Here is a 72,089-nt window from a genome sequence, read left to right as displayed (position 1 = left end):
GTTGGATTTATGGTGACTTGACCCCACAGATTGACTGATTCAGAAAGGCAGAGGGCCTACAGTTGACTTGGTGGCACAAAGGCCTGCATTCATGCATTTGCATCATATCATCTCGCATTCATCTGCATTCAACTCATGTCTGTCCGTACTCAGGGTCCATTTTTTTTTAAATTAAAAACCCCGGTGGAGAGATATCCAGATGTCAAAATGTTGTTGATGAAATTTTATCTGTCTCGATGAAACCAAAAAAAAGAAAAAGAGGACTGAATATTCCTGGTACGGACAGACATTGCATGGGTGAGTCATACTAACCCATTTGCGGTTTTGTAGGTTTCAGTATTCAACCCGGTGCGCATAGCTTGTCTGTTCAGATAACCTGCTGGGGTTCAACAAATCCAAGCTGATGGATCTTCTCAACGCCGATATCTTTGAACTGAAAGGGATGATGAGGGAGTTGTTCGGTGTTGTGCAAGGGCTTGCCTTGGGACAGAAAGCCATGTCTGAAAGACTGGAAAGGATTGAGAAACGGCTGATAGTGGAGAAAGTTCAGGAGAAGGCTCCGTCCTCTGAAGTGAACAAACCTTCTGGTACTGTAGCAGAGAAACCCTCCGACAGTGGTCCATTCAAGAAGAAGGTTGAGCCAGTTGGTGTGCCCGCAAAGAAAGAACGTAGCAAAGATCGTTATCATCCTTATGCTGCCACTGTAACCATTCCTGTCAGCAACCCACCTACTCAACAGCAACAACTGCCACCTCAACAGAAGACACCGGGAGCTAAGAACCAGGTGAAGAAGAAGAATGAAGATCGTCAGTTTGAGGAACCACCGGTGACTTATGCCTTTCTTTTCCAAAGGTTGAGGGATCTGGGATTAGTTCGGCCGAGAATTTTGATTCCTTTAGAACAGCAGCGGAGGCCTGCCAACTATGATGAGAGTGCCAAGTGCGAGTTTCACTCTGGGGCACCCGGGCACAGCATTGAAGGTTGCAGAGCTTTTAAGCATATCGTCCAAGATCTGGTGGACTCCAAGGCTATTAGCTTGGCCCAGATAATGAATGAGGATGTCAACCCCGCACTCAGGCAGAGACCAGCAAAAGTCAAGATGGTGAAGAAGGCCAAGAAAGGAGTAGAAATGATTGAAAAGGGTCAGCTAAAAGGTCCAAAGGCTATGTTTCCAAAACTTCTGCTACAAGATGGAGCCTTACCTGCCGTTGATAATGCTTATGCCGTCGTCACTACAGAAGAGTGCGTATTGATGAAAGACACGTCCCAGAAGATGAAGAAAGTAGAAATGGACGGTGTAAGATGTAAAGCACCCAGTCTGGCAGTTGAAACCGTCCAGGTGGAGAATGTCCGTGCCACTGAGAAAGAGAAGAAGCTGTCCATTTCTTCTTATAAACAAGCTCTGGAAGTGGTGAGGAACAAAGAGGCCCAAGGCTGGGGAAGGATCATCGACATCGTGGCAAAAGCAGACATGTTTGGAGTCGGTTATCATCCGGATTTAGAGTCGTCTAGACCAGACAGAGGATGTTGTCCACTATACGCCTTCGTCAGTGCAGGAATGTTGGATCCCGGTCATGCCCGTTCAGTGGTTGAAGATGTTGACAGCGACCGCGAACTCGAGTTGTGGATAGAGTCGTGCGTGCCAGGCGATTGGAAGGCCTCCAAAAGCATCACTGCCACTCATTTTGAAGAGTAGTATTTCTGTTTTTCAATTTTTGTTTGCATGAAAGCCATACGTGTTGCCCGACACGTAATGGTCCATTGTAAGGGCCATCTCATGTGTTTCATTATGCAACATTTTGCATCAGTAATGAATGGATGTTTTTGTAGTTAAAAGCGGTGTTCCCTGTTTTTTCACTTAACTTTGCAATTTAAAAAAGAAAAAAAACAGATAAAAATGGCAACGTTTTTTTCATTCTCTTTCCTTTTGATTTTGTCTCGTTCCAAAGTGATTACTCTCCTGATCTCACCGATAACGATTTGGTTACGCCTCTATATGACTTCGACAATTCGACCTATCATGCTAGAGGAAAAAGGCGAAGAAGATTGTGATTTGCTGGAATTAGCCAGGTCATTGAAACAAGAGGAGAAGGTGATTCAACCGCACGAGGAGCGATTCGAGATTGTTACTCCAAACTCCGCCGAGGTTAGAAAGCAAAAGCTGAGGCCGACAAAGGACGAGAAAGAGAGAAGGTGTGAATAGACTATCAAGATGCGAGCAGAGCTAATCAGAAAGATGGATTCCCGGTACATCACAATGAGGTACTGGTTGATTATATGGCTCGGGTCTCAGTGTTTATCTTCATGGATGGCTTCTTGGCCAAGACCAGATTGAATTGTTGCCAGAAGATATGAAGTAAACCAGGTCCATCACACAAGGGGCACCTTCTTGTTCTAAGTTGATGTCGTTCCGTCACATGAGGCCGGTGCCACGTATCAGAGATCTACGGGGATTTTGTTTCATGAGATGATTCATCGCGAAAGCAAATGCCATGTTGATGACATGATGGCAAAGTCCCAAGCAGAACAGGGGCATCCGGTAGACTTAGGGCAAGTTGTTTGACCGTTTGAGATAACTCATACTTTTGAGTCTGAATCAGTGCACTTATGGAATGTTGTCCATCAAGCTACCGAGGCTTGTTATGAGCGAATCAGAGGAATCGAGGTCGATCCTGCTAAAAAAAAAAAAAAAAAAAAAAAAAAAAAAAAAAAAAAGAGAGATAAATTGCAGGAACTTCTGATTCCGATGCTTCCCAGGGGGATGATGGTTAATCTGGTACCCGGCAGCCCTCGAGGGGTCTATGAGGTGCGTACTGAGTCAGCATGACTAGTCTTGTCGAAAAGAGTATGCAATTTACCTAAGCAAAAAGTTCATCGACTGTGAAACAATACACTCACTGTTCGAAAAAACTTGATGTACTTCGGCATAGGCTGCTCGCCGACTGAGACAGTGTATGTTGATTCATACCACTTTGTGGATGTCCAAAATGGATCTGATCAGATAAGTGTTTGAGAAGCTAAAAGCAACCCATGGAAGGTTCTCAACCAAGGAAGTTTGAGGTCCCTGATGAGGACATCTCGAGGTACTCAAATCGAAAGATTGAAGAGTGACCGATCCCGGAGGAGGGGCCTGACCCTGAATCCGAACGGATTCCGATGTCTGAGGGGGAAGAGATGAGGTGAATAAGTTAGTACTTCCCGGATCCCAGTTGGTTGCACCAACAATGGTGGCTAAACATAAAGTCTGTATCCTGGATATTGAACCTAGGGATGTGCATCTACTTGGGGCAGTGTCTCCCTCACAGATGTGTGAGAAATCAGAGAAGACTAAATGGATAAAGACTCAGAATGACACGTTGAGTCCAACTGAGGGAAAGGGTTGACAATTACTTGGCATGGGGCAGTTGTACCCAGTGAACGAAGCGTGTTGTTAACCGAGAAGTGTGACCTCGCGTGTACCACGTGGGAGAGTTGGTTGAAAAGGATCCTTCCTCCTCAAGACGATTATGGGGCAAATGGACAAACAGCTATGAATGTCTGTTCGTGGTCAAGACAGTTTTCCTCTGACAGAACCTTGTTGTTTACGACCACGGATGACGACGATTTTCCATCCACTGTGAGTGCAGACGCAGTTAGAAAATACTTCGTGAAAGAAACCCGCTGGACAAAAAAAGAATAAAGAGTCCAGGCAAGAAATGGGCATCCCGGCGAACCAAGAAAAAGAGAAAGGTTCGGGCAAAAGTTAGGGATAAAAATAAAAGAAAAGAACTGTACACCCGGCAAGTTGAAAACCCGCAAGGGCGACTTGGGCAAAAAAGGGTATCCCGGTGGACTGAAACCCGAAAGGGAGGTCCAGGCAAAAGAGGGATTGAAACGAACAACTGCGTCCAGCATGATCATTTGTGCTCATGATGACTTGGATAATCTCCGACAGAGACCGATCGGAAGCGTCTTGTTCAGAAGACAGGAGGTGCGGAAAGTCCTGAGGACATATGAGGTGTAACTGAGTTGGAACCCGATGAGATCACGGTTTCACGTTGCCATTAGGATAAAATTTTTCTTTTATGTGCAATCACCTCTTTCCAGGGTTTGCTTCCTGTGTGTTGCTCAATTGTGAGCCATCTTTTATTCCAGTCAAATAAAGCGTGTGTTCGATCAAGTAAATTTTGTTTTTGTGTCATTACTGTTTTGATTACGAAAACATCTATTCATTTTGATAAGAATATTTGCCTTTTGAAACATAGAGGTCCCTTCTGATGCATGCTTGTGAGATTGAAATCTGGAAATCTTACTTGGAAGTCTGAGTGACCTAAGTGTTGAAATATCAGAACACCTGGAGCATACCTGAGGCACGTTTTTATCTGACGATCTCTTGTGCAGGTGCTGTTAGACATCTTCATTCACTTGCCAGTTGTAATATGAACCTTTTTGACAAAAGATCCCCTCAGAGTCCAACCAGGGGCAAGGGATATATGAACCGTGAAAAGACGGTGAAGGATTACAACGACGATCCTGGAAATTTAATCAAGAAGACTCTTCAAAGTCTGAGGATTGGAAAGTATGTATGAATACCAGGAGCTCGATCCCCGTGGAGTACGGACGAGATTTGGAATACAAGATGATGGAGCAGAAAAGTCCAGAAGAGTCCGGGAGTTCTTAAAAGTGGAAAGTCAACACCATGAGTGGATGATGGATACCAGTGTCCGACGAGTTGACCGACATCCGTGTCAAACAAGTTGTATCTCCCCAGAGGATTAAGAGTGTGATCTCCCTGGCAGATTCGAGATCGTTGTCTCCTCAGCAAGCCTGAAGGTTATCACGTCCCCAGCCCAAGTCAGTATGGAAGCTATCAGAGTTATTTCCCCTGCAGAGATACCTGTAGACAGTACCTTCTTTCCCCAGCAGATCTAAGGATTGCTTCTCCCCAGTAGGCCTGTGCTTGCAGATTTCCCCAGTTGAGAATCCCCGCTGAGCGCCTGGCAGTTATGTTCCCCAACAATTGGTTTTGTGATGCTATTACCTCCAGTATGGCCGTGAGTGCTTATCCCAAGCAAGTTTGTGGGAATTCATCTCCAGTATGACATGACGTGTCATCATCCTCAACAGAGTTGTTACTCTCACCACTATGGTTTTTTCTCTCCAGCAGAATGGTGTGGTTTTTCCTCAGCAAGTTCCCCGAGTGGAGCGGGTCTCATGAAATACCTCTCCAGCAGTGATTCTCCTACATATGGATTGGTTGGGTCGTCCCTAATGGAGTAGCATTTATTTCTCCAGTAGAGTTCATCCTACTAGTGGATTGGACGGGTTTCTGTAATAGACTGATATCTGTATCCCCGAGCGGAGTTGTGACTATTTTCCAAGTCTGAAGTTGTCTTCCCAGCAGAGGTTGTGTTGATGGTTCTTCCCCAGCAAAGTTTTTCTTTCCCCAGCAGGAGGGAAGTTGACATGGTTATAGGATCCCCAGCACAGTTCCTGGAGTTCCCCGGTGTTGTCTCTGAAGGAGACGTGTGTTTATGCATTCATCATTTAGATAAGCATAGCATATTGCATCATTAGTGCATAGCATTTCCATGATCATGGGGCATTGTGTAACACGAGAAAAATTCATGCATCAACATAGCAAGCATATCCATTAGCCCTAGGCCGTGGCAACCAGCCAAGGTTGGTTTGTTGGAAAGAGTTTAGCATCGCGCCATTGGATCGGCTTTAGAATTGGGTTCATCAGCATGGTCGAGAGGTTGGTGTTTTCCCAACAAGTAATTCCTCAGTCGAGTGGGTATCCCCAGCAGTGTTACTCCCCAATTGTTGGTGTCTTGCCAGCTTGAGTCTTTTGCCTTAAGCAGATATGGGTGTGTCTGATCTCTCCATGTAGAGTCTACCCCTTAAGAAGAAAGTGTCAATCTTTTCCTGCCATTTCCCCCACTGAGATACATCCTCGTGGATGACGGTTGCTTCCGTTCCCTCCCTAATGGGATGGGTTTTCCCTATTGAGTTCTTCCCTCATTAGGATGAGTCTTGATTCAGTCTGCCTTTTTGGATCGATCCTAAATAGGCTTCTTGTTGACCATCTCTTGTGCTGCCCTGGGGCATAAATGAATAGTCGCTCACTAACCGGCACTCATTCATTTCATCCTCAGCGGAATTTGTTGGCCTCTACCTACAAACCGGTAGTTGTAAGTCCTATCTTTGTGGTTTTCTACCCACTAGCTGGTAGTTGTAAAATCCCACTTTCATCCCCTTGTTGGAGTTAACCCTTTGTGTTCATCCTATGCATGACTGTTTACTTTTCCGTGGTTTTCTACCTACTAACCGGTAGATGTAATCCCCTCTTTGCAGTTATCAGTATCCGGTTTGTGATATTGATATTCTTTCCCCTCTAGATACTTGCCTCGATCAAGCAGTATTGTCCCCGTTGGGTCTTCCCCTTCCTTTTGGATACTTGCTCCGAGTTAGCAGCTTTATCCCCTGTTGATTGGTCGTCTTTTGCATACCTAGTCTGGTACCCAGATGCCTTTCTTTTCGGTCGATTATCCATCTAACAACCTATAACCCGGTTATGGATAATCTTCCATGAGAGTGTATTATCTACGTTTTGACGGCTATAGATAATATGTACTTATGATTTTCCGGTATTCAGACCGAAGGAGTTTCCGACGATCAGGTCGATGTACTCATGGCACAAGGCCAATTTTCCGGTATTCAGACCGAAGGAGTTTCCGACGATCAGGTCGATGTACTCATGGCACAAGGCCAATTTTCCGGTATTCAGACCGAAGGAGTTTCCGACGATCAGGTCGATGTACTCATGGCACAAGGCCAATTTCCCGGTATTCAGACCGAAGGAGTTTCCGACGATCAGGTCGATGTACTCATGGCACAAGGCCAATTTTCCGGTATTCAGACCGAAGAAGTATTCTCCTCTCCGTTGGTGTCGATAAACGTCGAGTTTTTCCCGATCATCCGTTGATGATTTGGCTGTGTTCACTCTCCCCAGTAGAGTTTCCTCCTCTCCGTTGGTAACGATAAACGTCGAGTTTTTCCTAGTTATCCGATGATGTCTAGTTGTACCCCTCTCCATGCAGAGTTACCTCTCCGTTGGTTTCGATAAACGTCGAGTTTTTCCTAGTTATCCGATGATGTCTAGTTGTACCCTCCCCATGTGGACTTACCTCTCCGTTGGTTTCGATAAACGACGAGTTTTTCCCAGTCGTCCGTCGACGTCTGGTTGTGTTTCTCTTATTCCCATTCATCTGTAAATGTCTGGTCGATCCTTTTGGTGTCTGTAAACATCATCTTTCGATGTCTGTAAACGTCGAGTATTCCCATTCATCTGTAAATGTCTGGTCGATCCTTTTGGTGTCTGTAAACATCATCTTCCGATGTCTGTAAACGTCGAGTATTCCCATTCATCCGTTGATGTCTGGTCGAGTCTCCCCAGTCATTCAATGATGTCTGGTTACCTCTCCGTTGGTTTCGATAAACGTCGAGTTTTTCCTGGTCGTCCCCAGTTGGTTACCTCTCCGTTGGTCTTGGTAAACGTTGAGTTTTTCCCATTTCGTCCGTTGACGTATGGTTGTATCCCTTCCAGTCGTTCATTAATGCCTGGTTACCTCTCCGTTGGTCTTGGTGAACGTCGAGTTTTTCCTAGTTGTCCGTTGGCATCTAGTTGTGATTTCTTTTCCCATTCATCGTCGTTGCGATGTCTGGATGTGGCCGTACCCTTTGAAAACAAAAACAAAAAATACCCAGTAATAAATATCAAATCCCAGTGGACGTTTCCATTGGTGGATCCCTGTATTGTGCAAATTCTACGGTTCTTTGGTATTCAATCCCTGTTTACCCTGAAAGTCTGACAGCCGTTGCTATCATCCATTCGGGTTCCCAGCTGATTGAATAGGGGCAGCCGTAGCACCTCAAATTTGCACCTATCATCATGCATACATTTTCACATTAGGTCATGGCATATCATGATCCATTGCATAGCATTTTCATTGTCCCTCAGTTGCCTCAAGAGCAAGCAATCAAGAATTAGGTCAAACTAATCTCCTGATCAGTCAACCAAGCAAGCAAAGGAATTTCTCATTGAATCAAGGCCTTGGGGTTTGCCCAACAAGTTCACATGGCTTGGAGGTCTATTTGAAGTATTCAAGTCAAGGGTTGAAGACTCAGAGATCATCAGTTCATACACAGACAGTCAAAAACCCTAAAAAAGTCAACTGTCAGTCAAAGCAATGGATGGTGGTCATTCTTGTGGAATTTGGGCACCATGGTCAATAATCAAGAGCTCATACAACTTGGGACATCATTTGAAGTCAAATTCTCAAGGAATTAGGGTTTGGAAGTCATCAGTCAATGCACAATCAGTCAGAAACCCTAAAAGTCAACTGTTGGTCAACTGTCCATTTAATCAGTGATTGGATGATTGGAAATGGTTTGTGAGAGTTCATTCATGTCCAAATAGTCATCATATATCATGCCAAACACCATCATGGAAGAATTTGAAGCCAGATCATAAATTTCCCAAAATGGAAACTGGGCCTGTAACTGAAACTTACCAAAAATGGAAAGTTTTGATCCTCAAACTTACATCATGATACAAGCCTCAAATGAATTTTTGCCCAACATGAAAGTTGAAGATCTTGTTCTCCCATTTCCAAAAAGTCCTAGAACTCTCAATTCCCATGTGTGGTTGGCAAGTTATGATCGAATCGATTTCAGAAAATCTTGAACTTCAAAGGGCCATATCTCTCAAACCGTTTGGCCAATTTTGGTGGGGTTTTTTCCTACAAGTCACATTTGATCCCCTCTTTCCAAAAATATAAATTTCATGAGCCAAAACTTCACCAATCAAAATGGCATATTTTGGCCTTTTTCATTTAAATGTAAGTTTGACCAAGAGTTGACTTTTTGACTCAAACATTTTTTCAACATTTGGCCAATTGGAACAGCTCATAAATGTCATTTAGAAGGTGTTTGCAAAGTCAAAATATGCAGCACATGTGAATATTGCTTGGTTGCTTGAATTGTAAGAAAAGTACCATTTAACCATACTTGCACCATACTTGTCCATGCCTTGCCTTGTACCTCAAAAGGACAGCAATTATGCAGCAACTTTTCTGTCATGGTGAGCCTATTTTGCAGCTTAAACCAACAACAATAGAAGGCCATGCTTAGTTGCTAAAAATTGGGCAAAAGTACATTTTTCACCATGCTTCTACAACCACATCCATGAGCCATTGCTTTGACCACAAGACAGCAGAATTCATCATGTTTTTTCTGTCATTTTTCAACACAATTGGCAGCCATTTTGATAAAAAGAAGACAGAACTTGATTCACTTTTGGACCATATTGCTTGCATTTTAAAAAAGGATTGTCAAGAAGGATTTCCAAGAGGACAAGGACCTTGCCTTGGACTGTGCTACCATTTTTTCTTGCTGTCACTAATAGCCAACTAGCATTCATCAAAAAGATACATTGGCATTTTGGAATTGATTTTTTTTCTGCTGAGATCAAAAAGAAAAAGGCACCTTGCTGTTACACAGTAGAAAACCTACAAGACATTCATTCTAAAAACCTGGCCCTCACTTTGCTGTCAAATACATAACAAACTAAGCCTGGCTTTGCTTTTCTTTTTCCTGTCAAAAAAAACAACCCTGCCACAAGCCTTGTAACCTTGCCTTGCCTTCACAATCCTCTCACCTATTTTGAAACTAACAGTCAAAGACCAAACACTTGTCCTCTCAATTTTCTCCCAAGTCTCACTTTACCATTTCATTTTTGAAATCCCACCACAAAGCAACCTAGCAGCAAAACTGGACTCCTCTTTTTCTGTCAAGACCAAGCATTAATTAGCAGAAAAAATTGGTTAACACACTGCACTGCATTCAGGCTGCCTTTGGCATTTCAAATTTGCTGTCAAGTCCAAAGGAGCCAAACCCTGCCATGCCATTAGCAACTTCAAAAAAAAACAGCAGACTTCCACCCTCAATTTTCCTGTCATAAGACCAACAACAGTTCTTCATTTTTCTGATGGTGATTCTCAAACTTGCACACACCCTTGGCCTTGCCTCAAAACCAGCATAACAGAACCTACAGTCCTGCCAATCTCTCATTTTTTTTTGTCAAACCAAACCTTGCCAACTTCTAACAGCAACAACCTAGCAGCAACATGACCTAACTTGCCTTGGCCATTTTGCACTCTTCTGTCCAAACACAATAAATTGAGCTGGGCCTGACAAGCATTTCCTCACCATTTCCTATCAAAAACCACAAACACTTGGCACTTGCATTTTCTTAAAACCTGCTAACCAACAAAACCTTGCTTTGACCATCTATTTATCAAACCAAGCCTGGCAGCCAATATCCAAACCAGCAAAAAACTTTGATCATTTTTTCTGTAAAAACACAAGCCAACACACTGCAGAAGATTTCACCTATGGACTTTGCTTTTGGCATTTTTCAAGAAAAGCTGTCAAAATTCAATGACCACAAAGCAGCAACATACAACAGCAGAGTGATTGTCATTATGTTCCTGTCTTGACAAAACCAGCAAAGCCAAGAAGTCCAACTCACCTTGCTTGTGCACTTTCTACCCAAACCTTGTCCACCACTCAAACCTCACCCTGGCTATGCATTTCATTTTGCTGTCTAAAACAACCCTGCCATAGGAAACCAGTAACAGACCATACCAAAACCTTTGCCCTGCATCCTACAAAACCTGTCAAGTCCTAAACCTTACAAACGCAACAAGACCACAAACACCCTTGGCCATTCCTCTAAAAAGGGGTTTGTCACAATACTGCAGCAGGAAAGAGAAGACTTTGGCAATCGCTCAAAACACCACAAACCCTGCTACAGCGAACCAACACCTTCTCTCAAAAACCAACCTAGCTATTGGCTTTGCATATCAAAAACCTGTCACAACATAACACTGCAGCAAGAACAACCCTTGGCATTTCTCAAACTGGTTGTCAAAAACTTCCAACAAAATCTTGGCTTTTGCTTAAACCCCCCCCCCTCATTTTCTGTCATGAGCCAACCAAAACCAACATGAGAGGACCTAACCTCATTCACTCATGCTGAACCTGAGTAGCATTCTCAAACCTGTTTGCTTTGCCTATTCAAAAACTGTCTTGCCAATAGAACCACCTTGCCATTTACTGTCACAACAAAACCAACAAAACCAACATAACAAACTCAACCTTGCCTTGCCCTGCTAATCTGCAACCAACAAGCACATAACACTGCAGCAAAATTGGTTTCACCTTGTTCTCACTTGGCCTTGCATTTTTCCTGTCAAAACCTTGTCCACAATACCAAAATAGATCAACCTTGCCTTGCTTGATAATTGCCTTGCATTCTCATTTTTCTGTCCAAACATTCCAAAGTGAAAAGCATAATCTAACCAACAAACCCAAAGCCATGGCTCACTCATCCTAGAGAAAAACTGCATTGACTTTTGCTCCACACTTGTCATTTTCTGTCAAAAACTCCCAAGCCACCAAACCCTGCCTTGCCTAAAGCACAGTCCAAACATTATTTTGAGCTGATTACAATTGCATTCTCATACCTGCAAACAGCTTTGGAGCAACTTTCTTTTTTCCTCAAAGCAATTCCCATAACAGCACTTGTATCCCTCCATTTCAAGCATCAATAAGCCAAGCACTTCAAACACTCATCACTTGAAGACCTAAAGAGCATCTGTTCCAGGCTAGAAGGACCAAACAACCATTGTTTCTCATTCTGCTTCAAAATTGGTAAATTTTCAACCTCCCTATTTTGCCAAATTGATGCATGCTTAATGTAGATCTTTGGATGCTGATTTCATAGATGGTTGTAGTTTTAAGTTTGGTCAAGCAATGATTGAGATATTTTGAAATGAACATTGATGATCCAAACTTGTCTCACTCATTGCTCTTTGCCTAGCTCGAATTATTGAAATTAGGGTTTGGATTGTTATTGTATGTTGATTAATGATTACAATGGTATGCTCAATTGACATTTTTGGGGAGAAATTAAGAAATTCGAATTTGGAGATGATGCTGCTACAGTAAACCCCAAAGCCATTTTCCCGTTTTTCTTCTTTCCTCACGTGTACTGTACCATTCCCCACTGGCCAATGAAAACATTTCCTTTAAAGCCCAAAACGACTGTGTTTAGTTAAGTGAATCAGGGAATTACAAAAATGCCATTCTTTCAATATTATTTCTATTTATTTCTTCATTTTAATTACCAATCTTCCAAAATTCACAACTTGCTCATTTTTGATCCAAATTGAATGGGATTTTTTGTGTTGTGTTCATCATGATCTCTACTTTTTATCATATTTTTTCCAGAATTTTTGGATGAGTGGTTTTTAAATGGCCTTAGGGTTTGTGACATGTGCTCATATTTTGTACACTTTGCCAAATCAATTGTGAAATGATGAGAATGTATCCAATGGCTCTCAAATTTTTTGTGCTTAAACTAGACACATTCATGGTGATTTTGGTATGTAGTTTGTGAATTTATCATTTGTGGTTTGTGAGATATGATTTTTTGAATTAGGGTGTGACAATTTGTGTCACACCATTGATGTCCAACTTCATGATTTTCATGGCCATGCTTCTTGACCTCCAAATGACTTGATTTTTTGCATGAGCCTAATCTTGTATGTCTAGTTTACATGTGAATTTTCTTGGATTTAATTGAACTATTTTCCATTTGTTTGGGATTTTTCTTCCCTGCCTAGTCAAATGTTGACTTTGTGTGACACATGTTCCCATTTCATTTGTGAAATTCTCATACTTTATTGGATGGACATGAAATTTTGCATGAGATAACTAGACATCCTCATCTTTGCCATGGCTTTAGTCCCATTCATTTATCATACACCATTCTTGACTTATGATTTTTCTAAGTTGATGCATGTTTGGTTGACTTCTTTGAGCATGTTCAAATGGGCTTTGACTTTCTGATTTTCATTGACTGCCTTCCACTTGTCCAAATGGGATGAAATTTGACATGCTTACCATGCTATGTGTTAGGTTTGATCATGATTTATTTGGTGATTTTTGGAAAATGTTTAGATTGCTTTTTATGCAAGTCTTGCTGTTGACTTCTATGAGCTCCTGTTTGCCATGTTTTGACCTAAATGGCTCATGAAATGATGATAGTGATTGATATGAATGTGAACCCAATTGGTTTTGTTTCCTAATGGCTTGAACATGATTTTGGATATTCATCCCTTGCTGTTTGGACTTTCTCATTCACTTTTGACCCTAGGCTTGCCCTAGTGGTCCTGTTACTCACCTTTGAGTTTGTGATTTCAGGTTGACCATCAAATGGCCATTAAGACCAATTCTTTTGATTGAGCTTACTCAAGTATCATTGTCTAACCTCTTTGTTTTGTAGGTGGCTTGGCTCACATGCCCTAAGCCTTGTGCCTTGCACATCCATGTGCCTCTAATGGACAGTGGTTGTCTGTTTCTATTTGTTTTTGTTGGAGGTTGCATACTAACATCTGCTTGACTGTTTCAGGTGCTTTAGTTGCTTAGTTCCTTGTGAACTTTTTGCTTTGCTTTGCTTGTAAGAGCAATTTGCATTGAGGTATGTCTCTTCTACTTCATGTAGTCTGGGAGACCTGGCCTGTTACTTGGCCAGGCAACTGTCTGAAGTCCTCCTTAAGAGGCAATGTTTGTGACTGTTTAACTTTGTCCTTGCATAGAGTCAAAGACCTCCTAAGTGAAGAGGCAATTGGTGGAAGGTAGGGATATGCAATCTATCCCCCACTATTCAGTGTGTCATCTGCTTTGCTCACACCACTGTGTTGATGCATTTCAGATACAAACCCAAGATCTTGTACAATTGTACAGTTGAGTCAGTCTTAAATGTGTAGAAGGGTTCCCACTTCCTGGACCCACACATTCTTGTCTTGAGCTCTCCCAGGCCAGGGATAAGAGCTGTGAGGTCTCATCCTCACTTCATCCTTTCATCTGCTTCACCTTAGCCCCTCAATGGCAAGGTTAAGAGCAACCCTCACCCCATTCCAGAGGTTTGTTTGTCGAGGTTGATATGACCCCTTGACCAAAACCTAACCCTTGTTTGAGCCACTTGTTTGTGTATAGCGTGTGCTATCTGTGCTTGTAGGATTGTTTGACTTGCTTCCTGTGCAAGATAGGATTGTTTGACTTGCTTCCTGTGCAAGTTAGGATTAGTTTAGACTTGCTTCCTGTGCAAGTAGGTTTTACTTGGCTTGCTCCCTGTGCAAGTTAAGTGTGTGTGTGGCTTGCTTCCTGTGTGAGCCATGCTTAGGATAGGATGGCCCTTGTGCCATTTAGCTAGAAACCTTAACTTAGGGTTGACTTTTGCATGACAACATCTAGGCTCGAGTCGTAGTCTCCCTAGAGTTGTGTCTCCCTCTGTTATCTGGTTAGGTTAGAACCTTTGTCCCTGCGTAGGGGAACTACATCGCCCTGATCTTCATACCAGATGAAGTATGTAGGCAGGAGATTGAGCTGATCTCTCCGGGCGCCTTTTCTTTTCTTTTGTGTGTGTGCTTGACAGTTATAGGCTCGAGTCCCCGACTCCCTATTAACTTGTTGTGTTGTTGTGTGCTTGGAAGCTGATGTAAGTCCATCGAGTGGCATTTGGGTTCCAGTGTGTGTGTGTTTAGGTTTGGAAGCTGATGTAAGTCCATCGAGTGGCATTTGGGTTCCAGTGTGCGTGTGTTTGGTTCGGATGCTGATGTAAGTCCAGCAATTGGCATTCAGGCTCCATGTTTGCCTTCTTGTGTGTGTTTCGGTTCGGATGCTGATGTAAGTCCAGTGATTGGCAGTCGGGCTCCACGTTTGCCTTTGCCTGTGTTTGTTTGTGCGCGTGTCAGCCGAGCTACGAATGCTCTGATTCTTCTCTCGTCCGAGAAGATACGTATGCATAGGACGCGACATCCTAGCGAGCATGTGTCGTTTCCCCAGTCCGAACTACTTCGACTCTGATGTCTATGCCTGATAGACTAAGTAGGCCCAGGATGCGACATCCTGCCGAGTTCAGTTTCAGTCAGTCTCTTGCGTTTCTTTCAGCCAGTGTGTGTAGATGTTTATGAGCAGTGTTTTAGCAACCAATATTCCTTCCTTTTGTGCGTGGATCCCGTAGAGTACTACGGATGCGTAGGGGTGCTAATACCTTCCCTTCGCATAACCGACTCCCGAACCCATACTCTTTGGTCGCGAGACCATGTTCTTTCCAGGTTTACTCTGAGCGTTTCCTTTCCCTCTTTTGGGATAAATAACGCACGGTGGCGGCTCTGTTGTTTCTTGTTTTCCCGCCGGTTTTTCGCGCGATGCGACATGGGGGTCTTGATCCAGAGGATTCTCCCAGCTTAGTTTTCTTCGCCTTCTTGGATTTCTCAGAGGGCTCCCGCATCCTCTTCATGAAGTGAGGTGGATGCTCAGGAAGCCAATCCACTATGAATTCAGAGATATCCACCCCTTGATTGGCAAGGTCTTGTAGGTAGTAGGCTATTACCTCTAGAGGGTCAATCTTGGAGAATAGGTAGAGTCGTTGGGAATCTCCCTCTGACCTCTGAGTGCTTCCCAGGAGGTATCATGTGTTGGTTTGGCTCTGACTTGATCAATGATTCCCATGCTCTTCAGATTCTGAGCATTCAGAGGTCTTCCAGTGTCAATGGTGACATCTTCCATGAGTCTGACCTAAATCAGGTGGTCCACGAGGCCAGTCTCGATCAGTACATCAGATATCAGTCTCCTCAAAGGGATTTAGTTCCTTGTCTTCATGTTGTTTCTGGTGTCTTTAACTGAATCTCTGAGATACTTAAAGAGGAGTGCAGGTAGACAGAGTTTCAGACCCTTGTGAATGCAGTACAATATACACTTCTGATCTGTGTTGATGTAGTCAGAAGAGTTTGAAGCAGGACGATGATGGATGGTGCCTAAGATGATCTTCAGCCAGACCCGGAGGTTCTGATGTAGTTCCTTGTTCTTGGAATGCTTTCCTTCAACACTCTGTTGGAAGATGGTAGGGTTTATTTCCTGGGACAAGTACTTTTCCCTAGGGTTTATGTTGTAGATGCGTCTTCCTCCTGTCTTCTCCATGTTCAGAAGGGAGGCAATTGATTTCTCAGTGATGACTATCTTGACTCCCAGAACGTAGGAGACAATGTAGTGATCATCTGAGTTTGCGAAACGCCAAAACTCCTTCACCAGATTCGTGTACACAAGGCCATAGAGGCGTTGAAAGTAGGTTTCCCACCCTTGCATTTTCAGTTCTTCAGTGAGGTCGACGCCATTAGGCTTCATGTTTTCGAAATCAACCAAAGATTCACATAGAACTTAAAGCTTATCAAAGGGAGTTGCTAGATGAATGTGGGGCTCACGATCAAGGATGTGGGGTTCCCTATAGATTGGAGTTGAGATGACGCCGGTGGTTGTCGTAGTTTGTTGGCTAGAACTGGGGCTTGCTCTGTTGAGTTCATCTGTTGGGAGAAGTCGTAAACTGATTGTTGCTGAGAATCCATGAAGAACAATTGAAGATGATGATGAATGTTTGAAGAACTTGATGAAAACTGTAGAAATACTTTGAAGGAGATGAAGAACTGAGAGAGAGGGTTTGTTGAGGTTGTGAGTGTTAAAGTGTGCAAGTGTAGTTTGTGAAATGAATATATACACATTTAGGGTGCATGCAAAATGAAAATAGAAAGTGAGTTTAACAGTTAAGAAATTGAATGCAGCACGTTAACCAAGTAAGAACGTTTGGAGGAGAATGATTACAACCCATGATGAAGGTCTAATCCTCAAATCAGCACACTGCTCGAGGAGATATCAAGAGTCTATCTCTTGATTTCTGCTAGACAGTTGTCTAGAAGTTCCAAGGTCAGACGCAAGACGTACCACGTGTTACTTTATCTGATCTTCAGGAATACCAAAGGGTTGGATCCTGAGGATTTCTAACTCAGATGACTTCTAAGTGGTAGTAGCATCAGATTCAGATACAAATTTCAGGTGTTTACTTCAGAGTCTTATTTTGCTATTTCAGAGTTGTCGCTCCCCAGGATTTCCCGAATCCAGGTACAAACGCAAAAAAGAGTGGCGAGAAGAAAAGAGAGAGTCGCCATCTATGTACTTTTATCCCAAGAGGAGGGAAAGGTAGTACTGCATAACCAAGAGGGAGCGGATAAAACAAAGTCTCGAACCAAAGAAAACTGAGTAAGGGGGCCGGTTATGTGAAGGGAAGGTTATTGCACCCTTTCATGTTTGTGGTACTCCACAGGATCCACGCTTTCTATTTATGTCTAAAGTGTGTATAAAAAGTCCTACATGCGATGCGAAAGAGAGAAAATCAAAGTAGGGAAAATAAAGAGTTATTGCTCGCACAGGCCCTACCCTGCTGCATATGTATCTCAAGAAGGATTGAGAATCAGAGCACCGTCGCTCGGCTAACCTGTTTCTGTTATTTTGTGTTTTTTAGATGAACGACGTTACTACGCAATCTACCGGATGCTCGACCTTTGGAGACTTACTCACCTGTAGTAGAAGGAGCCAACGTGTCTTTAAGAACAGATAAAATCAAAGAGTTTGTTTGTGTTTTAGGAATGCTCATGCAAAAAAGGAAGTCCTAGACGAAGGAACCGTGCTACCTTAATCGACATGCAAACGAGAGACTATACGAAGCCTAGCAATCCTATGGGGAGACGATCACACCACACGAAACACATAACATGAAGTAAACACACCAACAAGGGGGCTGAGACGTCAAAAAGAAACACTCAACAGGGAACATAATGCCAATCCATAGACTTACATCCAACTCCTAACATGCAAACATAAACAAGGAAACAGAATGCCAATCAATGGACTTACATCCAACTCCTAACAACACACACAAACAAGGAAACAGAATGCCAATCCATGGACTTATATCCGACTCCAAACAACTAAATGCTAACAGGAAACAGAATGCCAATATATGGACTTACATCCGACTCCAAACAATAACGAACAAACACTGAATCGACGGATACTCATACCAAGGCAAACAAACAAAAGGATTGACACACACACACTCAAAAAAAAGGAAAGGGTGCCCGGAGAGATCTCGCTCAATCTCCTGGCCTACGTATCTCATCTGGTATGAGAATCAGGGCGACGTAGTTCCCCTTAACAGGGGAGAAACTCTCTCCTAACCAGAGACCAGGGAGATAACAAACTAATAGGGAGACTACGACTCGAGCCTAAAAGTTGTCATGCAAATGATCCCTAAGTTGAGGTCTCTAATCAGAACCTAACTCACACAAGAAGCAAGTCAATCAAATAGCATCACACTCTATATACAACCACGAGGCTCAGACAAATGGTTGGGCTTTATTCAAGAGGGGTCATATCAACCTCGACAAACAAGCCAAAACTGTAGGGGTATGCTGAAGCTCTTAACCACTAACATCGAGAGTTAGGGTGAAGCTGATGAAAGGTGAAATGAGGATGAGACCTCATGCTCTTAACCCTGGCCTGGGTGAGCTCAAATCAATGAAAATGGGGGGATCCAGAATGAGGGACCCTACTCCACTTGACTGACTCTATACAAGATCTTGGGTACATGTCCAAGAGCATCAGCACGTAGTGCGAGCATAATGAACGACTCAACGAATAACAGGGCACTGGCTACTAGTCCCTTCTATCTGTCAATTTCCTCTTCACTTAGGAGGACTTATCAAGTAACATGCCTCATCTAGAGGTCTTTGGCACAAATGTAAACAATCACAATCATTGCCTCATAAGGAGGACTTCAGCCAAATGCCTGCCAAAAAGGTGGCAGGACTTCCAGACTACATGGAGAAAAAGAGTGGCTACCTAAGTGGTGTAGCAACCACACTCCAAAGCAAAGCTCAAGCAAGAGCTAAAAGCAACTAATGTAGCTGTACAAAAGCCAAACAGTTAATATTGTATTCAGAGAAACCAACAGACAACACAGTGGAACTTTTCAATATGTACACAATGCAAGTCACAAATGCAAGCAACTCAAGTGAATTCATCACATCAATGGACCTACAACACAACAAAGGTTAGTAATCAAAGCAACTTGCATCTCAAGTAATGACACCAAACCAAACATTAGTGCTAAATGCTCAATACCTGAAACACAAAACACAATTGGTGAGTACAAACCACTAGTACAAGGACTAGGGTCAAAGGCAAGTCAAATGTCCAAAATAGAAGTCAATATTCCCCATGAAGCATATTCAATCAAATAAGAAAAGGTCCTCAAAAGGATCAAACTCAATTCATAAGGCAAAGCCATCAAATAATCAATGTAAAGCCAAGGCAAGCAATGTCATCAAAATTGGACAATCAAATTAGAAAATGCAAATCAAAACAGAAAAGCATCGAATGATCATGAATTTTTTTATACAAGCTTATCATGTTAAGAATGAACATCACACAAAAAATTAGGTCCAGAAGAGCTCAAATGGCATATGAATGAAAATGCATAAGTGCAACATCCAATATGTGACACAAATTGTCACACCATATGTTCATGTGTCCAAAACAGTGATACCAAATGATAAAAATCTTAAACCAAAGCCAAAAAATCACATCCCATGTTAGGATTAAGCATGTCAAATTTCAAGTCAATTGGATAAAACATGAGCATTTTACAATCAAATGAATGCAACATACCAATATGGCATCATGTGCAACCAACAAATCACCATTAAAAATCCAGAACCAGACAATTCATGAAATTAATATCCAAAAAAATGGTAGACCTTGAAACAAGAATGTGGAAAAAGTTTGGATTAATTTGGACATGTATACTATTTTTTATGATTTTTAGAAGTTAAGGAAATAAAATGAAATACTTGGAAAATAATGTGGAAAATGCTAATTCAAATAAAAATCAGAATAAGGCACCAGCAAGTCTCGAACACATGCTTTGAAGGTTAATGCTTCTTGAAGCAATTAAAATTCAGAAAAACAAGCGCTAGGTATCGAACCCAGGCGCTTAAGGTCCAAGGCGCGTTCAACAAATAAATTCCAAGCGTACGCACGCCAGGATCGAACCCGTGTAAACAAGGTTCCCTGAGCGCTCAAAAATAAAATTAAAACAACACACCAGCATGGAATCGAACTCAGGTCACGAAGGTTCAAGGAGCGCCATGTCCAAAACCCTAAGTTCAAGTTGCAGAGACGGTGGACGGTGGTTTCCACCGTCTTCTCCGACGGTACAGGCGGCGATTCAACAAGAAAATTTCCAGAAACGCGTAAAAATGATACCGTTTGAAAGGCCTTTCTATGAGGAACTCAAATCTATGATCATCTAATCCTAATTCATCATATATTTTACAGATCGAACGAAAACAAATTCAACATCAAAATTTGAAATCCACATATCTCACTCAATACTTAACCAAATTCAAAACCATTTATATCAGCATACTCAGTGAATCAAGATCTTCATGTTCATGGCAAGAAATTGGAGAAATAAGCTGGTCAAATTTCCACTTACTTGATGTGCAGTATGATGAATTCGTGCGTTCAAGGCTTCCAACTATCCAGATCTTCTTCCTTTGATCTCTAATGAAGCTTTATGCGCAAATTACCACTTGACACAACCTGAATCAAGCTCAATTTGAAGCTTCCATCAATGTGTTCAAGCTCTTGGCATGCACGAATTTGAACTGAATTCCACCAAATAAACGTCGAATCTTGCTCAGTAGCACTCCACGATCATGATTATGCAAGGAAATTTCAGAAATATGTGAAGAATTTTTGGTTTTGAAGAGAGAGAAATATGAGAGGGAAATGAGATTTTTGATCCAAATTTTGTTATTCCCTTGAAATGTGATTAAGATTTGGCTTATATACTTCCCACTAATCATGCTGAAATGGAGATTAAGCATTGGTTAATTGGGATTAAGGAGAAATAAGGTGCATGGAAAATTTGGCAAGTGTGCTTAGCGTGAGCAATGTGCACGTGAACAATGCCATGCTAAGCTTCAAATCCACTTAAAATCCTTCAATAAACAACATGGGATTGGTATTTTGCTCATGTGATTCACTAAATTCAAATTATCCAATTTCCCTCCAAAATGCACTTGTATGGACATTTGATCATGTGAGCTTTTTTCATGCAATGCAATGGTTGATTTGAAAAGTATTGGTCATGACAAGCATTTTGCAAAAAGAGTGGCTCAATTTGGAGTTTTGGATCAAAAGTTATGCCATGTTGAACTTCCATGTACACATTGTGATCCTTTGGCCATAACTTCTCAACCATTCATCAGATGGACATGATCTTGGACTTTTTGAAAAGAGGAGAGAAAGTTATTCAACTTTCATGTTCACCAAAAATCCATTTGAAGCTTATTTGATGTTGGAAAGTCAAGTTGAATGTGATCCAAAAACTTGCCATTTTTGGAAACTTTGAATTACATGTCACTTTCCATTTTTGGAAACTTTTGATTTGACTTCAAAATCTTCAAGATAGATGTTTGAAATGACAAATGAACCTCTTTTGAACATGAATGAGGTGTCTCAACTCACTTCCCCACCTCATAGCCCTTAGTTGACTGCACAGTTGACTTTTATGGTCCTCAGATGACCTGGAAATGCACTGATGAATTTGGGCCTCTACCACTTGGTAAAGTTACTTCAAAATGAACCCTAGCTCATATAATCTCTTTGGAATAATCATGTGGCCTTCATCTCAAGGAAAGACTTGCTCTTTTGCACTGAGGATTCTCTTGATGCCAATTCTGACTGCCATGGTGCAATGCAATATGGAATGATGAATGACCTAAAAAATGAAATGAATGCATGAATGAGGAGGGAAAATTTGAGGTGCTACAAGAGGCATATTTCATTCTGGACAATTTTTAATGTTTAGATTTTTCAAGATAAACGAGAATCTATCTTCAGCCAGGGGTTTGGTAAAAATGTCATCCCATTGATGGCCTGTATCAATAAATTTTAAAGTGATTACCCCTTTCTGAACATAGTCTCTAATGAAATGATGTTTTATTTCTATGTGCTTAGCTCTGGAATGCAAAATAGGATTCTTACTTAAACAGATGGCAGCAGTATTGTCACAAAAAATAGGAACGTTACTCTCAAAAATCAGAAGATCCTCAAGTTGATTCTTCATCCAGAGCATCTGAGTAGTGCATAGTGATGCTGATATATATTCTTCTTCTGCAGTGGACAGAGCTATGGTTGACTGCCTTTTGCTGGCCCAGGATATTAGATTCTTTCCTAAGAACTGACAGTTCCCAAATGTACTTTTACGTTCCATTCTGTCTCCTACGTAATCTGCATCATAATAACCAGAAAGTCTATACTTTGATGTTTTCTCATACATCAGGCCCAGGTTAGGGGTTCCTTTCAGATACCTGAGTATTCTTTTAACAACTGTTAAATGAGATTCTCTAGGATCTAATTAGAATCTGGCACAGAGACATACACTAAACAGAATATCAGGACGTCTAGCAGTCAAATAGAGAAGAGATCTTATCATACCACGATAGAGCTTCTGACAAACCTTTTGGCTAATTTCTTCTTTTTCCATAATGCAGGTTGGATGCATAGGTGTCTTAGCAGGTTTGCATTCAGCCATTTTGAATTTCTTCAGAATGTCTTTTATGTATTTACTTTGATAAACGTAGGTAGCTTCTGAAGCTTGATTGATTTGAATCCCTAGAAAGAACTTTAGCTCTTGCATTAAGCTCATTTCAAATTCTGTTTACATTAGCTCAAAGAGTTCTTGACATACAAAAGGGTTAGCTGAACCAAAAATAATGTCATCAACATATATCTGGAATATCATAAGATCATTTCTAATGTTTTTACAGAAGAGTGTAGAGTCAACCTTTCCTCTAATAAAGTCATGTTCCAAAAGGAAGTTACTTAATCTATCATACCAAGCTCCTGGAGCATGTTTTAAACTGTACAGTGATTTCTTAAGTTTAAAAATGTGTTCTGGACATTTAGAGTTTTCAAAACCTGGAGGTTGATTGACATAAACTTCTTATGATATATAACCATTAAGAAATGCACTTTTTACATCCATTAGATATAGTTTGATAGAATGATTTACAGCAAATGAAACAAGTAAACAAATAGATTTTAACCTGGCGACTGGGGAAAAGGTTTAGTTGTAGTCAATGCCTTCTTGTTGATTGTACCCTTGTGCCACCAGTCGAGCTTTATTTCTGACAACTTCTCCTTTTTCGTTCAGTTTGTTTCTGAACACCCATCTAGTTCCAATAATGTGAGTTCCTTTAGGCTTTGGAACAATATCCCAAACGTCATTCTTTGAGAATTGATCTAGCTCTTCTTCCATAGCTAGAACTCAGTCGTTGTCTTGAAGTGCCTCATCACAGGAAGTAGGCTCAATCAAAGATACTAGTCCTAGAGGGATTTCTTCAGGTACCTTGAATGTTGACCTAGTTCTAACAGGTTCATCCTTGTTTCCCAGAATCAAATCTTCAGAGATGTTGGGGCGGTTTCTTGATTTCTTCTGGATAGTTGAGGCTTCAGTTGCATCTGGACTTTGTTTATCAGATACTTCTGGTGCTTTGGTCTTTTCGTCAGAACCTGCAAGAGTAATCTCTAGATCTGCAAGTTTCTCAACTAGCTTTGACTTTTGAGGGTCAAGCTTATCATCAAATCTAACATGAATTGATTCTTCCATAATTTTGGTTTCTGTGTTGTATACTCTGTAGCCTTTAGAATATTCTGAGTATCCTAACATAATACCTTTTTGTGCTTTTGAATCAAACTTGTTCAGATGTTCTTTAGTATTCAGAATAAAGCAAAAGCATCCAAAAGGATGAAAATAAGAAATGTTGGGTTTTCTTCCCTTACACAGTTCATAGGGAGTCTTCTCCAGAATAGGTCTTATAGAGATTCTACTCTGAATATAACACGTTGTATTTACTGCTTCAGCCCAAAAGTGCTTAGCCACATTTGTTTCATTGATCATGGTTATGACCATCTCTTGGAGTGTCCTATTCTTCCTTTCTACAACTCCATTTTGTTATGGAGTTCTAGGACAGGAGAAATCATGGGATATTCCATTAGAATCGAATAGTTCTTCAAAAAATTTATTTTCAAATTCTCCACCATGATCACTTCTGACTCTGAAGATTTTGGAGTCAAATTCGTTTTGCACTTTAGAACAGAAGCTAGTGAATACAGAGTGAGACTGACTCTTGTGCTTTAGGAATTTTACCCATGTCCAGCGACTAAAATCATCAACAATAACTAGTCCATATTTCTTTCCATTGATTGATGCTATTTTAACAGGCCCAAACAGGTCAATGTGAAGAAGTTCTAGAGGCTTAGAGGTGGAAACAATATTTTTCTTTTTAAAAGATGTTTTGGAAAATTTTCCCTTTCTGACATGCCTCACACAGAGCATCTGAAGAATACTTCAGCTTGGGTAGACCTCTGACTAACTCGAGCTTATTTAGCTGAGAGAGTTTTCTCATGCTAATGTGGCCCAAGTTTTTATGCCATACCCATTGCTCTTCATGAACAAACATCAGACATTTTACATTTTGTTCTTTTAAGTCTGAAAGATTTATTTTGTAAATATTGTTTTTCCTCTTGCCAGTGAATAGGATTGTTCCATTGTTCTAATTAATTGCTTTACATGTTTTTTGATTGAAGATTACATCATAGTCGTTATCACTTAATTGACTTATTGATAACAGGTTATGCATTAATCCTTCTATATAGAGAACATCATATATAGAGGGAAGAGTTCCATTACCAATAGTTTCGAAGCCTCTGATCCTTCCTTTCTGATTTCCTCCAAAACCTACGAAGCCAACATCTTTAAGTTCCAGGCTTTGGAACATATACTTTCTTCCTGTCATGTTTCGCGAGCATCCAGAGTCCAGGTACCATGACTGGTGTCTTAACTCTGCTGCATAAGATATCTGCAACATAAACAATCTTATCCTTTGGTACCCAGAATATTTTGGGTCCTTTATGATTAGTTTTCCCAAAGTTTCTTAGAACTTTAGGTTTTCTAGTATTATCAAAACGTTGTGCTTGTGTATGTGTGTAGTGATAAGAAAACGGAGATTTAGGTTTGTCATTTGTGGAAGATTTATCTTCACTGGGGTCATACCTTATTCCTCTTTTATTATTCTGACTTACTCCATAAATCATGGATGCCATTCTGCTTCTCTCTATCCTATTTTTCAGAAACTTTTGAGAAGATTTTTCATATTCATATATTACTGCGTTTGAAGTTTGTGGAGCTTGAGATAACGCTTCTTCAAGTTTTGAGCATTGTTTCTTTATGGAATCTCTTTCTAATATCAAAGTTTGGTTTTCATCTTTTAGTTATGAAACTATTATCTCAAGTTTACCACATTCTTCGATCGTTTCTTCAAGAACCTCTTTTACAGCTTTAATTTTTTGTTTAAGTTTCTCATATAAGTTTAGAGTTTCAGAAAGGCATGATTCAAGGTCAGAGCGAGAAAGATCAGAAAATACCTCTTCAGAGTCAGATTCTCCATCCGATGTATTTCTAGAGGTGGTAGCCATGAGTGCAACATTTGTCTATTCTTCAAAGTCTGATTCTGAGGAATCAGATCCACTATCGTCCCAGGTGGCCATCAGTCCCTTTTTAGTTCTGAATGAACTTTTCTTGAAATTCTCTCTTCTAGAGCTTTCTTTCTTCAACTTGGGACATTATTTTCTGTAATGACATGTTTCCTTACATTCATAACATGTTATATCTTTGTTTGACTTACATCTGGAAGTTGATTTTGATTGATCCCCCTTAGGTCTTGGTCTTCCGAAGTTATTATTCCTTTTTCTCCAGAGTTGTTTTACTCTTCTGGTTAAAAGGGATAATTCTTCTTTGTCGTTAGAGTCTTCCTTCTCAGAGTCATCATTGTCTTCTTCTTCAGCCTGGAAGGCTTTGTTTCTATCTGGTTTGCGTCTTTCGGATCTGGACTTTAGTGATACAGACTTGATCTTCTTTTGAGGTTCGTCTTCCTCCAGTTCTATCTCGTGGCTTCTGAGTGAACTGACGAGTTCCTCAAGGTTGATATTGTTCAGATCTTTTGATAACTTTAAATTTGTGACCATGGGTCTCCATTTCTTTGGCAAGCTTCTAACAATCTTTTTGACATGATTCGCAGTTGTGTATCCTTTATTCAGGACTTTGAGTCCTGCAATTAAAGTTTGAAATCTAGAAAATATTACCTCTACAGCTTCATCGTCCTCCATTTTGAAGGCTTCGTATTTCTGGATTAGAGCCAGAGCCTTTGTTTCTTTGACTTGAGAATTTCCTTCGTGAGTCATCCTCAGGGAGTCAAGTATTTCTTTAGTTGTTTCCCTGTTGGTGATCTTTTCATATTCATTGTAGGAAATAGCATTGAGTAGTATCGTTCTGGCTTTGTGATGGTTTTCGAATTCACGCTTCTAATCATCTGACATTCTGCTTCTGGGAATAGCAACGTCAGCGCCTGTCACAGGTGGTGTGTAGCCAATTGTGACAATATCCCATAGATCAGCGTTGTAGCCCAGAAAGAAACTTTCAATTCTATCTTTCCAGTAATCAAATTTTTCTCCATCAAAGATTGGAGGTTTAGCATTGTAACTATCTCTTTCATTGGTGTTGGCCATAGTTTTTCTCACGCTGGATCTCTCTACACTGTTAAGTGTTTGATTAGAAAATCAATAACAGAACCGTAACTCTGATACCAATTGAAGGTTGACAAAAACAAGAAAGGGGGTTTGAATTGTTTTGGAAATAAAAACTTTTTCAGAAATCATACACACACAGAATAAAAAGGAAATGACACCGAATTTTATACTAGTTCGCTTGAAATTCAAAGCTACTCCAGTCCACCCGGCCAAGGTGATTTCGCCTTGAAAAAGGACTTAATCCACTAATCTTGAAAGATTACACAACCAAACGTCTAAGAGAATAATCTCTAAGCCCTCTCAAGTATTCAGACTGCGCAGAGTCACTTGAGGAAGTAGTTCAAGCAAGAGTATAGATTGTAATGTAAATTGCTTCTAACAAAAAGCAAATATTATAGAATTATAAGAACAATAGTTTTTCACGTAAGAGCAGCAGCTCGTGAAGAATAAGAGAGGATGAATGACATTTCTTGTGTGTCTTAGGTGTATTCTCTTGTGAAGTATTCCGTCTTTTATATAGTCGTTGTGAAGGACCGTTGGAGTGATGATAGGATCTTGGTCATTGAAGAATGTTTAATGTCATTACTCTCCTTGTTTCTTTCTAAAACAGTTTTGAAAGCCTCATTATTTCCTTCTTGAAATAGTTTCTTTCCAAATACATAATTCTTTTCGGTTACACATTCTGAGTTGGTGAGTCTACGTCAGAGTTTTGATAGATCAGAGTTTGCCTTCAGAGGATAAGTATGTCTAACTGTATCAAAGTTTCTTAATGCTCTAGACTTCTTCAGATTCAGAGTCTGGATTCAGTATTCTTTTATCAGAGTCTGATTTCTTTATGTTGCACTGGGTATCTGCATTGATCAGAATCAGAGTCTTTGGATAATCTTTCTGAGTAGCATCTGATAATCGAATATTTTCTATCTGATGTTTGATTAGAGTCTTGCATACTAAGAAAAAATCTCGTTAGAGTACCATTTTATTTCATCCTTTGTTATCATCAAATCTAAGAGATATATTGTAGAACCAACTTTGTTCTTACACTCATATCATGGCCGAAGCTCTTCATATGAAGAAGTCTGATATTGAGGCTCATTGGGTGAAGAAAGGAGGAACGTTTAGGTTTACTTCTGAGTTCCTCATTGGGAAAGCTACTATCTTTGCTCAAGTCGGTAGTATGGATGCTTTCAAAGCCATTTTAGTGTTGCTAATCTTTGAATTGGCTTTGTCCCCGAACATTGACGGTTTTGTTAATGTTAACGCCATTAGAATCTTCTTGATTGGGAATCATGTGCCTACTCTGCTAGGTGATATGTATTTCTCTTTGCATTTGAGGAATTCTAAAGGTGGTGGGACTATTGTGTGTTGTGTTCCTCTTCTGTACAACTGGTTTATTTCACACTTGCCACAAACGCCTGCTTTTATGGAGAACAAACAATATCTACGATGGTCTCAGAGACTTGTGTCTCTCACTAATGATAATATTGTTTGGTATGATTCTGCATTGAATAGTGTGGATATTATTGATGGTTGTGGTGAATTCTCTAATGTGCCTCTCATTGGTACACAAGGAGGAATCAACTACAACCCTGTTTTGCCTCGTCGTCAACTTGGGTTCACCTTGAGAGACAAACCTAATAAAACTCAGTTAGAAGGTCTTTTTTACCAAGAGGGTAAAGATCCCCAACATTTGAAGCAGAATGTGATATATGTTTGGCATAATATGCAAAGGAAAGGAAGATCTGAACTTGGTCCGTGCAACTGTGTAGCCTTGGAAGCTTACACTACTTGGGTGAAGAAGAGAGCTTTGGAGTTGAAGATGTCATATACTTGTGAAATACCTATGTCTTTGGTTGTGGCTGAGCCACCAACTCTCCCTAACCAAGATGTAGAGGAGTTGGAAGACGAACTCATCAAGATGAAACAAGAGAAAGATATGTGGGAAGAGAGACTCCATGCTTTGAGCCAAAAGAATGAGGAGTTGCAGCTTGAGTCTAAAGACAAGGATGCACTCATTGAACTTCTTGAAAACCGAGCAGTGAAGAGACAGAGAGATCCAGAGGGTCCATCTTCCTCTAGTATGCCTCAGCCATCCGGTGTTTGGAAGAAGATTGTTGATCAGCTTGTCCTTGAAAAGGCTCAGATGAAGACATCTTTTGAGACCTAGATCTGACACATCCGAAGGAAGTATACACCATCAGCCAGTTCATCTGACATTATTGCTAGGGGATCCTTATGATGAATAGTTTCCTTTTCTCTTATATTTGTACTTTGGTTTCTGAATTTGTACTTAGTGTAATCCTTCCAAAAAATTTATGAATAAAAGAGATTTCATGGTTAATCAAATTGTTATTACTATTACTATTTGAATATATTTGCAAATAGAACTTCACATGTGTTCCTTGAAATTAAAAATAAACAAAAACATTGCATTTCATGCAACATTTGCATAACAAGTTTTCTTCTTCCAGATGTCTTATCAATTATTCTTCTGTGCTTCAGCCAAGCTGACTCACCGATACAACACTTGCACCAATCAACCCAGAATTATGGAGCATTTGGAACAAGAGAACAGAGAGCTGAAGGATGAGATTGCCTGACTGACTGCCATGATGGAGTTTGTTCTTGCTGCGCAGAATCAGTCTTCCTTCTCCTATGCCTAAGGGAGAAGTGAACATTGTTAGGCATTTCGATTATCACTAATAAAATGAAATTTTATTCATCCATATTTATGATGTTTTATTTTTACTTTTTTCCTTTCTGAAAATGGTAATCACAAAAAACATAAATAATAATTGTTCATCTGCATAATATTTGGTCATAATTCACTTCTCAAAAATCAAAATATCAAATGATTATGCAGGTTGGCTCCCAAACCCATTGAATACAATGATCCTACTCTCTATCCAAACTTTGATTTTCCCGTGTTTAAGGCTGAGGAAGAGACTGATGAAGAGGTATCTGATGAATTATCTCGTCTACTTGAGCATGAGGAAAAATCCATTCATCCATTTGAAGAACAGATTAAGCTAGTCAACTTGGGTTCCGAAGATGATGTGAAGGAAGTCAAGATTGGGTCTCAGTTGTGTCCAGAACTTAAGAAGAGGTTGATTAATCTTATCCGAGAGTATTCATATGTGTTTGCTTGGTCCTATCAAGACATGCCTGGGTTGGATTCTGAGATTGTGGAGCATACATTGCCGTTGAAGCCAGAATGCCCGTCAATCAAGCAGAAGTTGAGGAGAACTCATCCTGATATGGCAGTGAAGATCAAAGAAGAAGTGCAGAAAGAGATTGATGTTGGTTTTCTTGTTACCATTGAGTATCCGCAGCGGGTGGCCAATATTATGCATGTACCGAAGAAGAATGGAAAAGTCTGTATGTGTGTTGATTATAGAGATTTGAACAAAGCTAGTCTGAAGGATGATTTTCCCCTGTCACACATTAACATGTTGGTAGACAATACAGCTAATTCAAAGTCTTTTCATTTATCGATGGATTTTCCGGTTATAATCAAATCAAGATGGCACCCGAAGATATGGAGAAGACCACATTTATTACACCCTGGGGAACATTCTATTATAAAGTGATGCCTTTCGATTTAAAGAATGTTGGTGCAACATACCAGAGAGCTATGGCCACTCTTTTTCATGATATGATGCCTAAAGAAATCGAAGTCTATGTTGATGACATGATTGCCAAATCAAGCACTGAAGAAGAACATGTCGAGCATTTGTTGAAGTTATTCCAGCGTTTTAGGAATTACAAACTCTGATTGAATCCCAATAAATGTACTTTTGGTGTTCGTTCTGGTAAGTTGTTGGGCTTTATTGTCAGCGATAAGGGTATTGAAGTTGATCCTTCCAAGGTCAAAGTAATACAAGAAATGACGGTGCCCAAAACTGAGAAGCAAGTCAGAGGTTTTCTCGGCCGCTTGAATTACATCTCAAGATTTATATCGCATATGACTGCCACGTGTGCGCCTATATTCAAGCTTCTTTGGAAAGATCAGCCTTGTGATTGGACCGAAGATTGCCAGAAGGATTTCGATAATATCAAAGAGTATCTGCTTGAGCCTCTGATTCTGTTTCCACCTATTGAAGGAAGACCATTGATCATGTATTTGATTGTGCTTGATGAATGTATGGGTTGTGTTCTAGGTTAGAAAGATGAAATTGGAAAGAAAGAATATGCAATTTACTACCTTAGTAAGAAATTCACCGATTGTGAGGCTCGGTATTCTATGCTTGAAAAAACTTGTTATGCAATGGCTTGGGCTGCTAAGCGCATGCGTCAGTACATATTGAATCATACTACTTGGTTGATATCCAAAATGGATCCAATCAAGTACATTTTTTAGAAGCCTGCTTTAACTGGGAGGATTTTTCGTTGGTAGATTTTGTTATATGAGTATGATATTGAATACCGATCTCAAAAAGCTATCAAAGGTAGTGTCTTGGCTGACCATTTGGCTCACCAACCGATTGAATATTACTAGTCAGTGCAGTATGATTTTCCTGATGAAGAGATCTTGTACTTAAAAATGAAAGATTGTGATGAACAATTGCTTGAAGAATGGCCAGAACCTGGTTCCTGTTGGGGCATGGTATTTGACGGAGTTGTTAATCAGTATGGTAATGGCATTGGGGCAGTGATTACTACTCCTCAAGGCACGTATTTCCTGTTTACAGCTAGATTAACTTTCAAGTGTATGAACAACATGGCTGAATATGAAGCTTGCATTATAGGGCTTGAAGAGGCCATTAATCTCAGAATCAAGTATTTGGACGTCTATGGAGATTCAACTTTGATTGTGAATCAGATCAAGGGTGAATGGGAGACGAATGAACCCGATTTGATACCATATAGAGATTACACGAGGACGATTTCAACTTTCTTTACAAAGTTGAGTTTCATCATATCCCTCGAGACGAAAACTGGATCGCAAATGCCCTTGCAACGTTGTTAGCTGGGGGTTTCGACAGACAGTTGAAGGTCTTTGGAAATATTAAGTTTTAAGAATAAGCAAGAAATGACTGCGGCGAAGCTGTCTAGTTCTCTTTGTGGGTAAGCAATTATTTGCTGTCGAAGCCTGGAACTTAGAAGATTTTTTGGGTTTTCATAAAGCTCTCTTCGACATAGGTGTTCACATAGTCGAAGCTTCAAGCGGAAGTATTTGAAATTTAAACAAAGTCGTTTCGTCAGACCAACACGTGGAAACATCTAAGATATGCAACGCTTGGGAACGGCGAACGTGGCAGTCATATATGTAAAGGCCGTTAGGGTCAAATTACTAAATAGGGGTCTTAGTTTTAGATTCAAGGGTGTTCAAACAGATATACAGAAATTCACAAAATACACTCGAAGTACCGGAGCGAGAGAAAAGAGTTTTACGCTGAAAATGTATGTATGAAGAACACCATAAGTTTCGTTCATGTTATATTTTTCATACCAATTGTTTAAATTAATGTATTTTACTGCCTCTTTATCTGTCGAATTGCCCTTACTTTTCAGTAATTTATCATCCTTTTTATTTCTGCATTTACATTTCGCCAAAGTCTTCGTTTCCAGTACTTTCTAAAAAAACTTAAAGCATTTACTTCGAGTCATTTATCTTTACCTTTCCTAAGTCTTTTCGTTGTCTTTAAGAAATCTTTTACTGCAAAGTTATCACCATTTACTTTGTTCATAAAGTCATAAGTTTCACTTAGAATCGTTGTCTATACACTTTTTGTCATCCACAAATTAGAAACAAACTTAACCATGAGTCAAATCACCGTAATAATAATTCTTAAGACACATGTCCTAGGATCAATCTAGTCGATCCTGTGAGTTACCAAAAATATATAAATTTGGAAGACTATCGGTTGTTTATCAGAAATCACTAGTAAACAAATTGGCACGCCCAGTGGGACAGTGTCAAAAGAATTGTTGATTACAATAGTTGTTTTACAATTCACAAAATTGCCGTTATTCTTTTGGTTTAAAAATTAGTGTTGTATGATCCTTAGAAGTGGCAGGATAGCCAACAATTCACAACCTATAACCAACAGAAAAAACGCAAAAAAGATGGTTAATACAACCAGTCAAGGGGAACAATTCTCCCCCCAAGAACGGGCACAATCGGAGCGAATTCGATTAATGTATCCACTGAAATCCCTAATGCACAGGCCATATCAACGTCTAGATCCATGGCCTTCCATAATTCGACAGTAATGCCTATCATATCAGGCGCGGCAAATACTCCTGCAGTTTCAACCTCTAGGCCACCAGGATTCGAAAACTTTAGGCCTGTGAGAGATTACCCTTATGGAATGCCATCAACTGCCATGGCAGGGCTTCAAAACAATTCTTCCATATATACTCAACCACATAATACGGTTATTTTGCCAATTCAAAATTCTGGATCAGGCATGAACCATGTAGGTCGAAATAACCAATCACAAGGAATCCCCACCCTACTACCTACCCTTACAACGAATAATTAGGCAGCCTTTAGACAACAAATGGATGCCAGTAACCATGATATGGTAGGAATTCTGGCCATAGAAACGAATACCATTTTCTCTCCTTTAATACAGAATGTGAATAGGACTAATACTGACAATGCCCAAACATACCAACAATTGTCAGCACAGATGGGACGCATAGCAGATTTTCTAGGCGCCCAACAACCTGTTGTTCGACGCAGGCCAAACTAGGTTATAATCCAAGGCGAAGAACCAACGATAGATCAGGTTCGACCACAAAGGCAAACCCTTGACGAAAGAGTCACGGGGGCAAGATTGGAACAATAGCCAATTCGACGGGAAGCCCTTGAAGAACAACCTAGGAGAGTGATAATGGTTAATAGAGACCAGGATGCAGACGAAGTAATTCATAGAGTCATGCGGGAAAACATGATGGAAAATGACCTAACCAGTATGATAGAGAGAATCATGGCCCAGAATGGTCTAAACACAGGACTTCGACGGCCAAATTATTCTTCTCCTCTATCAGAATATGTCCTGCAAACAGAATTACCAAGGGGTTGTAAAATCCCTAAGTTCACCAAATTCTCAGGGGATACTAGTGAATCCACTATAGAGCATATAGCTAGGTACATGACTGAGGCAGGGGATTTGGCGAACAGTGAGAACTTGAGGATGAAATATTTCCCTAGTTCTTTAACAAAGAACGCCTTCACGTGGTTTACGACTTTGCCACCAAATTCAAAATATGCTTGGCCCCAGTTAGAAAGATTGTTTCATGAACAATTCTACATGGGCCAAACTAAGATAAGCCTTAAGGAACTAGCCAGCATCAAGAGAAAATTCACCGAACCTATAGATGATTATCTGAATAGGTTCTGTTTGTTAAAGTCTAGATGCTTTACAATAGTGCCTGAACACGAGTTGGTCGAAATGGCCGCTGGCGGTTTGGACTACTCCATCAGGAAAAAGTTAGATACCCAGCATCTAAGAGACATGGCCCAATTAGCAGATAGGGTTTGACAGATCGAACGCTTAAAATCTGAAAAAGGCCAGAACAAATAAGAATTATAAGAAAGAGAGGGTTGCTTATGTCGAATTCGAAGACGAAGAGTCTGAAATTACTGAAGACCCCTATGGTCTTGAAGAATTCGAAGTAGATTTGGCAGAATTAAAAGAAGCACCACCCTACACCTGCAAATTACTTACACCGTCGAATGGCAGAAATCCTGTCGAAACTGAAAAAAACGATAGATTTCCCAAAAAGACTTACACATTTGATGTTACGAAATGTGACAAGATCTTCGATCTATTAGTAAAAGATGGCCAAATGATAATACCAAGATTCCTCCGTTAGAACAACGAAAGAAACGAGGTTTCTGTAAATATCATAGTTTTTTGGGCCATAAAACTTCACAATGCTTTCTTTTCAGGGATCTTATTCAGAACGCAATCAGAGGTGGCCGCCTCAAGTTAGCCGATAAAGGAAAAAACAGATGAAAGTTGATATTGATCCCCTTAACGTTGCTGAGACCAACTATGCTGAACCTGTCGAAATCAACATGGTTGACGTAAGGGAAGTGGAGGTTGTAAAAGCAACAGGAGCTGGAGGCTACACGCTGGATGGAAAGCAGGCTACTGATGGCCTAAGTCACGATGTTTCCTTTGGAACTTCTATCAAAGGTAAACAGGTTGCTAACGTCGAACCAAGGACCACCGAAGGTCTTAAAGGGAAAACAACCGAAGCTACTAAGGGCCTAAGAAAGAATTTCGAAGCAATTTCAATCACTGATGGCGCTAGTCTGGGTGTCAACGTGGTAGACCTGAAGCAAACCCCCCCAGAAATGGAGGAAGTGGAGGAATGTTTGAAGATGGAGCAAGAAGGGATGAAGTTTGGCTATCCCAAAGCCAACTAAAGCGTACGTGAGTATCTCTGGAGATGTCACAAAAAGAATGTTGACATGTTGCTGTGCCCAAGATGCAGCATCAGGATATCTCGAAGGGTGGCTGAGGATTACGAGAGATGGCAACGAACAAAGACCGAGAGAAACTGGAGGAAAGAAAGCCAATTGAAGAAGGTGTATCCCACACCAGGAGAAAACCTTATGGGTTTCATCGTGCGCTACTACAAATATGAAACAAAATGTTTGATGTGTCTCAGGTGTGGGGCAGTGTACAATAGAGAATTGGCCGAAGCATTCGAAAGAATCCCATATGACCAAGGTTGGGACGGACATGGAGGAAATCCAAACATGTATAGCTTTGACAAGAGGGGAGCACATAGGAGGCCAGATAGCCCTCACCCAAGGGCGAAGAGAGTCATTTTTAAATTGCCAGCAGAAGTCCCTGAGGACGAGTAGACTCAGGCGGGACCAAAGAAAGGAAAGTGGAGGAGTTTCGAAGATGAAGGAAGAACCTCGTGGGTGTACAGAAAACAATTTCAGGCGTCCAAAAGAGAGGCGATCAGGCTAGAAAATTACAAAGGAAAGAACCCTATGTCAAGATCCCAATGGAGAAGGCATCAAAGGATGAGGAAAGAAGAAAGAGAAATAAATCAAAAAGAAACTGGAGAATCCAGCAGCGACAAGAATCCCCCAAATATCATGGATTCGACCAAACCACCCGTAGGAAGAAAGTTATTTCTAGATGAAAACATAACTCACAAGGTTCAGAAGGAACAAGCGAAAGAAGAGGAAATGCTCACAGATGATTTCGAGTCCGACGGAGTGTCTTCTGTGAATATGAATTGTAACATGGTCTTAGTCCTGCCGTACGAGTATAACCAGGAAACAGAGGTCGAAGATAATGAGGAAGCGGACACTGCGGAGATGGTGAAGCATCAACCAGTGTGTTATTATGTTCTGAACAGTGGTGTTGTCGAAGAACAGAATGCTATGTTCGAAAGGCCGCACCAGGGGATGCAGAGTCACCTCAAGCCCCTATACATTAGGGCCAAAGTTGGACAGGTGGGAGTGACTAAAGTCTTGGTGGACGGGGGAGGAGCAGTCAATTTGATGCCCCAATTTATGTTAAAAAAGATAGGGATGTTCGACACTGATGTCAAACCTCACAACATGGTACTGTCAAATTATGAAGGTAAGATAGGATAGACACTTGGCGTCATACAAGTGGACTTAACTGTTGGGTCAATCACAAGACCAGCGATGTTTACGGTAATACCTGCAAAAGCAAATTACAACTTACTACTGGGGAGAGAACGGATACATGGAATAGGAGCGGTCCCTTCGACAAAGCATCAAAGAATATCTATCTGGAGAGAAGGTGGCATGGTAGAGAATGTCGAGATAGGGAGATTATGGGAGACCCAGAAATAGGAGAATCATCTGAAATACGGCCAACAGGCTGGGATGAAGACCTGTACTATGACTGAGTTTTCTTTCTTCGAAAAGATTTCGGCCTACATGGCTGAGAACAAAAGACAAGCGGCTCTCGAAGCTGAGATAACAAACATGGCTAACAAATCCACATATAGTGAAATCTGTAATACAGGACCGGGGGAGTTCCTTAAACCAAAACCCCCTGACGAACAAGTACCTGTGGAACCAGCAGAACAGAGGTTGGACGCCATATACGACGAAGAGCCTCTGGGATTTGAAAAAGATCCAGTCATGTCAAGTGCAAAGATGTTAGCGCAAGATCCTCTCGAAGAGATCGGTCTCGGAGATGCAAGTGCAAAAAGAATTACCTACATCAGCGTTAAACTGGACCCCAAGTTGAAAGTGAGAGTTATTGAATTACTAAGGAAGAACAAAGATTGCTTCACTTGGGATTACGACGAGATGCCTGGTTTGAAGAGGTACCTGGTCGAATTAAAGCTACCTATAAAGGATGGCAAGAAGCCCATCAAGCAGACTCCAAGAAGATTCACACTAGAAATCCTCACAAAGATCAAAAAAGAGGTTGAAAGACTTCTTCGTTGCAATTTCATCAGGACCACAAGGTACGTCGATTGGATTGCTATTATTGTCCTTATTATCAAGAAAAATGGCTCTTTGCGAGTATGTATAGATTTTCGTGATCTAAATGCAACAACCCCTAAGGATGAGTATCTAATGCATGTGGCAGAGATGTTGGTTGACTCAGCCGCAGCCTATGAGTATCTCAACATGCTTGATGGATATTCTGGCTATAACCAGATATTCTGGCTATAACCAGATTTTCATCGCAAAAGAAGATGTTTCTAAAACATCTTTTCGATGTCCATGGGCAATAGGCACTTATGAGTGGATAGTCATGCCTTTTGGCCTAAAAAACACTAGGGCAACATACCAGCTAGCAATGAATTCTATATTTCATGATTATATAGAGACATTCATGCAAGTATACATAGATGACATTATGATAAAATCTACGTCAGATGAAGATCATCTATCCCATCTCAGCCAATCATTCGAAAGAATGAGAAAACATGGCTTAAAAATGAACCCTCTTAAGTGTGCATTCTTTGTGTGGGATGGAGATTTTCAGGGCTTTGTGGTCCACAAAAAGGGGATAGAGATCAATCAGAACAAGACGAAGGCTATTATGGAGACCAAAGCACTATCAACCAAAAAAGAATTGCAATCATTATTAGGAAAGATAAACTTCCTAAGAAGATTCATCTCGAATTTAAGTGGTTGAACTCAAACCTTCTCTCCCCTTCTGCACCTGAAACAAGGGAAGTTCGAATGGAATGACGAACACCAAATGGCATTCGACAAGATCAAACATTATCTTACGAATCCTCTTATCTTGGCACCACCATGTGGAAAGAAGCCTATGAGACTGTATATATCAGCTTCCGACACTACCATAGGTAGCATGTTGGCGCAAGAGAATGAAGATGGTGTCGAAAGAGCCATTTATTACCTTAGTAGGGTTTTAAATAATGCAGAAACTAGATACACTTCAATAGAAAAGTTGTGTCTTTGTTTGCATTTCTCTTGTACTAAACTCAAGTATTATATAAAACCTATTGATTTATACGTCTCTTCGCATTTTGATGTCATCAAGTATATGTTATCTAAGCCAATAATGCACAGTTGAATTGGCAAATGGGCTTTAGCGCTCACTGAATACTCTCTAACCTTTATGCCTTTAAAGGCAATGAAGGGACAAATAGTATCAGATTTTATTGTAGACCATGCACTGGTCGAAAATCCTCAATTTCAAGTTGAGTTGAAACCTTGGAAATTATTCTTCGACGGTTCCACTCATAAGAATGGAAGTGGGGTTGGGATAATGTTAATTTCTCCTGACAGAATTCCAACAAAACTCAAATATAGAATTGAAGGTCCCCTTTGTTCCAACAACGAAGCAGAATATGAAGCTCTTATTGCAGGACTTGAGGCTTTGTTGGAATTGGGGGCAACTAGGGTCGAAATTAAAGGAGATTCAGAATTAGTAATCAAGCAACTGACGAAGGAGTACAAATGTATAAAAGAAAATTTGATTATGTACTTCGTCATTGCAAATTGGTTACTCAAAAAATTCGAATACGTCGACATAAAACATGTCCCTAGAATAAAAAACCAAAAGGCTAATGACTTAGCATAAATAGCCTCAGGGTATAGAATTTCAAAAGAAAAGCTAGAAGAACTTGTCGAAGTAAGAGGAAAGGCAATGGCTTCCAGATTATCTCCGACAGATTTGGAAAGCACCCAGTTAGGATATGCTAACAAAGAGGAGTTTGAAGTTTTGGCCATTGATACCTTGATAGATATAGATTGGAGGAATCCAATTATTAATTATCTCAAGGACCCTTCGACAGACATAGAAAGAAAAACCAAGTACAGGGCTTTATCTTATGTATTGATAGGGAATGAATTATTCAAGAAAACCCCTGAAGGGATCCTATTGAAATGCTTAGGAGAAAGTGAAGCTTACTTGGCATTATCTAGTGTACATAGTGGAGCTTGTGGAGCACATCAGGCAGGCCATAAGACGAAATGGTTGCTTTTAAGATATGGAATGTATTGGCCCACCATGTTAAAAGATTGTATAGAGTTTGCTAAGGGTTGCCAAGAATGTCAAATACATGCAGGAATTCAACATGCTTCTGCAAGTGAACTTCATATAATTATTAAGCCTTGGCCCTTCAGAGGTTAAGCATTAGATCTAATTGGGGAAATTAGACCCAATTCATCCAAAGGTCAAAGATACATACTTGTAGGAATTGACTATTTCACTAAATGGGTTGAAGCAGTACCTTTAGTAGATGTGGATCAAGAAACTGTTATCGAATTCATTCAAAGGCAAATTTTATACAGATTTGGAATCCCAGGAAGTATAACAACAGATCAAGGATCAGTTTTTACTGGTCGAAAGATGCAAGAATTTGCAAAGGAAATGGGGTTCAAATTGTTAACATCCACACCATATTATGCTCAAACCAATGGGCAAGTTGAAGCAGCCAACAAAGTGATAATTGGGCTAATCAAAAAGCATGTAGGGAAAAAGCCAAAAAATTGGCACAAAACTTTAGACCAAGCACTTTGGGCTTATCGAACCTCCCCTAAAGAAGCCACTAACACTACACCTTTCCAGCTTACATTTGGACATGATGCAGTACTACCTGTCGAAGTCTACTTACAATCAGTAAGAATCCAAAGACAAGGAGAAATCCCATCTGACTTGTATTGGGAACTGATGATAAATGAGCTGGTGGATTTGGACGAAGAAAGGTTACATGCGTTAGAAGTATTAAGAAGACAGAAGGAGAGGGTAGCAAGGGAATACAATAAGAGGGTCAAAGGTAAAACCTTTACTACGAATGATTTAGTGTGGAAAGTCATATTGCCTATGGATCGAAAGAATAAGGCATTAGGAAAATGGTCTCCACATTGGGAAGGACCTTTTCGAATTCTAAAAGCCTTTTCAAACAATGCATACGAAATAGAAGAACTAGCAGAGGATCGAAGAATCCTAAAAGTAAATGGAAAATACTTAAAGAAGTATAAACCATTTATGCACGAAGTTAGAATCATAACAGCATAGTAAGTAAAAAACTATCATGGCCAAAATGGTGAAGATATTTAAACTCAAAATATGTGCCAAAATGGTTTTCGTCTTAATCAAGTTACAAGTAAACAAGAGTCGAATAAAGTAAATACAGGAGGAAATCAAAAAGGAATAGTGGCCCTCATCCGATCATATTTCTTCTTCGCCAAGCCAATCTTCTACTGAACAGCCGCTTGAACTCCTTTGAGGCATGCAATATATTCCTTCATAGTCGTAGCTTTTTCGACGTGGTCCACGCTTTGCTTCGCCAGATCATCAGCTTCAGTACTATCCAAGCCTCTGATAGCAGCCTGCTTCGCCTTAGCATCAGAAATCTTTTGCTGCAATTCTGCAATATGAGATTCCCAGAGACGTATCGAAGTAGTGTAAGTGTCGAACTCAGCTTGGGCTGATTTTCTGGAAGCGGCTAACTCCTCGGAAGCTTGTGAAGTTCGAAGGGCATTATCAAACTCAATGGCTTGAGCTTTTTCAGTCGATAAAAGCTTAGCTTTGGCATCCACCTCCCTATGATATTCAGCACACACTTGGTCGATGAGGTTTTGAATATCAATAAGGGCTTCACCTACATCAGTGGGGCAAGCAGTGATGTTAATCTTGCTTATCAGCTTATTTATGCTAAAGCTCTCCCCCACATTATTCCTTAGCTCGTCAAAGAGATTTACATCAAAAACTGCCTTCTTCACCTGCTGAAGGAGTTCGTCATGTGATGCTTCGTTTGCACTAGCACCAGATTGGGTCGAAGCTCCAGAAACACTTTGCTCTGAAGAAGACTCTCTTTGAGCCATCATTAACCTCACATACTTAAGGGGGGCATTTTGTTTTAAGGATCTTTTCTCCTCCTCAATGAGTGGTATGGGCGAAGTCTAGGTGATGGATGGTCGAACTTTAGTGGGATTTGAGACTGTATCGACGCTGGCATTACTAGTTCCAGTTTGATTTCCCTCAGTATCAGCTTCTCCCATACTTATGTCTTCATCTTCTCAAAAATACCCCTCAATTTCATCTGAATCCTGATCGTCCTCATCAATATCATTTGAAGGGAACGCAACTCTGGTAGGAGAATCACTAGGAGTATTCTCAGAGTTTTCTTTCCCTGTTGAGTCCTTCTCGTCAACGTGCTTCGAATCTCTTTTACCATCTTCACCAGGAGAAGAGGTTTCTTCTTCGTTCTGAGCGTTGTCTTCTTCAAGATTGTGAGCTCCAGTCGAAGAGCCTTTGTTTTGGATAGCACCGCTGGCTGTCGGAGGAGGAGATGGATTCATGCCGCTCGAAGGATCACTTTGATTGGCAGTAGAAATGAGGGGAGTGGTGGCTTTGTCCTGAAATTAAAAGGTTGGATTGAAAATATGAATTTGTCGAACGATAGAACACTTAAGGTCGATGTATACCTATTGAACCTCTGGATCAGAGGCATTGCTCCCAATATGCTCCAGCGCTGCAGCACCAGAAGGCTGGGATGGAGTTTTCTTTGGAAGAGGAGGGAGAGTGTTGGTTTCGACACCTTGTTGTTGATTTGGTTGGAAAGGGGCAACTGTTGCCTTATTTTTCTTCTGTTTTTTCTTGAGTGGAGTAGGGGGAGTATCCTCTTCATCATCTTCGACAAGAATGATATTGGCAAGAGAGGTTTTTCTTTTCTTGGGTGTAAAGGGAGGCTTGCCACTACCCTGAAGAAAGAAAATTATAAATAATTAGAAAGAAATTCGAAAGAGAAAGAGAAGTTATTTGATGTAATACCTTTGAACTCTTCTTCGTTTTTTATGGAGCGGCGCCAGAAGGCATTCCCTGGCTTGAAGAGGTAGTTAGCCTGGAAGCAGTAGTCGAACTAGCCTTTGCCATAGGTTTTTCTTTCTTCACCACCTTCCTTTCGACAGCTAAAGAATGATGTGAGTTAGTCGAAACATGCAAATGTTTAAAAGACTGGTAAAAAACGAAAAGGAGTTGTAAATCCAAGAAATCCAAACATTCCACACCTTCACATGTCGGAGAAGTAATTCTCACTACAGATAAATCGAAGTGAAGGAAGACTTTGAAACTGTCTAAGGTATGTTTGGTAGCAACTACTCTTTTTGCAAGCTTTTGTTGGTCATTTTTTAGTATGTTAAAAATGTTCCCACACGTGAACCAGTAAGGGTAAGGGGGGGAAATGACAAAGCAAAATTTGCACTGGGTAACTTTGGAAATTTGGGTGGTTCGCACTCAAAGGCCAAGTCATATTTCAATTCGGGTTTTACAGTTTTGAGAGATTTTCTTTTGGCAATCTGCTTTTCAAATTTTTCTTTTAAAATGGTGGCTGCATAACAAACAGTGTCAACGATGTTCGTTGGGTTATAGACAGTTTCAAAGTACTTTTGGAATGCTTGGATTTTTGCATAATGAGTAAGCTTACCCTTGGGGACATTTTCCTACAAAGATGAAAAAGCCTTCGTTAGACATTCTTTGATTTCAGCAGTCGAAAACATATTCTTGGAATAGAAATCTGTCCACCAAGTGGCGAAACCATTGGTGGAATAGAACGGCGGTTGGAAGGCTATTAATTGGAATTCGGCAAAATTGGCATGGAATTCTTTGTGGACGGTAATGTCTCCAGCGCTCCATTCAGTCCCTGCATAGTAGATCTCGCGCTCTCGTTTGAATAAAGAGAAAGGGATAAGTTGACACAACCCAAATTGTCGAGAGACAGAATTAGGCTGATAAGCCAATAGACACACATGACTCTTTACTGGCAGAATCCTAGAAACAAGTAGCCTTGGAAGGAGAAAGGCACGCCATATGTCTTCGATCTCTGTGTTGGTATTTTTCACAGCGTCTTCGAGCGAGGCAGTAAACCAGGAAGGACCATGCGTTCGACTGGCAAAAGGAGCCATCGAAGGAAGGAAATGATGACGCTTCGAGAACATCAAGGTGTATTTGGTGAGGGAAGTTTGTAAGTTATCAACATCATCAACTGGAGTTAGTCGAAGGAGTTTGGTGCCCTCAATGCTTCGATTCATTATCTCTGGGGCATCTTCTTCGACGTTTCCTCGTGTTGGAAAAAGGGATTCGAAAGTGGCATTAAGGCACAATTGAAGAAGCCAATAAGGCCCAGATAGTAATAGATTGGTGCCAGCTTCGTATTCCTTTAGCTTAGCACTAGCTGATCCTAGACTTTCGTACAAAGTAGCCAATAAGAGTTCACTCAAACACACTTTTCGACCAACATGCAATTGGTTAGCGAGCGTTAAAAATCTCTTAGCAACTTGTAGAGATTTGCAGCAAAAGAAGAATTTGGACAACCATAGACCTAAGAATGCTATATGTTCTATATCAGAAACTTCTTCCCCATCAGCGTGATATAGATTAATGTAAGTACTAAATGAAGCGTTCTTAACATTGAAGTCAATCAAGTTTTCACAGTCTTGGTAGGGGTCGAAGGTCTCTCCTGTCGGAGGAAGTCCAGCAATGGCAGCTACGTCGAAAAGTGTGGGAGTCATCATTCCACGAGGAAGATGAAAGGTGTTATAGGTATTATCCCAGAAATATAGGCTGGAGAGAAATAAAGGCTGACAGTAACTAAATCCCAGCTTCGATATCTGGATTAGGTCAAAAATACCCAACTCTTTCCAAAGTGGGGCTTTCTTCTTCTCAACTTTTGTTAACCAAGCGAGATAGGATTTGTCTAGAGTTGGACAAGACCGAAAGGGTCTGAAACTATCAGTGATAAAGTCCAGTTGAAAAGCCTCTCTCTGGTTTAGATCCTCATTATCTTTAGAAGAAAGGGTTTTGTTGGCTATGGGTTTAGTAGTATGGTGACAAGGAAAAAATTGAGCACACTTCTCTAAATGTTCTTCAGATACTAATGGGACTAGAAACCCTAAAGCATTTCCAGAAAGAAGGGAAGGAACCATTACCTGAGAAGCAAAAATTGCTTTCTGTTCTTTCAAAAGTTTTGGAGCAGTGATGTATTCTCGGTCCCCAACAGTGATGGTTGTGCTGGTTGGAATATTCTGGGAAGTAGAACTCTTTGAAGGTCCAACACCTTTGATGTTCTTTGATTGCTTTTGTTGTTTATCAGAAGACATTGTAATGGACTTTGGAGATTTTAAAGGATTAGGGTTTAGGGAAGAAGAAGCGTTTTTTAGAAAGGTTGAAGAAGATGAACTTAGAGGGAAAAATGGAGATTTTCAAGAAAAGAGAGAGAAAAATGACAAATAAGCTTTTATAATGTTGAACCTGTGAGGCTGGCTGGTTACGCTTTACTAGGATAGTGGGCCACGTGGAAGCTTTTCTGAGAAAAGGGTACAGGGAATACTATTCATTTTCTTGGAAGTTGTAACTCATGATGACATATAATTGCGCACACGTTCTGGTGAGACGTTTTGAAAAAGTTAATCATGATTAACTGACAAACATAGACTTTTAGGACTATGAAAGGTCTCTGGTCGAAATCTGGTAAATGCAAAAAATGTCCATTTCTACAGTGATTCGAAATAGACATTTCTTGGGGGCAATTTGTTAGCTGGGGATTTCGACAGATAGTTGAAGGTCTTTGGAAATATTAAGTTTTGAGAATAAGCAAGAAATGACTGTGGCGAAGCTGTCTAGTTCTCTTTGTGGGTAGGCAATTATTTGTTGTCGAAGCCTGGAACTTAGAAGATTTTTTGGGTTTTCATAAAGCTCTCTTCGACATAGGGGTGCACAGAGTCGAAGCTTCAAGCGGAAGTATTTGAAATTTAAACAAAGTCGTTTCGTCAGACCAACGCATGGAAACATCTAAGATATGCAACGCTTGGGAACGGAGAACGTGGCAGTCATATATGTAAAGGCCGTTAGGGTCAAATTACTATAAATAGGGGTCTTAGTTTTAGATTCAAGGGTGTTCAAACAGATATACAGAAATTCACAAAATACACTCGAAGTACCGGAGCGAGAGAAAAGAGTTTTACGCTGAAAATGTATGTATGAAGAACACTATAAGTTTCGTTCATGTTATATTTTTCATACCAATTGTTTAAATTAAAGTATTTTACTACCTCTTTATCTGTCGAATTGCCCTTACTTTTCAGTAATTTATCATCCTTTTTATTTCTGCATTTACATTTCCCCAAAGTCTTCGTTTCCAGTACTTTCTAAAAAAATTTAAAGCATTTACTTCGAGTCATTTATCTTTACCTTTCCTAATTCTTTTCGTTGTCTTTAAGAAATATTTTACTGCAAAGTTATCACCATTTACTTTGTTCATAAAGTCATAAGTTTCACTTAGAATCGTTGTCTATACACTTTTCGTCATCCACAAATTAGAAACAAACTTAACCATGAGTCAAATCACTGTAATAATAATTCTTAAGACACATGTCCTAGGATCAATCTAGTTGATCCTGTGAGTTACCAAAAATATATAAATTTGGAAGACTAGCGGTTGTTTATCAGAAATCACTGGTAAACAAACGTTGGCTTCAATGATTATGGTGAAGTTTTGGAATGAAGTTCCCAATTTGACTGTGATGCGTATTGATAGCCCAGCACATGTGTTTGATGTTGAAGAGGTCAAAGATGAAAGTCCGTGGTATTTTGATATCAAATGTTTTCTTCAAAGTCAGGTTTACCCGCCTGGGGCATCTTTGAAAGATAAGAAGACTTTGAGAAGATTAGCTGGCAACTTCTACCTGAATGGTGATGTGCTTTACAAGAGAAATTTTGATATGGTCCTGCTCAGATGCATGGATAGACACGAAGCAGGCCTGTTGATGACTGAAGTGCATGAAGGATCCTTTGGTACTCATTCCAATGGACATGCTATGGCTAAGAAGATGTTGAGAGCAGGTTACTATTGGCTGATAATGGAATCTGACTTATTGGTTCTAAGTGTTGGCAGCAATTTTGGTAAAACAAAGAGTGTTCACAAGATGTTGTGTGTGATGTCTTAACATAAGATGTCCTATGTACCTGCTGGAGTTCAAAAACATAATTATGTAGGATTGGTTCAGAATGTCATACACAATGTCACGACATCTGATATTATGTACCTGCTAGAAATTATAAAAGGATTTATGGAATTATGCAGGATTGTTCCAGGATGTCAGACCCGATGTCATGACATCCTGTACACAGAACATTCAGTGTGAATGTCTGGTGTTATGTGATTGCGAATTTAATGACAACCTATGTATGATTGAAGATCTGATTTACAGGTGCATTCAATCATTGCTTATAACCTGATTTACTTATTTTCCAAGGAGATCTAACCAGGTGTTATGAAAAGATTTAATTGGAAAATAGTTTTACGGTTTCCAAGATATCCAAGCCCAGCTGAAAGCTTCTATAAAAAGGGACATGGAAAACCTGATTTGCCACACAACCAATACAGAGCGAAATATGAGAGAGAGCAAGGGTTTGTGTCTTGTTTAGTCGTGAGACTTGTAAGCCATTCAAGTCATCCATAGATGATTGAATTGGTCTGATTTGTGGTTGTAATTTGTCACTCAAAGCTTGTAAGCAAGAGTGTGTGTCTACTTGATCAAAGTTGTTAAGCAAGATCAAGTGTGTGTCTACTTGATCAAAGCTGTTAAACAAGATCAAGTGTGTGTCTACTTGATTGAAACTGTGAAGTAAAATCAAGTGTGTGTTATTGAAGAGTGTTTTCTTTTCACAAGGAATTGTTGTTTAAAATCACAGGTGTGATTGAGGGGGAGTGAGTGGGTTCTCATATCTAAGAGTGCTTAGGTAGAAATTGCACGTGTAGAGATTAGGTGAGAAAGATTGTAACTTGCTGAAGTGTACGGAGAGTCTTTGAACTGATTCTATTTAGTGGATTTCCTTCCTGGCTTGGTAGCCCCCAGACGTAGGTGAGTTGCACAAAACTGGGTTAACAATTGCTTGTGTCTTTTGCATTACCATTCTTTATCTCTATACTGTTTGTGTTATTCAGATATTAGTGTCATGACATTACCTTCGACATCTCATATCTGATACCAGAATTTCAATTGGTATCAGAGCAGGCATCCTGCTCTGGTTCTAGGTGAGATCTAGGGATAATACTTCCTGGTACAATGGAGAGAGATGGAGGATCTGTCACATGCCACCAATTTTGGATGGATCTAACTATGACTATTGGAAACCTCAAATGGTAGCTTTCCTAAAATCTCTTGATAACAAGGCTTGAAAGGATGTGTTAACAGGTTAGGTACATCCTGTAATTACTAAAGAAGGAGAAGCCACAACTGATAAGAGACCTGAAGAACAATGGTCCAAGGAGGAGGAGGATCTAGCCCTTGGAAATTCTAAAGCATTGAATGCAATATTCAATGGAGTAGACAAGAATATTTTCAGGTTGGTAAACAATTGTGAAGTGGCCAAAGATGCTTGGGACATTCTCAAGACCACTCATGAAGGCACCTCTAGAGTAAAGATGTTTAGACTACAGCTGCTCACCTCCAAGTTTGAAAATTTAAGGATGAAAGAAGATGAAAATATCCTTGAACTTCATATGAGTATCCTTGAAATTGTTAATGCCTCAGGAGCCCTGGGAGAGAAGATGTCAGATGAAAAATTGGTAAGAAAAATACTCAGGTCACTCCCTAAGAGGTTTGCTATGAAGGTGACTACCATAGAAGAGTCTTAAGACATATCCAACATGAGAGTTGATGAGCTAATTGGTTCCCTCCAAACATTTGAGATGGGATTGAATGATGGTTCTGAAAAGAAAACCAAAAGCATGGCCTTCATGTCAAACACAGAAGAGGAAATTAGTCAGGATGTTGATGAAGATTTGGCCAATGAAGTAGCAATGCTGGGAAGACAGTTCAACAAACTGTTAAAAAAGATGGATGTAAGATCTAAGGCTAATGTCAAGAACATCTCATCTGACATCAGTAAATCCAACAATGCTGGAAAAAGAGCAAGGTCAGATGATAAGCCCAAAGAAGGAAAATAAGTACAATGCTATGAATGTGATGGGTATGGACACATTAGAACTGAATGTGGAACCTACCTCAAGAAGCAGAAGATGAGTCTTGCTGCCAATTGGTCTGATGAAAGTGAAACAGAAGAATCTACAAATCTGGTAACTGTCTCGACTGGAAGATGGGGTTCTGATGAAGACTCAAGTGACCATGAAGTAACCTTTGAAGAGTTGGCCACTACCTACAGAAAGTTGTGTCACAAAAGTGTAGAGTTGTGTAAACAGGTTGAAAGCCAGAAGAAGGAAATAACTCAAATTGAGAATGAGAAGGTAGAACACTTGGAAACCATCTCCAAATTAAAAACAAAAGTAGTGGTTCTGAATGCCAAGCTAGATGAAAGTCAACAAGTTGAAAGCCAGAAGATAGTACAGCTGGAGAATGAGAAGGCAGACCATGTGGAAACCATCTCCAAGTTAAAAACTGAAGCTATGTTCTTGAATTCTAAACTAAAAGAGATGATTAAGTATGTAAGAATGTTAAACAATGGATCTGACTCTTTAGACAAGATTCTCCAAACTGGACAAATAACAAGAGACAAATCTGGCATTGGGTATAATGAATTTAAGCCTGAGTGCAGTTACATTGGTTGCAAACCTCAAGCCAAACCTAAGTACAGCCATAGTAAATGCAAACCTGTGATGTCACATCATATGTCACAACATCAGAAGAGAAGACAGCAGAAAGGGAAACACCAAAGATGGAGATGCCATTACTGTGGGAAATTTGGTCACCTGAAGCCCTTCTGCTATAAGATATATGGTTATCCTATCCCTGTTCATCATCAGACTCACTATCAACCCAGACCCAAACAGCATAGGCCTGTCAACAAGAAGCAATGGGTTCCTAAGACTAATGTTACAAGTCTAATAGCTCACGTTCCCCTCAGAGTCTCAGCCAAAGAAGAGTGGTATTTTGATAGTGGTTGTTCCAGACACATGACTGGAAACAAAGACTTGATAACTGGTCTTCATCCTCATGCCATAAGCTATGTAACCTTTGGTGATGGAGCAAAGGGTGAAATCAAGGGGATAGGCAAGCTTGATTGTCCTAGAGTTCCTCAACTTGACAAGGTCCTACTGGTTAAGGGCTTGACTGCAAATCTAATAAGCATCAGTCAACTATGTGATCAAGGTCTGAATGTTAACTTCACTAAAACTGAATGTCTGATTACTAACAAAGACAGTGAAGTGATTATGAAAGGAATCAGGACCAAAGATAACTGTTACATGTGGAGCTCTCAAATTGAATATTCCTCAAAGTGTACCTGTGTCAAAGAAAAAGGGATGAAGATGAGTATATCTGCTAGAGGAACTCTCAAGAGTGATGAAAGACAAGTCTGTGGGAAATGTCAAACAAGGATGTCACACCAGAAGCTCAGACTTAACATCAATTTCAAAGGAGAAAATCTCATGATGGCTCAAATAGATAGGAGGTTGGATCAGATAGGTGGACATGTTACTAGTCATATGCAGTCTGAAGTTGGAAAGAGCTTTGTTGGACTTGGGCTATAAGTCAAGCAGATAGAAGGGACTATGTGTCTATCTCAAAGCAGAAGTGCCAAGAACAATGTTGAGAAGATTGGGATGGAGAGTGAAAGGACACCTGTAACACCTCTTTTTCTACCCCAAAATACTTAACATATAATTTTCAGTTTTAACACAATTAAATCACCACAATCAAGAGTACTCATCAAACCTAACAATTCCAAACAACCATACAAAATTAGGGATTTTAACCTAAACATGCTTCTACCCATTGACCCAATCATACTAACCCATAATAATAAGGATTCTCCCATTACCTCTTCAATTTTCTGGGAACCCTAGCTCCTCTCTTGTTCTTTCCCTCTTCTCCTTACTTTTCCTCTTCTCTTTCTCTATTGCCTTCAAATGATCAAATGAATCCTAATTCTCACTCTCCTCCCTTTTATATACTAGTATTATATTTGGGCTTAAAGCATAATACCTCTAATTTAATTAATAGGCCCAATAACACCAAATTAATTAATATAATCGATTATTATACTACCTAACAACCAATTAATTAATTCACACTCTAAATAAATAAAATAAAATATAGTAATAATAATATAAGAAATAATTACTAAAATTGGGTTGTTACAACACCTGCTCCTACATATTTGAAAGATGAAAATGGTGTTTATGTTGAATATATAGCAGATGGAAGCAGCTGTTCTCAACTGGGTTGGTTGAAACTACTGATAATTGCATACAATGTCACACACGATGTCATGACATTGTATTATGACAACCTGAATGCTACAACATGTCCAAAAATCCTATTCAGCACAGCAGGACAAAGCACATTGATATTCGTCATCACTTCATTAGAGAACTTGTGGAAGAGAAGATCATAGCTCTGGAGCATGTTACTACTAAAAAGCAATTAGCTGACATATTCACAAAAGCTTTGGATGCCAATCAATTTGAATGTTTAAGAGGGAAGTTGGGGATCTGTATTCATGAGAATCTATAACAATCAAAGGAGTTTGTGGTTAATATCCCAGAGGATATTTCTGACAAAAATAGCAAGGAGTTGTGCAAGGTGGTTGTAAGAAGAAGATGTTACTTCCTCAGACTGAGTGGTAATGGTTCTCCCTGTTATGAAGGCTCTGTGTGCAATGATGAAGACTGGGTTGGTTTGGCTGTTGTGTGTGCTGTTATGGAAGTCGGTCCCCCTGCTGTTTTAATGCTGAAGATTTATTTTTTTAAATATGTGTAATTTGTGGCAGTCCTTACTGATTCCTTTTTGTAATATTTTGGGCTCTTAATGAGTTCCATGGATTTTTCATTATCTCAGCGGTCACAGTTGTTTATAATGTTGGTTTGTATCTCCTAACAATCATGTTTTAACATTTTAAATGTTATGACATCTGTTGTGACATTCTCTGCCAGGCTGATTGACATTTATTTTGTCTAATTGGTCACCTTTGGTCAAAATTTTGACTAAAAAGGGGGAGAAGTGATATATGGAGCTGTGTGGAGATGTATGTGGAGCTGTAAGGAGTTGTATGTGCTGGTGTAGCTTAACAGATGAACAACTATTATTGAAGGAGATGTGTTTGTTGTAAGACAGAATGTTGTTCTGTTTACAGATGTCAAAGGGGATGTCTGATGTGGTGCACATGTGCTGTTATTATCAAAGGAGATGTTTGTGTTGCACAGATTTAGAGGGAGAAGGAGTACCCTTGTGCATTTGTGTGTTTTACTAGTTGCTATCTAGTAATTCTGTGTTTGCTTCTGCTGCTGTTTAAACTGTTGTTTAACTGCTGATAGTTTTCTTGTGAACAAAAGGACAGATATATATTTTAGCCAAAATTTGCCAAAGGGGAAGTTTGTTGGTTCTAAGTGTTGGCAACAATTTTGGTAATACAAAGAGTGTTAACAAGATGCTGTGTGTGACGTCTTAACATTAGATATTTTATGTACCTGCTAGAGTTCAAGAACATAATTATGCAGGATTAGTTCAGAATGTCATACACAATGTCATGACATCTGATATTATGTACCTGTTGGAAATTATAAAAGGAATTATGGAATTATGCAGGATTGTTCCAGGATGCCAGACCCGATGTCATGACATCCTGTACACAGAACATTCAGTGTGAATGTCTGGTGTTATGTGATTGCGCATTTAATGGAAATCTATGTATGATTTAAGATCTGATTTGCAGGCGCATTCAATCATGGTTATAACCTAATTTACTTATTTTCCAAGGAGATCTAACCAGCTGTTATGAAAAAATTTAATTGGAAAATAGTTTTAGGGTTTTCAAGATGTCCAAGCCCAGCTGAAAGCTTCTATAAAAAGGGACATGGAAAACCTGATTTGACACACAAACAATATAGAGCGAAATATTGAGAGAGAGAGAGAGAGAGAGAGAGAGAGAGAGAGCAAGGGTTTGTGTCTTGTTTAGTCATGAGACTTGTAAGCCATTCAAGTCATCCATAGATGATTGAATTGGTCTGATTTATGGTTGTAATTTGTCACTCAAAGCTTGTAAGCAAGAGTGTGTGTCTACTTGATCAAAGTTGTTAAGCAAGATCAAGTGTGTGTCTACTTGATCAAAGCTATTAAGCAAGATCAAGTGCGTGTCTACTTGATTGAAACTGTGAAGTAAAATCAAGTGTGTGTTATTGAAGAGTGTTTTCTTTTCACAAGGAATTGTTTTTTAAAATCAGAGGTGTGATTGAGGGAGAGTGAGTGGGTTCTCATATCTAAGAGTGCTTAGGTAGAAATGGCACGGGTAGAGATTAGGTGAGAAAGATTGTAACTTGTTGAAGTGTATGGAGAGTCTTTGAACTGATTATATTTAGTGGATTTCCTTCCTGGCTTGGTAGCCCCCAGATGTAGGTGAGTTGCACCGAATTGGGTTAACAATTACTTGTGTCTTTTGTGTAACACCCTTCTAAAATACCCCAATATTTAATTAAAACAACAAATATGTATCTATCAGAGTAAATATGCAATTAAGGGTGTCACACAATATTTCACACTATTCATCAAAGTAGCTTGTCATGCTCATTTATTTATTAAATAAAACAGTTGCATAATACGCAGCGGATAGAGATCAAATCGATCATTCAAAACATGCAACATACTGCATGTAAACTGGTTCAACAATCATCAACAACACAATTAAAATGTTCCCTCCCGATGTTACATCTATCAGAGCATGACCCACTAAGGAGACTACACTAGACTCCAAGCATTAGCTTCTACTCAACTCATTGCTCGTTACCTGAAAAATAGTTGTAAGGGTGAGTTCCTCAATCGATATAATAAGCATTATAAAATATCATGTAATGCTAAGTAAATTAACACATTAATCACCCTAATCGTATCATACATTCAGTAACGGCACATCAACTCAAATATCACATTCAATACCAACACAATTCATACTCATACTCAATGCCAACACAAACACACAACACACGTATAATACTGGAATACATCCATTCATATTATACGCCATACATAATTTATGCAATGAGACTCCATGCATGCGGTACCGACTATTCGTGAACATATAGTTCAACTTCATCGACCAATCCAGGTACGGCTACCAAGCTCACTAGTCCCACTCATTTGAGACCTAGTGACTCACATCACTAATTCCTCACCATGGGAATTAGCTACCACCCCAAGGGCCATGCTATGCACGCTACTCACCTAGCATGCAAACATCAACAACAGTCCAAAATGACTAACATCACTAATTCCTCACCATGGGAATTAGCTACCACCATAAAGGCCACAATATGCATGCTAATTCACCTAGCAATGCAACATCATCAACAATAATCCACAATGGACATATGCTCACACTCTAAGCCATAAAACAGTCCATTCACAAATACATGCATAATATATACATTCACAACATTATGCATATTTTCACACATCATTAGCATATTTATCACATAATCATATCATGTCATGCCAATTAATTCAATCACAGTATTAGCACACTCTACTAATACCTATTCTACTCAGAACAACGGGAATAATCCCTACTATATCACTCACCGATATAGGCCAACCATCACATATACACGTAACATTTAAAATATCCATTTTTCCACTTTTTAACAGTGTTAACCGGTTAACGCCCTGGGTTAACCGGTTAACGCAACACAGAACACACTTTCTGGCAAAACGCAACAGTGTTAACCGGTTAACGCCCTGGGTTAACCGGTTAACGCAGACAGAACAGCAATATCTCAGCAAACACAACAGTGTTAACCGGTTAACGCCCTAGGTTAACCGGTTAACGCAGACAAAACAGCAATATTTCACAATACATAACAGTGTTAACCGGTTAACACCCTGGGTTAACCGGTTAACGCAAGACAGAAAGCTGTTCCTGCGCTAACACAAAGCAGAATGCAGAATTCTCCGCACTTTCCGCCGTTGGAGGACTTCCGGACCTCCGATTCCAATTCCGTAAAAAGCTATATGTTCGGGAAATTACAACACACTCAAATACAGGTTCAATTTCAGTTTTAACACAACTCATCCATCACAATTTTCAGCATTCCAAATCCCAATTAGGGTCAATTCAACGGTTTATCACTACCCATTACATGCTAACCCATAATACCCATTAAACGACGATAAACCCCCCTTACCTGAGTTAATCCGACAAATCTTTGAGCTCCAAGCTTTTCTCTTCTCCAACCTTTGCCCTTGCTCTTCCTCTTTGCCCTTTTCTCCACTTTCCACTTTTCAGCCGCTTCTCTGTTTCACGTAAAACTCTTTTTACCAAATGGGATTCTTCTTCCTTATTTCACACTTATATATTTTCCAATTTATATTATTATCCCAATAATAATAATAATTCAATAATTCCAAAAATAATAATAATAATAATCCAATTATCTAATTAAATTAATAAATATATTATTAACTTAATTTAAATAATTATCATATTATTATCGGGGTGTTACATTTTGCATTACCATTCTTTATCTCTATACTGTTTGTGTTATTCAGATATTAGTGTCGTGACATTACCTTTGACATCTCATATCTGATACCAGAATTTCAACTGGTATCAGAGCAGGCATCCTGCTCTGGTTCTGGGTGAGATCTAGGGACAATACTTTCTGGTACAATGGAGAGAGATGGAGGATCTATTCACAGGCCACCAATTTTGGATGGATCTAACTATGACTATTGGAAACCTCGAATGGTAGCTTTCCTAAAATCTCTTAATAACAAGGCTTGGAAGGTTGTGTTAACAGGCTGGGTACGTCCTGTAATTACTAAAGAAGGAGAAGCCACAACTAATAAGAAACCTGAAGAGCAATGGTCCAAGGAGGAGGATGATCTAGCCCTTGGAAATTCTAAAGCATTGAATGCAATATTCAATGGAGTGGGCAAGAATATTTTCAGGTTGGCAAACAATTGTGAAGTGGCCAAAGATGCTTGGGACATTCTCAAGACCACTCATGAAGGCACCTCTAGAGTAAAGATGTATAGACTACAGCTGCTCACCTCCAAGTTTGAAAATTTAAGGATGAAAGAAGATGAAAATATCCATGAATTTCATATGAGTATCCTTGAAATTGCTAATTCCTTAGGAGCCCTGGGAGAGAAGATGTCAGATGAAAAATTGGTAAGAAAAATACTCAGGTCACTCCCTAAGAGGTTTGCTATGAAGGTGACTGCCATAGAAGAGTCTCAAGACATATCCAACATGAGAGTTGCTATGAAGGATCGAACTTGAATAATAATATGGTGGAAGATCTTTGCAAAGACTTCAAGATTGCACATCATAACTCTTCTCCCTACAGACCCAAGATGAATGGGGATGTTGAAGCTGCGAATAAGAACATTAAGAAGATCTTTCAGAAAATGGTTGTAACATACAAATATTAGCATGGGATGCTCCCATTTACTTTACATGGATACTATACATCCATCCGCACTTCAATAAGGACAACCCCTTTCTCTCTTGTTTATGGTACGAAATTAGTGCTCCCCATAGAGGTTGAGATCCCATCATTGCGTGTCTTGATGGAAGCCAAGTTGACTGAAGTTGAATGGTGTCATACCAGATATGATCAGCTAAATTTAATTGAAGAGAAAAGAATGATTGCCATGTGTCATGGTCAGTTATATCAGCAAAGAATGAAGAAAGCTTTTGATAAGAAGTTCAGGCCTCGTGTGTTTAGAGAAGTTGACCTCGTTCTCAAGAAGATTTTATATTTCAAACCTGATGCTAGAGGCAAATGGACGCCTAATTATGAAGGCCCATATGTTGTTAAGAGAGCCTTTTCAGGTGGTGCTTGGTTCTTACAAGTATGGATGGTCAAGAGTTCACCCGTCTTGTGAATGTCGATGTAGTCAAGAAATACTTCGCCTAAAAAAGAAAAGAGTAGCTCGCTAAGTTGAAAACTTGAAAGGGCGGCTTAGGCGAAAATGAGCGTCTTGATGGATTGGAAACCCGAAAGGGCGATCCAGGAAAAAATTAGAGACATAAAACATAAAATTCATCCCGATAGATTGAGTACCCCGCCTTGAGACAATCTATGCAAAAATCAGGGAACATGGCAAGTAACTGCATTCGGTCGATCTCCGGTCTTGAGAACATTTTTAAGCAAGTCAGTCAAATCTGATTCATCATCCTCAACCGAAGATAAGAGCACAATGGATATTGAAGTTGGTAGAAGGATTAGTGATCATTGTATTCAATGTAGCCCTTTTCCATGTAAAATACCATTTTTCAACTTTTGTAAAGATCTATGGAGTCTTGTCATTTACAGACTACCATTCTATTAAATAAAGTTAAGCTTTTCATCCAATTGTTTCTACTCTTATTTATTTTTCAGCTAAATAGAATTGAATTTTATGATGATAACTTTTTGAAATTTGAATTAAAAAATAAAATCATTTTTTTCTTAAATAATAAAAGCAATTACTTTAAAAGGCAATCAAGTTCGGTAAGGAATATCAACAACAGTCTGAGAATAGGTGAGTCCCAAAGTGCGAAGCATTGTTGGTTTTTCCCAAGCAGTTGATTTGATCACATTTTTCCTCCCCAACGGCAAGTCAGCTTTCCCAGCTGAGTTTGTAACAGCCTCCCCAGTTGAGTTATAGGCACCCATTCTCAACGGTTTGCATAGATCCAGCACAAAGTTTTATCTCCCGCAAGTCCTCGGTGGAGTTAACTCCTGATTCCCGCCAGCGCTGATTCTTGAGCAGTATTTTTTTGGTCCTCTGCAAGGTTGTCTCCCATTTGGTATGGTGTTGACCTAAAATTCCCCGCAAAGTTGATAATTCAGGTCCTCCATAGATCTTTTCTCCTTCCTCGGCAGGGTTTGAGATATTCAGAGATAGATGATTTGTGTTCATCCCCAGTTTTTTCTCCAGTTGGTGCTTCCATCTTGTCGAGATTAGCCGAGTGTTGTAGCGATGATTCAGATCAATGACATTTGTATCCTTTGTAATTGTTTTGTTAGCATAATCATCAATCATATATCCATATTCATTCATACATCATATATTTCATTATGCATTGTTATTGCATTTGATTCCTTATTTTCTGATCCTCTGCTATGGTGATACTATTTCTCCACACAGATTTGGTGCGTCTGTCATCCCTCAATTGTAGAGTATCGTCCCCTTAAGCAAAAAGAATTTAACCTTGCTCATTCCCCACTAAGTTATTTCCTCGTGGATGATTATTATTTCAGTTTCCTCCCCAGCTAATTGTCTGGATGGAACCATTCCCCTGAGTTATATTCTCATCGGGTCGAGTTTTTGTTTGGTCATTTCTTTCTAGCTCTTGCCTAGATAGATGATGTTACCCCCCCCCCCCCGGAAAGTTTATTACCTAGTAACTGGTAATATTCTTTTCAGTTTGCAAGTACCTTACTTCTACCCAATTCCCGGTGAAAGTAATCTACTTCCTCTTAGTTTTCCTCAGTGGATTCGTTTTACGTTTCCCCAGGTAGTCTATCCTTGATATGTTCATCCTAACCGATGACGGATATTCTTCCCGTTGAGTCTATCCTTGATATGTTCACATTAACCAGTGATGGATATTCTCTCTTTGGTTTTCTACCCAGTAAAAAGGTAGTTGTAATCCCTATTTCATTTTCCTCTGAGTTAATCCTTGATATGTTCATCCTAATCGGTGACGGATATTCTCTCTTTGAATTCTATCCAGTAACTGATAGATATAATTCCTACTTTTCTCCGACAGTCTATCCTTGATATGTTCATCTTAACCAATGACGAATATTCTTCCCTTGAGTCTCTCCTTGATATGTTCACTTTAACCAGTGACGGATATTCTCTCTTTGGTTTTTTACCCAGTAAAAAGGTAGTTGTAATCCCTATTTCATTTCCCTCTGAGTTAATCCTTCATATGTTCATCCTAACCGGTGACAAATATTCTCTCATCGGTATTCTATCCAGTAACTGATAAATATAATTCCTACTTTTCTCTAGTAGACTATCCTTGATATTTTCATCTTAACCGGTGACGGATATTCTTCCCTTGAGTTTATCCTTGATATGTTCACTTTAACCAGTGACATATATTCTCTTTCTTCGGTCTTCTACCCAGTAACAGGTAGTTATAAATCCTATTTTTCCCTCTGATTTTATCCTTGATATGTTCATCCTAATCGGTGACGGATATTCTCTCTTCGATATTCTATCCAGTAACTGATAGATATAATTCCTACTTTTCTCTGGTAGTCTATCCTTGATATGTTCATCTTAACCGATGACAAATATTCTTCCCTTGAGTGTATCCTTGATATGTTCACTTTAACCAGTGACGGATATTCTCTTTCTTTGGTCTTCTGCCCAGTAACCGGTAGTTGTAAATCCTATTTGTTATTTTCCCCAATAGGTTGTTCTTACCTAGTAACCGGTAACAAATATACCTCTTTTTCCTTAGCAAGTCATCCTTGATATGTTTACCCTAATCGGGTAACAAATGTCTCTCTGACAAAATACATTATCTTCCTACCCAGTAACCGGTAGTAGGTAATGTAATTCTGGTACTCCTGTGTTGAAGTTCATTCTTCCCTAGTTGAGTTTGGTTCAGGTATTTCAGTTTTGTTCTGATCTACCTGTTCCCCCTACAGATTCTTCTTTATCCCAGACCGAGTCCTTCCATTGATTTATTTTCATGGAATCCCCTTGTGTCTCCAGCAGTTTGTAAGTCGTAGCCTGACCTACGCACAACTTTTTATCCCCAGAGTCTTTGTCTCCCTAGTGAGTTTTCCTTATGGAATGCATTATGCTCCTGTGGACTTTCAGTGTCCCCAGATTCTTTTCCTTTGTGGCAACATTTTCCCCACATAGATTATTTTAACATCCATATCATATGCATCATGAGATCTCTTAGAAACCAAAATTTGTTTCTATTGTTATTATTTAAGTCCATTCTATTGAGTCGATACGAAGATTTTAACCTTCACATCCTCAATTAGAATGTCCTTAAATAGGGGCAGTTGTAAGAACCCTATTTTGACCCTAAGATCCATCATGATATCTCATCATATGCATTAGCCTTGGGATCACACCTTGGCATTCTCCTTACCCCTCATTCATTGGGTTTGCATTGGGAGAGATCACCAAACACTTTTGATTGAATCATGCTTTGTTTTTCATTATTTACTAACCAAAATACCAAAAATATGTCAATGTTATAGTTTGTTCCTTTTGTAGGTACTGTGTATGCTCACCCATTCTATATGAAGCTCGCATCTAGGGTTTAAGACCTTCAATGCAAGGATTTAAATCAAGAAATGGCTCACATTGGCTCTAGGCATCATATATGGATCCCCATGATCTTCACATGTCATTTTGATCAAGAAATCATCAAGAGTTTGAAGCTTGTTTGCCTTGGAAACCCTAATTCATCTGGGTATCTTGTGTGACTTCCTTAACAAGTTTCTTCAACATTTGATCAAATATTTCAAGGGGTACTTCATATTACATCATCTTACACATATGGTGAAATATTATAGGTCATTTTGTCTAAACTCTAGTTTGGATGTCAACTTCCCAAGATAATAACTTGCTCCATTATTATGAGATGAAAGCCATTAAAATTCCATGATCAAATTCAAGATGTCTACTTCAACTTTGATGTTTGGAGGAAGTTCAAATTCAACTTGCAAATGCATGTGCTAAGAGGAAATATTATAGGTCACTTTGGACCATTACCATTGAATAAGTTATTTTCCTCAACTTCTAAAATGCATAACTCCTTCACGCCAAATCCAAATGAGGTCAAATTTGTGACCAAATTGAAGAGGTTTGAAAGAGCTACAACTTTGATGAAGGAATTTGTTTCATTTGAAGTCCATAGAAAAATTTATTCAAGGTGGAAGAGGTGAACATTTGACTTGGGACGTCAAAAAATTTCAAATATGTTTGATTTCCCAATCTTCCACCTCAAAATTCATCATGATCCAAGCTTCAAATGAAAAAGTGTTCAACATGAAAATTGTTCCCCTTGATACAACCTTTCCAAAAAGTCCAAGATCATCTCATTTGACCAAAGAATGAAGGACTTGAACATGGGTGCAATATGAGGTACCATTTGGAAGAATTTCATGATCCAATTCAATTCAACAATGCATGGCTTAATGCAACAGTTTCAGCATGACCTAGGCATGATTTTGGACCTTTGAAAATGATTGTTTGGGCTTTGTGCACACCCATGCTAGCTCATGAAGAAACTTACTATTTTTGAACTTTGGAATAGAAGTGTGTAAACAGCACATGCATTAGCTATAAATAGAGAAGCAATGTGATTAGAACTTCATCAACACCTTGCCCAAGCTTTGCCCGACCAATCCATACCCTCCATTGCATAGAATTTCTGGAGATTTCTTTTGAAATTGAGCTTGAACTTCATATTCTATTTGGAAGTTCAAATTCCAGAAATTCACTTCCCTTTTCATCTCAATTGGTTTCTACAAGCAAGAGGAAGAGAAAGCAAGCAAATCTAGATCAAGATCAAGTGAATTTGAATCAACTCGAAAGTGATTTTTCAGAAACTTCATCTCTTCGATTCTCTCTCAATTCTTCACCATTCTTTGTGATTTTTGGTTGGCTGAAGTCCTACCAATGTAGGCAAGAAGATTGAGTTGCCTTGAGGTCAAATCGAAGCAACTCAGTTCATGATCCTCAAAATTCAAATCCCTGTATCTTTTTATATACTTGGAATTGGAGAAAATTGAGGCCAGACTCGTGCTCCTGAGCATTTTTCCTTCAAATTAGTGTATTCACTTTTCATTTTTCATGAAGTTGAGCCTGAACCAGACCGGTGGTGATCACCGGAGAAGATGACCGGAGCTAGGGCTCCAGTGGTGCGTTGGCGAAGTCCAGGCCATCTGATCTGATTCAAATGTTTTAATCCCAAGTGTTCATTGTGATTACCACGCGTACAACGCATTGACCTAGACGTATGGTGGAACGTGCGCGTGTGGCCATCAGATATGCCACCTCAATTAATGAGGGAGATCTGATGGGCCTTGTGTTTTTTGTATTTTCTGATTTTTCATTTAATCCACTTATTTTGATTAATTCATATAAATTTCTTTCGGAAAAATAAAAATTTCAGAATAAAAAATTATATTTTTTTTCAATATAAAAAGTTTCATAATAATAAATTTTAAAATTTGGGGGGGAAATTTTTATTACAAAAAAAATATATATTTTCAAAAAACAATATTTTTTTGTTTTTATGAAAAAATATTTTTTTTTTATTTCAAATTAAATTATATTTTATTAATGTATAAAAAAATTATTTTTTGAAATTTTTTATTTTATTTTGTAGAATACTAAATATTTTGTTTCTAAAAAAACTATATGTTTTTTTTATTTTATTTTCTATAAAATCTTTTTTATTTTTCATAATTACAAATATTTGTTAATTTCCATTTTTTGGTTTTTACTCATAATTCTTCTTTTTATAAAAAAAATTATTTATATAATTAAATCAGTTTATAAAAAAATTGTTATAAACCGGTTTTAAACTGAATTAGAATTGTTTGACTTAAATTGTTTAGTTCATTAATCATTCAAGTTGTTCAGTTATTTTATGGTGCAATTTAATTCAGTTTAGTAATATAGTTTGGGTAACCATATTTTTGCACACCCCTAGCCCAAAATGTCTCTAATTTTTTGAAAAATAATATTTGTGCTTGGTTCAGAGTCCCTCTAGCGTTGATCAGTGATGGGGGGGCAATCTCTTGTAACAAATTTTTGGAAAGTGTGTTAGCTAAATATAATGTAAAGCATAAAGTATCCACACCATATCATCCTCAAACATGTAGGCAAGTAGAAGTTTCAAACATGCAGCTTAAACAGATTTTAGAAAAGACAGTTGCCACGTCCATAAGGGATTGGTTGAAAAAGCTAGATGATGCTCTATGGGCTTATAGAATAGCATTTAAGACTCATCCTAGATTATCACCATATATGTTGGTTTATAGGAAAGCTTGTCATTTACTAGTCGAGTTGGAACATAAAGCATATTGTGCACTGAATTTTGATGAAAAGTTAGCATGGCAAAAAAAAGATTGTTGAAGTTGGATGAGTGAGAAGATGATCATACTGTGAGCATTAGATGATATTGTGATCTATAAAGAAAGAACCAAAAGGTAACATGATAAAAATTTGGTGAGAAGAAAACTTTAGGTAGGATAGAAAGTTTTATTGTATAACTCTCGACTAAGGTTGTTTCCTGGTAAGTTAAAGTCGAGATGGTCTAGACCTTTTATTGTGAATAAAGTGTTTGCAAATGGGGCTATAGAAATACAAGATCCAACATATTTGAACATTTTCACCGTAAACAACAAAGGTTAAAGATCTATGTATGAGGTGAAATATAATAAGAGAAGGTTTCTCTGGTGCTTGGCAAGCCTTAGATGAAAGATTCAAGATAGTGATCTTGAAAAAGTACTTAACGGGAGGCAACCCATCAGAGTTTGAATTTTACTTTTACTTCTAGTTCTGTTTTTTTATATTGTGATCCAAAGAAGAGTACTAGCCATAATTTAAGAAACCTCTTCTCCTTGTACTTTTTTTCTTGAAATTAATAAACTTGTTTGCTTTTGTTATTTCTTTCAGATTTAATTTTCTACCTTATTAACCAGTATAAAAAAGAAAAAAAAGTCACCAGAAAAAAAATGAATGAAAGAGATCAACATTGGAGTTCCCGTGCAAATTGAAATTTGATGAAGAAAATGGAAACCGACTACTTGTACTTAATCTCAAGATACTTGTCATACTTTAAAATTTCCCCTCCCCTTTTTATTTTTCATCTAACCTATGAATCGAGATTCATTAGTACTCATTCATATGCACCATTCACGCATGTTAACACTTCCTAATAAGCATCATAGATTCAAATATTTGTTGATATTTATGTCTAACCAAAGTTAGGGTTTTGTCTGAGAATCAAGCCCTTGGGTTCATGATCTTGTTTTCTTCTAGACCAAAGTTGTAAAGCCTAATGCTTGAGGCCTTGGTGTGGCATTGCATTTGCATAAACCCTAGTTCTTGGCTTTAGGTATTTATTTTGCTTTGGGAGGTAACGAAACCTTAATTTCATCTTGGTTTGATTGACTTGGATCATGTGGCTTGCAACCCTAGTTTTTATTGATTCATGTCATTGATTATTATTTGATTGCTTGTATGATCATCCTTGTCCATATTGATTGACATTTGTGATTCAATGATCTGCATAATGATGCATGCTTAACTATTTTAGGAAGCAGGGTTATCTATTGAGTTTGAAACCCTAGTTTTATGGGGCATTGGTTTGAGCGTGCTTATGGAGCCTTAATGTTTGTTTGAGTGTCCTGACTGAAGAGTTTGAAGATTTTGAAGATACTGAAGATCGCAAGCCAGACGTTGAGGTTATCAAGGTTCTGACTGAAGAGCTTGAAGATTCTGAAGATTCTGAAGATACTGAAGATATCAAGCCAGACTATTGATGTTTTCAAGGTTTTGACCGAAGACTCTGAAGTTTTTGAATCCAACTTTATGTTTCTTCATTTCATGCTTCATCAACTTTCATCAGAAGCCAATGAACTTGAAGATAGGATCAAATGGATACGTGAACAAATAGTACATAGTACAAATTAAATATTCTTTCAACTACCTGATATCGTAAGCAAGGACAGTATTATACATTACACCTATTACAAAATTTATATGCGAATGACAGTACATATTATCACTCCTTTCACCATCCAACAGTGAACAACTGCTCTATTTAGTTTTCCCATTTTGCCCTCTAACGGTCTTCTTCTTATGCTTTATAATTGAGACTTGGAGACTTACAGAAAATGTTGAAGTGCTACAACAATTTGACAAGCCTATTTCTTTGTGAAAACTATCATTTTTTGTACACGGTTTTTCTTTAGTATCTGCTTATCATTTGCGTAAAATTTGTTTGTGTAGAAGCAACTTGTAACACATAAAATATTATTCAAATTGTTTGTTTGATTTTCCTTAAGGAGACTAGGGTATAGTCGGATCCTTGAGAAGACAAAGAAAGTTGTTCTTTGTGATTTCTTAAGGAGACTAGGATATAGTCGGATCCTTGAGAAGACAAAGAAGGTTTCTCTTTGTGATTATTGTAATCAGTTGATTATAGTGGATTAAGTCCTTGTGTATAAGACAAAATTACCATGGAGGATGGACTGGAGTAGTTTTGGGTCTCACACGAACCACGAAAAAAATACTTAGGTTTTTATCTCTTTGTTATTAACATTTAAGTGGTGTTCTTGAGTTGGCAAAAAACTTTTATTTTGTAAAATCCAATTTAAATCCCTATTTCTTGTGTTTTTCACACCTTCAAAAAGTTCAAGTAAAAAATGTGTTAATACAATCAATATTAAACAAGGTGTTGGTTTGTGGTAAGTACATGGGCATTGATGGACATTAATGCAAGGTGTACCGAGATTATCTCAGTGGTTTAAGAGCTTCTTGCCAACATGGAAGTTAGACGATAAATTTTTAGCTTGATTTTGACATGTGAAATTCTTCAAGTGATTACCTTCAGGTGAAATATATTCTTTATGATAAAGTATATGATTGTCGGTGACAACACTGTGAAATTCTTGGAGTGGTTTAACTACAAGTGAAATATATTTTTCATGGTAGAATATGATAGTTTTTTAACTATGATTATTGGTGAACACAATGCTAAAATCATTGGAGTGGTGTAGCTTCAAGTGACTATACTCTTATGATGAACTATGATTGTCAATGAAGACAATGAAAGCTAATGTATTATTTTTAATCAATGTGGAGATTGTTGAGGTTGGTTGAAAATATACATGTTAAAGAAGTTCCACGTCGTTTAGTTTTATAAAGGCATATGGAGTCTAAGGCTATATAAAATATTCAAGTTCTTCATTAAAAGATGCACCAGTCAAAAGCACTTTAATCTTGTATTTGATGTTTTATATTTTCTCTTATTCTCTTGTATTAAAGTATTATTTAAATATTTTCTTTGGACAGTGCGGGTGTATTTGGGCATTGAGGTGGTTGAGAGTAGTTTATGTGTTGTAACAATTTTTACATAGTATTATTCTCTAGTTGTCATTTGACAATAGTCGTGGGTTTTTTTCTCTGATTTTGGAGTTTCCACGTTATGTCCTTTTTCTTTGGACAATGTGGGTGTATTGGGACCTTGAGGTGGTCGAGAATAGTTTATGTGTTGTAAAAAAATCACATAATATTAGTCTCTAGTTATCAAGATTTTTTCTAACACTAGGTACACCCCCTCGCCGGCATGCTAGATAGCTCAATGCACAACTTCAGCAATCCCAATCTTATCGATTCATCAGACATTTATGGTTCACTCTTGGAACAAAATAATAATAATAATAATAATAATAATAATAATAATAATAATAATAATAATAATAATAATAATAATATTAGGGTTAATAGCACTTTTTCCGTATAGAATACTAAAATAATTAATATACAAAACCCAGACTCTAACCACAACATTGTTCGAACCATGGCTTAGTATGTTGTTGGACATGCACGACCAAATCACCTATATTGTACTTTTGAATATTTATTTTACTTATTAATAATTTTTTATACATTTTGAGAATGAATATTTAAATAATATTCAGACATACTAATCACATTTAGATATTAGTCATACATATTTAAAATTAATTTTAATAACATTCAAAATAAAATCCATACATATATTTATTAATATTATATTTATTTATTTTTAATATTATTCACACATATCAAAAATTTTATTTTAATAATATGCAATTAATATTCAAATAAAATTTATACATGCTAAAATCAAGTTTTATGTGTTAAAACACAATTTAATAATATTTAAAATATTATTAAAAATTACATTAAAATCACAAATCACAAATAATTTATATTTTTATGGGTTTAAACATATTTTAATAATATTTAAATATGTTTGAATCTTATTAAAAAATTACATTTAAATCACTAATAATTTACATTTTATTGATTCAAAGTTCAAACACATTTTTTAGTAATATTTAAATATATTTGAATGTTATTAAAAAATTACATTAAAACCCACAATTCATAAATAATTCATATTTTATGGGTTCAAACATATTTTAATTTTATTTTTAAAAAAAACTTTTTATTCTCAAAAACCAAGAAATACAACCGATCTTAAGGATTCAAGGACAAACTATACAACCAAACCAACCTAAATTATGCTTAATGTAGTAACATTTACATGGATGGTAAGCTTCTTATTTAATGTGCTTCTAATGACTATATTTGGTATAATATTTTCCTTCAATCTTTAGACTTTTGAGAGAAAATCTTGTCATTCATAGCTTTCCAAATCCCATATCTTTACAGCAGCATACATTCTGTTATGTTGAAAGAAATCATAGATCGCTTCCCTCACATCATTTTTATCACATTACTAGTTGCCTTCAAAAAAATTGCATTATACCCATCTATTTAGACATTATTTGAATGTTATTAAAATAAAAATTTAGCATGTGAATATTATTAAAAATAAATATACATATGAGTTTTATTTTATGTATTATTAAAAATTAATTTTAAATGTTTTTTAACTAATATCTAAATGTAATTAGTGTATATGAATTTTATTTAAATATTAATTTTCAAAATATATCGGGAGTTATTAATATGTCAATAATAATAAGATTATTTGTTAATAAGTATATAATTTGTGAAAGAAATATCTAGAGACACATTAGCCCCATTCATTAGGCCAAAATTTTGTTTTGTATTTTAATTGCTAATTTTAATAATTGTTTACTATTAAAAAAATAATAAAGTGAAATTTAAAATACTATGAAAATAAAATAATGTCATGCATAGCTAACATTTAAAAAAAATAAAAGGAAATAGATAAATCAATATAGAAAATAATAAACTCTAATTTAAACTTAAAAAAAATTCTTGGATGAACCAACATGAGTTCATATTATAATTCAAAAGAATCTTCAGTTCAACTTTTATGCATTCCAATATCCCAATATCACAACGATGAGTTTAATTGACATGCATCGTATAAAATAATTTTACATTTTCATCTAACAAGAATTTAAAAATTACAGTTTGATATGCTGAGATACTCGATTGTTATTGGTTAACAGTATAAAATTATTTTATACCGTCAGTGTATATTTAATTTTATTCTCTCACACTCTCATTGATCTAACCATCAATATCTCAAGTAAAATTTCATCAAAGTAAACTAGAATCAAAGTAAATCTAACCATCGTTTATATGTCATACTCAATACTTCATCCATTCCATAATAAGTGACATATTTAGAATAAAAGAATGTTTTAAAATGAATAATCCATTTTAATTTTCAATACAAATTTTTCAATTTTACTCTTTAATTAATATTACTTTTATCATTTTCAATATATGATAAGGATAATTTAGTAAAAGTATCATTTTCTCTTTCATTTATTTTATTTTTTAATATATAAAATGATCAATTGAGTCACTCACTGTAAAATAGAGGGAGTCCTCGAAATATCAATACACCGCGATCCGTCATTTAATACTTCATCACCCACACAATTTCAAGCAATCACAAAGTAATTTACAAATTGTTTTAGTAGCACTCATCAAGAAACCGAAAGTGTGATCTGCAATTAATTTTTTTTCCTTGTTGGTTTATGACTTGTTTGGTGTCTCTACATCAGGTGTTGATTTTAAGATTAAACAGAACATATGAAATCATCTCATAGAGAGGTGAAATTGTTGAAACATAAAACAAATAACAGTAAAAACAGAATTTTGAGAAAAAAACTGAATTGATTGAATTTAAAGAAATGTTTAGCTTTTTAAATAGGGACTAACATAACCATCCGCTACCACATCCTAAAATATGGAGTTTAATAGCTGAAACAAAATACTATGCAAACAACTCAAAGTAACTACTCCCTAATAATCAGGATTTATTTAAAACAAGAATTATTAGTTAAATTTTAACATTTTTTTCTATTAAGAATTATGGTTGGATCTAACTCAATCCTACAAAATTAATGGGTAGAGTGAGGATTGGATTGTTCCCACTTATAAAAATATGTTCAAATCATATATTATCTTATGTGAGACTCTTAATACACACCCTCACGCTCAGGATTAGATAATTGAAAAGCGTGGAAATAAATGGTGGGTGGTCCGATAGCGGAAACCATAGTAGGTGGTCCACCGGATCTTAAACGAAACTCTGATATCATGTTAAGAAATGTGGTTGGGCGGTTTTGTAGGGTTGAGTTAGGTCTAACCACATTTCTTAACATCTCCCTTAAACTGCGGGTACTGTAGACATCAGTTTACAATAGAGGGAATTTCATCAATACACTTTCAATCATCACGAGCAACCTTCTTTTTTATACAAACTCCTAACATGTTTCTAAGCTTCTCAAACACTGCAGTCTTGAGAGGTTTCAGCATTATATCTTTAATATTCTCCTCATTCTGATAGAATAGAATATTTTGTTATGATTAGTCATAATTAGTTTCCTATAATTATGTTGTATCATAGTTAGATAGTTGATCAAATGTTACACATTAATGTATATATATTATATTTAGATCAACGAGAAGAACGCGATTTTCCATTATCTTACATGGTATCAATCCTAACCGATCTCTCTCTCTAAAAAAAAGGCAAACGCAGAAACGCGTTTCTTCTTCTCCCTCATTACAGTCCGTCGCCGCATGCTTCTTCTCCCTCATTGAAGTCTGTCGCCGTAACAGGACTACCGTCCTCTATACCGCCGCCGCCGAACACGAGAACCACCATATTCTCTTGCCTTCTGCCTCTGTTCGTGTCGCCGCCTGCAACCATGTCTAATTCAGACCATTCATAACATAGTGACGTCGATACCCATAAATCCACCGATACTGGTGATTCCGACCAGCCCAAGAACCCCACGTTTCGAGGTTCCAAATCGGAGTTTCATCCCGCTCTTGTCGTCCCAATATTAGGAACCATATTCCTATTATTATTGAGATGGAAAAAGATCAATATGGTACCTGGTCGAGCTTTTCCGCATCAATTCTCTCTCACATCGAGTCCTGCATCACATCGTTCCATCTATCGGAAAAGAGCCACCAGTCGTTACCGACCCCAACCATGAACAATGGTCCACTCTTGATGTCACCGTTCTTCAGTGGATTTATTCCACTATTTCTACCGATTTGTTGACCACTATTCTGGAACCCAACTCCACTGCAATGGAAGCATGAAATCGCTTAGAAGATATTTTTCAAGACAACCAAAATGCTTGAGCTATCACTCTTGAGCAAGAGTTTTCTAACACTCGTATGGAGGATTTTCCCAATGTCTCTGCTTACTGTCAACGTCTTAAGATGCTTTCTGATCAGTTGAGAAATGTCGGCTCCCCTGTCAACAATCATCGTCTAGTCCTTCAGCTGATATATGGTCTCCCAAAAGCTTACCACAGTGTTGCTACTTTGATTCTCCAAAGCAACCCTCTTCTGGAATTCTATCAAGCTCATTCCATGCTCACTTTGGAAGAAGTCGGTATGACTAAGATGGCAAACACAGGCTCTCATGCTGCTATGCACACCACTCAGCCGAAACCTACTAAAGACACCTCTTAGCGTGGCAACCGCCGCTCTAGCAATCGTTCTTGCTCCCGTGGAAACCAGGGTCGTGTAGGGGGATGTGGTAACCGCAGTCACCTCAGTATGGAGCTCCCAGCGCTCCCTCACCTTGGTTCGCTCCTCCTTGGCAACAGCAACAGCAGTACCCAACCTGGAAACCATGGGGTTGGACTCCACCACCATGGACTATGCCATTGTGTTCATAGACAACCTCTCAATGGACACGCCCTGTTGGTCCTCCCAAGCAGTCAGGCATTCTAGGACAACGTTCTCAGGTGTATGCAACCTCTTCCTTATCTCAGATACCGACAGACATTGAGACCGCAATGCACACCATGTCACTCCACACTCTTGGCAATCCGTGGTACATGGACACGAGCGTAACATCTCACACAGCCGCATCGCAAGGTAATCTCTCGTCTTATTTTCCAGTAAGTAATTCAAATCAGAAAGTCATTGTTGGCAGTGGCCATGGAATTCCAATTCACAACACCGGACACACACAAATAATCACATCTCACCAACCACTTCACCTTAACCATGTCCTGCATGCCCCGAAAATTATTAAAAATTTAATTTCTGTGAGACGACTCACCACTGACAACAATGTTTCTATTTCCTTTGACCCTTTTGGTTTTACTATCTCTGATTTTCAGATGGGGATCACCCTCCTCAGATGTGACAGTCGTGGAGATCTTTATCCAGTTACCACTCCTCCCAGTTTTTCCGGTTTCACATCCAGTCTTTGGCATAGTCGTCTTGGTCATCCTAGCGTGCCTGTTTGAATTTCCTTCGCAAAAATAAGTTCATACGTTGTGAACCTTCTAATTCTTCTATCGTTTGTGACTATTGTGTTTTAGGCAAATGTCGCATCACGCGAAAAACCGGCGGGAAAACAAGAACAACAGAGCCGCCACCGCGCGTTATTTATCCCAAAAGAGGGAAAGGAAACGCTCAGAGTAAACCTGGAAAAAGCATGGTCTCGCGACCAAAGAGAATGGGTTCGGGAGTCGGTTATGCGAAGGGAAGGTATTAGCACCCCTACGCATCCGTAGTACTCTACGGGATCCACGCACAATAGGAAGGAAAATGGTTGCTAAAAACGCTGCTCACACACACACACACACTGGCTGAAAGAGACACGAGAAACAAACAAGACGGAAACTGACTCGGCAGGATATCGCATCCTGGGCCTACTTAGTCTATCAAGCATAGACATCAGAGTCGAAGTAGTTCGGACTGGGGAAACGACACATGCTCGCTAGGATATCGCATCCTATGCATACGTATCTTCTCGGACGAGAGAAGAATCAGAGCATTCGTAGCTCGGCTGAAACACACACAAACAAACACTGGCAAAGGCAAACGCGGAGCCTGAATGCCAATCACTGGACTTACATCAGCATCCGAACCAAAACGCACACAAAGAGGCAAACGTGGAGCCTGAACGCCAATCACTGGACTTACATCAGCATCCGAACCAAACAAACTCACACTGGAACCCGAATACCACTCGATGGACTTACATCAGCTTCCAAGCACACAACGACACAACAAGTTAATAGGGAGTCGGGGACTCGAGCCTATAACTGTCAAGCACATACTCAGACATACAGACAACAAATTGCTAAGGAGTCAGGCACTCGAGCCTAGCAACTGTCAAACAACACACACAAAAAAGAAAAAGGGCGCCCGGAGAGATCAGCTCAATCTCCTGCCTACATACTTCATCTGGTATGAAGATCAGGGCGATGTAGTTCCCCTACGGAGGGACAAAGGACTAGCCTAACCAGATAACAGAGGGAGACACAACTAGGGAGACCACGACTCGAGCCTAGATGTTATCATGCAAATCATCCCTAAGTTAAGGTTTCTAGCTAACTTGCACAGGAAGCAAGCCTATCCTAAACATGACTTGCACAGGAAGCAAACCACACCCACACTTAACTTGCACAGGAAGCAAGCCAAGCAAAACCTAACTTGCACAGGAAGCAAGTCTAAACTAACCCTAACTTGCACAGGAAGCAAGTCAAACAAACATACAAGCACAGATAGCACACACTATACACAAGCAAGTGGCTCAAACAAGGCTAGGTTTTAGTCAAGGGGTCATATCAACCTCGACAAACAAACCTCTGGAACTGGGTGAATGTGCTCTTAACCTTGCCATTGAGGGGCTAAGGTGAAGCAGATGAAAGGTGAGTGAAGATAAGACTTCACAGCTCTTATCCCTGGCCTGGGAGAGCTTAAGACAAGAATGTGTGGGTTCAGAAAGTGGGAACCCTTCTACACATTTAAAACTGACTCAATTGTACAATTGTACAAG

General features: G+C 38.8%; 4 protein-coding genes across 4 annotated transcripts; 2 read left to right on the top strand and 2 right to left on the bottom strand.

The window, feature by feature from the left end:
• Nucleotides 1-33,500: 33,500 nt before the first annotated feature.
• LOC127096543 (uncharacterized) lies at nucleotides 33,501-34,485 on the top strand. The gene is made up of 2 exons (XM_051035099.1): nucleotides 33,501-34,099; nucleotides 34,185-34,485. The coding sequence occupies exons 1-2, from the start codon at nucleotides 33,501-33,503 to the stop codon at nucleotides 34,483-34,485; spliced, it is 900 nt and encodes a 299-aa protein (XP_050891056.1).
• Nucleotides 34,486-38,750: 4,265 nt separating this feature from the next.
• Nucleotides 38,751-39,236, top strand: LOC127096542 (uncharacterized). The gene has a single exon (XM_051035098.1). It carries the CDS (start codon nucleotides 38,751-38,753, stop codon nucleotides 39,234-39,236), a length of 486 nt encoding a protein of 161 aa, XP_050891055.1.
• A 1,892-nt stretch (nucleotides 39,237-41,128) lies between these two features.
• Nucleotides 41,129-42,546, bottom strand: LOC127096541 (nucleolin 1-like). The gene is made up of 3 exons (XM_051035097.1): nucleotides 42,535-42,546; nucleotides 41,546-41,812; nucleotides 41,129-41,467 (listed from the first exon to the last, which is right to left on the bottom strand). The coding sequence occupies exons 1-3, from the start codon at nucleotides 42,544-42,546 to the stop codon at nucleotides 41,129-41,131; spliced, it is 618 nt and encodes a 205-aa protein (XP_050891054.1).
• Nucleotides 42,547-42,550: 4 nt separating this feature from the next.
• LOC127096540 (uncharacterized) lies at nucleotides 42,551-44,206 on the bottom strand. Its single transcript, XM_051035096.1, has one exon. The coding sequence runs from the start codon at nucleotides 44,204-44,206 to the stop codon at nucleotides 42,551-42,553; it is 1,656 nt and encodes a 551-aa protein (XP_050891053.1).
• Nucleotides 44,207-72,089: the final 27,883 nt, after the last annotated feature.

This window comes from Lathyrus oleraceus, chromosome 6 (assembly GCF_024323335.1).
Source record: "Lathyrus oleraceus cultivar Zhongwan6 chromosome 6, CAAS_Psat_ZW6_1.0, whole genome shotgun sequence".
In the NCBI taxonomy this organism is placed as follows: domain Eukaryota; kingdom Viridiplantae; phylum Streptophyta; class Magnoliopsida; order Fabales; family Fabaceae; genus Lathyrus; species Lathyrus oleraceus.
The sequence above is the reverse complement of the archived record's forward strand: the minus strand, read 5'-3'. Positions and strand labels throughout refer to the sequence as shown.

What these genes read in the sequence shown, in the direction of transcription:
- LOC127096540 (XM_051035096.1), bottom strand. Translation starts at nt 44,206, where the DNA reads ATGTCTTCTGATAAACAACAAAAGCAATCAAAGAACATCAAAGGTGTT.
- LOC127096541 (XM_051035097.1), bottom strand. An exon ending in GCAATGCCTCTGATCCAGAG is followed by an intron (nt 41,468 to 41,545) that starts GTTCAATAGGTA and finishes TTTTAATTTCAG; the next exon opens with GACAAAGCCACCACTCCCCT.
- LOC127096543 (XM_051035099.1), top strand. Translation starts at nt 33,501, where the DNA reads ATGGTTAATAGAGACCAGGATGCAGACGAAGTAATTCATAGAGTCATG. An exon ending in GACTACTCCATCAGGAAAAA is followed by an intron (nt 34,100 to 34,184) that starts GTTAGATACCCA and finishes GAAAAAGGCCAG; the next exon opens with AACAAATAAGAATTATAAGA.
- LOC127096542 (XM_051035098.1), top strand. Translation starts at nt 38,751, where the DNA reads ATGGCTTCCAGATTATCTCCGACAGATTTGGAAAGCACCCAGTTAGGA.